Genomic DNA, 72,089 nt, shown 5'->3' with positions numbered 1-72,089 from the left:
TCAGTGATAGGCACTATCCGGATGCTGATACAGAAGGGCAACTAAAATGATAGCGGGGATGGGACAATTTTCCTATGAAGAAAGACTAAGGAGGCTAGGGCTTTTCAGCTTGGAGAAGAGACGGCTGAGGGGAGACATGATAGAGGTATATAAAATAATGAGTGGAGTGGAACAGGTGGATGTGAAGCGTCTGTTCACGCTTTCCAAAAATACTAGGACTAGGGGGCATGCGATGAAACTACAGTGTAGTAAATTTAAAACAAATCGGAGAAACTTTGCCTTCACCCAACGCGTAATTAAACTCTGGAATTCGTTGCCGGGGAATGTGGTGAAGGCGGTTAGCTTGGCAGAGTTTAAAAAGGGGTTAGACGGTTACCTAAAGAACAAGTCCATAAACCGCTACTAAATGGACTTGGGAAAAATCCACAATTCCAGGAATAACATGTATAGAATGTTTGTACGTTTGGGAAGCTTGCCAGGTGCCCTTGGCCTGGATTGGCCGCTGTCGTGGACAGGATGCTGGGCTCGATAGACCCTTGGTCTTTTCCCAGTGTGGCATTACTTATGTACTTATTTAAATACCGTAGCCCGGTGTTTAAATAAAATCGCTGACTGGTAAATGTAATATTTGTTCATTTCATGACAACTACAAAGAGGTTTGTATTTCGGGTTCACAAGCCTTCTTTATAGAAAACCAGCAGTGACACCATACTTCTGGCAGAAAGGAAGACCAAGTCCTCAGTACCCTGCCCTCTATTTTACCCTGCGTTTCATGGTCTCTGATCCTGCTGTAATTATTTTTAATGAGGGAACCCCTTATCTCATTTGTCATTCAACCCTGGATAAACTGGGCAAATTTACAACATGTTGCTTGACAAAATGCACAGATGCCGTTCAAACCATACAAACCTACCTGTTCTTCAAACATAAACAACCTGCATGCTTTGTGTTTCAAGATTGGGTGGCCATGCAAATAAAAAGTCCATGCTTAATTTAAGTCAAGGCTAAAGATAAGTTGGGAAAAAAATAGGAAGAATGTCCACTGAAGATGGTAAAAGTCACTTAGGTGAGGTAAAAATTACCTTAATGCTCCCTTACATGGGTCTTTCCTGTATGCTAAAGGCATCTAAATGGCAGATGACGTTTAACGTGAGCAAGTGCAAAGTGATGCATGTGGGAAAGAGGAACCCTAATTATAGCTACTTACTGCAAGGTTCCACATTAGGAGTCACTGACTAGGAAACGGATCTGGGCGTCATCATTGATGATACGTTGAAACCCTCTGCTCAGTGTGCGGTGGTGGCGGCTAAGAAAGCAAATAGAATGTTAGGTATTATTAGAAAAGGAATGGAAAACAAAAATGAGGACATTATAATGCCTTTGTATCGCTCCATGGTGCGACTGCATCTCAAATATTGTGTTCCATTCTGGTCACCGCATCTTAAAAAAGATATAGTGGAATTAGAAAAGGTACAGAGAAGGGTGACGAAAATGATAAAGGGGATGGGACGACTTCCCTATGAGGAAAGGTTAAAGTGGCTAGGACTCTTGTAGAAAAGCTTGTAGAAAAGACGGTTGAGGGGAGGTATGATAGAGGTCTATAAAATAATGAGTGGAGTGGAACGGGTAGATGTGAATCACTTGTTTACTCTTTCCAAAAATACTAGGACTAGGGGGCACGCAATGAAACTACAAAGTAGTAAACCTACGGCGAATATGAGAATATTTTTCTTCACTCAACGTGTAATTAAATTCTAGAATTCCTTGCCAGAGAATGTGGTAAAATCAGTTAGCTTAGTGGGGTTTAAAAAAGGTTTGGATAGCTTCCTAAAGGAAAAGCCCATAGACCATTATTAAAATGGACTTGGGGAAAACCCACTGCTTATTGCTAGGAGAAGCAGCATAAAATGTATTGTACTTTTTCGGGATCTTGCCAGGTACTTGTGACCTGGATTGGCCACTGTTGGAAACAGGATGCTGGGCTTGATGTACCTTCGGTATGTCCTAGTATTGCAATACTTATGTACATTTTTACCACAGCCATAACCCTCCCCCCCCCCCCCCCCCCCCCCCCCCCCATTTTCGATTTATTCCATTAATGGCCATGCACTAATATCCCCTGCAGCAGACAGGAGTTCTTTCTCGGGAGTCTGATTGTGCAGAGTGCAATGAGTTAACAGTAAAAGTGCATTTTGGAGAGAATTGATGTGATTTGAAGAGCACTGTTTAAAGATGTTTTCTGGATCTTCTTTGGAAGATTACTGTAGATATGTGAAATGTTCTTAGTGCATGTTGAGTCATTGGTATGTTCTATTGTGAAACCTTTATGATTACCGTGTTCTATGCTCAAAGAGGTTGAGTTTTATTTTGCCAATGATAGTATTTAAAACAGTGGTGATTTTCTGGGAATACTCCGAGTGGCTGTCACGCCGGCGTGGCTTTCTAGAAGAGGCCCTTAATCCTTTATTCACTGTTTTTCATATCACAGGATGTTTCTCAGTTTATTCATTTTTAATCCTTGTTGTCACTGTTGCAAGAATATATCTCTCATTTAGTATGTTTGTATCTCATATTTTATTTTATTTTTTTTTATTTTTGTTACTCACTCATGGCAGGCTCAATGTGGCAGGCAATGGAGGGTTAAGTGACTTGCCCAGAGTCACAAGGAGCTGCCTGTGCCGGGAATCGAACTCAGTTCCTCAGTTCCCCAGGACCATATTTGCAATATGCATGCATATTACTCATTGTTTTTTCTTTTGTGTTTCATTGGTAGCCTGCTGACAACATATTATATCATTGTTATTTGAATGTTTTTTCATGCTATCTATTATGGTATCATTTGTATTGTACTGATATATTTTTGTTATATGACTGTTCTGCAGTCCTGTTAAACGTATATTTCTGATAATGTTTTATGATAGTCCTACTAGGTTTGTTTGCTGTTTCCAAGTTTACCTTGCTTATTGTATTTGCTTATACTTGGTATTTTGCTATTTTTCTGCTGTTAGCAAAATTGTGAGTTCTGTGTACACCACCTTGGGTGAATCTATTCATAAAGGCAGTTAATAAATCTTAATAAACAAACAAACAAACAAACAAACTTAAGTTTAAGGCCTTTTCCCCATCTTGAGTAAGCGCTGTACACATTATATACAGGTACTTTCTTTGTCCCTAGGGGGCTCACAGTATGTTTGGGGTTTTTTATTTATACATCGGGCAATGGAGGGTTAAGTGACTTGCCCAAGGTCACAAGGAGCTGCAGTGGGACTTGAACCCAGGTCACCGGGATCAAAGCCCGCTGCATCTAAATCTAGGTCCCCCCTTATAGAATTCTCTTCTATGTGTGTATTTTTATTAATCCTCAGTGTACTTATACAGTTTTATTTAATGACCATGTTATACCCCCAGGACCACTAAAAATATACGTGAAAAGATGGAGGGATCTTTATCTGGCTGAAGATGCACTTAGGAAGATTCAACCATTCTAGCTATGTAACCCCTGATTTTTACCTGCTTACCTCTGATTAAGGTTGTGAAAATGTACCCTTGCACATTTAGTTTAGTTTATTCAGAGTTTGATATACTGCCCTTCACGGGACATCAGAGCGGTTTACAGTAGTATCCAAAGAGGAAAGGAACTCCATCAAAATTCAGAGAAGGAGAATAGCAGGGGAGGAGTAGTTCCAGGACAGATGGCCAGGCATCACCACACAGTGGCCAAGTGGGGGAAGACCAGGTTAAAAAAAGGACCTTCAAAAGAGACCGAAAATGGAGATAGGATTGCTTAGCAGGGAGGTCTGGATGGAGAGCATTCCAGAAGAACAGGGCCAAACAGAGAAAGGTCGAGCACCAGGTGGACTCAAGTTGGGAACAATGGGTGGGAAAAAGAGAGAAATGGGAAGGTAAGGGCTGAACGAAGGGTTCGAGAAGGAGTATAGGGAGAGATCAGAGCAAATAGGTACAGGGGACAGCCAGTATCGAGTGTCTTATGAACCAAATACAGAGCTTAAACGATGTGAAATGAAACAGGTAACCAGAGATGATAAGCTAGAAGAGGTGAGACACGGTCAAATTTGTGAGCATCAGCGAGCAGACGGATTGCAGAATTTTCGACAGTTTGAAGCTGTTAAGTGACTATTGAGGAAGAGCAGCAAAATGACATTGCAGTAATCCAGATGGACGAAAGAGCATAGCAGAGTAGCACAAGAAGCATCATTGATGTAGGGGCGGAGATTGAAGTGAGCTGAAAGAAGCCTTAGTGATAGCAGAAATGTGGGGGATGAATGACAACTGGGGATCCAAAACCACCCCTAAATATTTGAGGGACTGGACCAACTGAACTGGGGTGTTTTTGCAATAATCTATTTTAGAAATTACCAACGCACATAGCAAAACTTTTAAGATCTGTAAATTACCTTGAACTCAAGGCAAATTGCCTGTGACTGACCTGACTTGTAGCTTAATTTGGATTCGAAAAGGCAACCAATAAATTCTACTAAAACAAGATATCTTTTTGCTTCTGGTCCGATTAATTCCAGGGGTGTAAGTGTGGATGTACAGCATGAAACAATCAGTTAATGACACAGAGACAGCCACAGTGAGGCTAACAACAGGTCTCCAAAATTTCTTTATGATGCTAGAAAGGTTTAAATATTTGCCTTAGATCCAAGGTAATGACGTGTTCAAGAGAACAGCATGTCTGGGATAAGGGAAGAGTCTGATTTATTGGACCTTTTAAAATTGGAAATACTTCACTGTTACCATGCCACTTTGATGAGCAAATAAAAACAAGAATCCCATTCACAGTGCCGATGGCTCTAATCATTTTTTGCATCACGGTCACGGAAATTATAAACTCTTAATAAGAACTTGTCTAGCTTCACAAGTCAGTAGGCTGTGACAGGTCTGTAAAATATTTCAGAAGTTTCTCTCCAATACAATGGCCTCAGGAACGGCATAGCATTCTTTAAATTATTATTCACATCCTAGGTAGTAATTGGAGTTTGGAGCCATCATGGTGAGCTGATTTGGTGTTTCTGGGGATAATGACACATAAGTGCTCAGAAATGATAAGCTCTTAATTATGATGCCATCCTGCCAAACAACGATGACAGATATGACACAGAATTATCTCTTTACAGCTAGAACCTCAAGCAACTGAGAAGGATCCAGTGTTACAACATGCAGATTTACCACAAAACTGTCATGTGGTGCACGTAATACCTTTTCATGCAAGATAAAACATGAATGTCTCACACAAACAAAAAACTAAGAGAGAGCAGAGAGGGGGTAACCTGCAGGGAGCATCAGGTGCAGCTTCAGTCACTTTTCTGCGCATATTGGATGGACCATGCTGGTCTTTATCTGCTATCATTTATTACGGGGCCAATTCTATGAGTGGACTCTCCCTTTTAGGTGCCACTATGGTGCCTGGTGAAAGCCTATTCTGTAACGGCATCTGGGCACCCGCCCCTCGATAGCTAAAGCTATTTAACTGGCCAGGAACGGCTCCTGGCCGGCTAAATGGTACTTAACTGGCTATCTGGCAGTATTCAGAGTGGGATAGTTGGTTATCTCCCGCAAAATAATAATGCTGGTTAGCACTTAGCGGATAACAGGTTATATCATGTGATATAACTGGCTATCCGCCGATATTCAGCGCATGACCGGCTAAGTTTGGTGGCAAATCGGGCTGCTGAAATGCCTGGAAAATCTTTGGCCGGTGTAAACTTAACCAGCCAGTGCTGAATATCGGTTTGGCCGGTGAAATTTAAATAGGCCCAAAAACACCTGGATATTCAATGCCGGCCATTGGAAACAGCCCGGCATTGAATATCCGGGCTGACCGCCGACTGCTGGAGTTAGCCGGGCTCCCTCCCATGGTCTGAATATTGGTCCCCCAGATTTTGTTCTAGAATACTAGCATAACCCAGTGTCAAAGTCTAACATTGAGGCACCTGCAGTTACACCAACCATAGATCTGGTGTAACTGTGGACACGTAATTGTAGCAAGGACATGTCTAATTTACAATATTCTGTAAGCCAGCCACTCCCAACCCAGTCCTCAGAGCACACCTAGTCCCATCGGGTTTTCAGGATAGCCACAATAAATATTCATGAGTTAGATTTGCATGTACTGTCTGAATTGCATGCAGATCTAACTCATGCATTTTCATTGTGGATTTCCTGAAAACCTGGTGGGACTAGGTGTGCCCCAAGGACTGGGTTGGGAATGGCTACCAGTGTGAGCTGTGTACATAGATGACAGCATTGCCCATGCTTCACTCATATGGCTGCTCCTCTGTATTAGCATTCCGGTCTACACAGGGTTCTAAATGAATAAATGCTGCACACATATGTATATTAAGGAGGAAAAAGCCTGGCGCAAACTCCTGTTTAACTACAACCAGTGGTTTAGTAGGAGTTGGACTTCCTCATCATCGGCTAAAAAACCTCCTGGGTCAGATTTTTAATGCTATACTATGTTTCAAAATTCTGGACTATCAGTGCATTCTAAACGTAGCTTTAAAACTTAGCTTAATAGTCCTGGCCTCAATGCCTTTCTCCAGACGGTGACTGTGATCAATGGTGGCTAGCGTTTTCGAATTACTGCTTCTGCTTCAGGATCACAGGCAAAAAGTTCTAGAAATCAAAATCAGCATAATATTAGGAGAAAAACGGCATTTAACATTATTCATATGTAATCTCATGTGCCTACCTCCGCTCAATTAAACCGGCGGTCACTACTGAGACGCCCTTCCTAGAAAATGGCGGGTGTTTTAAAAGGACTCCGGATTCTTACGTCTTACTTATGGTCCCTCCTACTTGCGTTACCGTATATCTTTATCAGAATTGTCCTACTTAAATCAGACATTGTTGAGGGTCTGTATTGACATGCTATCCCCTGGATCCTATAAATGGCGACCAAAGATGCGCACGTAAATCAGCACACATAGCCAATTTGTGCATGCAACTTAATTGCTTAACCAGCTAATCAGCGCTGATAACTGGCCACTAACAAGCAACTATCGGCACATTGGAACTAATTTGAATTTACCCGCGCAATTTTCTAAGCGTATTTTGTAAAGTGGTACAAGTATATTTTAATGTGCAGATCACAACAGGGGGGTGTGGCCATGGGAAGGGAATGGGTGGGTTTTGGGCGTTCCTAAAAATTACACACACTTTTATAGGATATGCCCGATATTTACAGCAGGTTTAATTGGTGTGAATGGTCACACCCACATTTTAGTCACGGGGACAGGCGCTAAGCATATTCTCTAAACTGTGCTTAACTTTAGGTGAGGTTTATAGAATAGTGCTAAGTGCGTTTTTTTCAATGCAAAGTTTTTAGGTGCGACTTACATATTTTAGTCCTATGCCACTTACACGCACCCTTACAGTTTAGTACTGCCACTTAGGGGGAAATGTTAGGCGCTACTTCCGTGCTGAATTTTCAGCATGAAAAAGTGTTCTAATGGATGCAAGGCGTTGAAACAAAGCAGAAATGGCAGATCCACATGAAAACACAATTAAGTGCCCATTTATAGAATAGTGTCTGAATGTTTCTTTCATGATCTGCAAAGGGGACATGGCCATGGCAGGTGCACAGGTGGGCCAGGGGCAGGGGCGTAGTCAGACACCCAATTTTGGGTGGGCCCGAGCCCAAGATAGGTGGACAGAAGAACCCTGCCCTGTTCCACAGATGATTTGGTCTCTCCTTCTCTCGCCTGCATGCCATATGGTCTCTCAAACATCCCCCCTCTCCCACATACCTTTTTTAAACAGCAGATTTTCACCTAATACACACTGCTCATGATGGCGCCACAGCCTTCCCACTGATACAACTTCCTATTTCCCCATAGGCGGGAATACGTCAAAAGGAAGGCTGTGCGGTTGGTGCGAGCAGTATGTATCAGTCGCTGTTTGCTGCCTGCAGGTGAAGATCTGCTATTTACAAGGGAGGCAGGAGGGACAGTTGTTGGGAGTTTTCAGCTGGTGGGGCTTGGGAATCCCTGCCAGCCACATCATAGGTGTGCTGCTACTGGGTGGACCTGGGCCCACTCGGGCCCACCCTTGGCTATGCCACTGGCCAGGGGCTTTTCCTTAAAATGTACAGAGTGTTATAGAACTCAGGGGATCCGTGCCCAACTTGCACGCCAGGATTTACACCTGGTTTAAGCTGGTGTTACTCCTCACGCCCAAAGTTGAGCGCACATCCAGGTGCTACGCACTATTCTATTAAAAGTGCCAATCCCAGAATGTTGCTGAATTTTAAGCGAAAAGAAATCCGCTGGCAGGCGGAGAACTCAAAATGCCCCACGGTAAATATAACAGTACAAAGACAGTGGGAGAACGACCAAGGATACCAAAGACAGGAAGATGTTCCTTAATAAAAGAGTTTATTTGGAGGATGAAGACTTTCACTGGATATTTTGCAGCGCACGCAGAAGGTCATTGCGATCCATGTGCCTACGCTTTCAACAGTCTTTTTAAAGACTATTGCGTTATTTTTGATGATTTTTCTTCATCATTTTTCCAAGTTACAGCTCATGCAAGAGATTGATGTACTACTTTGAAGACTGTCTTCAACATTGACCAGCAACACTTTGCACAAGAGACTCCTGATGCAGGCCTAACGGCCGAAACACGTCGTTGTGTCGAGTCTTCATCCTCCAAATAAACTCTGATGGCAATGAAAACGCTACTGTCCATGATACCAGCACCTGCGCATGCTCAGTTTTCAGCGCATGCCTGCTGCAGACTGCCAAAGTGGAAAGAAGCGTTTTTCTGCCAGCTGAGATCATTTTTTTTTGGGGGGGGGGGGGGGGAGGGGGAGAGAACACTTGGTGCCCACCCACTTCTTGCCTATGCCCACCCAAAATCTGTTGTCTGGCTACGCCCCTGGCTGGAAGTTCATGTTGGTCTTCTGGTTCCAAGTCTTGTGAGACTTCAAACCATGAGACTAACCTGACCTTCGGCACCATGCAGATCAAATCTACAGAGAGCCAAGTCACAGCGGGAAAGGAGGAATCCTACTCCACAACAATTGTCAACCTGCTCTGGGCTAGATGAAAGCACTTGACAGGCCGAATTCTGGCCCACAGGTCATAGATTGGAGAAGCCTGTCTTAGATTCTTCAGATCCAAGCTGTGCGTGCTTGATACTAGCTGTTCTTGCAGAAGAAAGCAAGATCATTATTTTTGCACAAATGCTGCATGCAAGACGAATATAAGTACCTGCCAATTGCAAACCCTTGCTAAAACTTAACAGGCCAATATTCTGACTCTACATTTGGTGTTTCATTTAAGTGCCACAGCTGTTCTTGTCTGGATAATAGCCATAATCAGTGCTGGGATCTGGATAACTTAGGATAACATTTTGCTATCTTATCTGTAGACCTGCCAAGTCTCCTGCTTTCTATGGGAGACTTCCGCTTTTGCGAGTCATCTCCCACACTCCCGCTGAACAGCTCCAATTCCAGGGACAGCAGGAAATGCCTTCATTAATCATCATCTCCTGATGCCGCTGGTCTCGTGGCAGCAGGAAATGATGTTTTACAAGGTGTCTCCTGCTATCACTGGAAGGGGAGGCTGTGCTGGGGCAGAACTGTGGGGGGGTTCTGGGCAGAGCTTTGGGCAGCTCTAGGTGGAGCTATGGGCAGGTTGGGTGGCGCTATGGGTGGGTTGGGGTGGAGTTATGGGCGGGCCCTAAATCCACTCGGGAGGCTGACCCCCATGGCAGCTCTGTATCTGTTCAGTTCTCTGCACACCAGCACTCAATATCACAGGTTTCCAGATAACATGTGGCTGTACCCAGGCTCCACCTTGGGCCGCTCCAACGTTACAAGGGCACCACTGGGGCGGTCTGTAGTGACTTTCAGTGGCATTATCCAGATAATGCTGTTGGAAATCCACGCAAATCCGTGTATGGCCCCAGTCAGACCGACCCTTGGATAAGTCCTTTTAAAAAATATTAGGACCTACATTTTTATACACGTGTGACGCAGAATGTTGATTCAATAAAATCAATTTAAAAATCACGGGGTCAATATTCATCCGGCTGCAGTGAGTGTTTTGCTGACCACTGCTGATGTTATTCTCAGATATTCAATGCCAGGCCATGTCTGGGCTTCGGCATTGAATATCTGGTTTATGTGGAGCCAGTTAACGCATAGCTGGCTAAGTCGATATTCAGAACTTAAGCGGCTATGGAGGACTGTGTTTTCTGTGATCCCGTTTATGCGGTTACCCTGGCCAGTTAAGTGCTGAATATTGGCACTTAACCGGCCAAGTTTTGACTCTGCCCCTGGAATGCCCACAAGAACAAATGATTTCACCAGTCAGTGGCTGTTTCCAGCTGGTTAAATCATTTTGAATATTTTTCCAGCTCAGTTTTATTTTATCTATTTATTTATTTATTTTAAAAACTTGTAATCCATTTAAACCTAAGTGGCTACCATAAAAACATACATAAAAATTATAACATACTTATACACACAAACAATATAGAAAAACAAAAAATGCTACTATACTCCCCACTACTGATACCCAAATGCCATAATCAGCCATAAAAAAAAAAGCCTGAACAAAGAACTGAGTCTTTAACAATTTCTTAAACTGGACCACACTAGAACAGATACGTGGCGTACCAGGCAGTTCCACATAACAGGACCCACTATTGAAAATGATGCAGCCCTTGTTAAAGCAAAATCAGCGGTCACAAACAAATCTTGAGCTGATCATTTTGTACAATCAGATCTCAAACTCCTTCTAAATGAAAACAGCTTTACAACAGAATGAAACTACCATGGTACCCTCCCACACACTGACTGGTGAATGAGAGACAAACCTTTAAACTGAATTCGAAATCTTACTGGCAACCAGTCTAACCGTCTCAATACAGGTGTAATATATTCCTATTTTGGCACACACGCCACCACCCTAGCAGCAGCGTTCTGCACGACCTAGAATGCCTTAATCTTTCTACTAGGCAGACCAAGGTACAGGGAATTACAATCATTTTTAGCTTAAAGAAGGAGCAACAAACAACCTGACCAATTTGCTTTTGATATAACCAGGCTTTGCACAACACTACAAAAGTCAAATAAGGTCAATATCAACTTCAAACGATACAACAAATGCAACTGGTGAAAAGATGTTTGTATTACATTTCCAATCTGTGACTGCATTGTCAGTTGGGCATCCAACATTACCCCCAACAACCTCATCTCTCTTCTCATGGGAACATCTAATTCACCCACCTCTATCATCTGTGGCCATCTCTCTTCCACCTTTCTTCCTACAATCATAATTTCCGTCTTCTTCAAATTCAATTCCAGCTTGTTTGCAATCATCCATTCACCTATTGCTCTCATGTAAGCTGATTGTTACATTTGTATCCCACATTTTCCCACCTATTTGCAGGCTCAATGTGGCTTACATAGTACCGTAAAGGCATTCGCCAGTCTGGTAGAGGAACAAATACATGGTGATGTTGTGGTCAAATAAGGTTTAGAGACAATGGGGGTTGAATAGAGGGGAGGTTATATAATGTCCATTACGAGCTTTGGTTTTGATGTGTTGCAGGATGTAGGCTAAGTTGGGTCAGTAGTGTATGCCTTTTTGAACAGGTTGGTTTTTAGTGATTTCCTGAAGTTTAGATGGTTGTGGGTTGTTTTCACAGCTTTTGGCAGTGCGTTCCATAGTTGTGGGCTTGAAGCTGGATGCATAAGTTGCTTTGTATTTGAGTCCTTTGCAGTTTGGGTAGTAGAGATTTAGATATGTTCGTGATGATCCAGTTGCGTTTCTGGTTGGTAGATCTATAAGGTCTGTCATGTATCCTGGGGCTTTGCCGTAGATAATTTTGTAGACTAGGATGCAGATTTTGAAGGTAATCCGTTCTTTGATTGGGAGCCAATGTAGTTTTTCTCGGAGGGGTTTGGCACTTTCGAATCGTGTTTTACCATATATCAGCCTGGCTGCTGTGTTTTGAGCGGTCTGGAGTTTCTTTGTGAGTTGTTCTTTACATCCCGCATAGATTCCGTTTCAGTAGTCTGCATGGCTTAGTACCATTGATTGTATTAGGTTACAGAATATTTCCCTCTGGAAGAAAGGTTTTACGCGTTTAATTTTCCATATTGAGTGGAACATTTTCTTTGTAGTGGAGTTCACTTGGCTCTCAAGTGTGAGGTTGCGGTCGATTGTAACGCTGAGTATTTTCAAGCTATCTGAGATAGGAAGGGTGTGGTCTGGGGTGTTTATGGTTGTGGGTTTGTACGTATTGTGTTGGGATGATAGGATGAGGCAATGTGTTTTTTCCGTGTTCAATTTCAGTTGAAATGAGTTTGCCCATGAGTCCATGGTGCTCAAACCGAGCTTGATTTCGTTGGTTATTTCTGTCAGGTCATGTCTGAAGTGGATGTATATAGTGACATCGTCTGCGTAGATGAATGGTTTGAGACCTTGATTGGATAAGGACTTGGCCAGCGGGATCGTCATTATGTTGAAAAGTATTGGTGATAGTGGCGAGGTTTTTTTGATATTATCTGTTTTGGATGACTGCCCGAGTCAGTAAAACGTCTGAGCCCACCACATGCAGGCAATGAGAGCCCGCTAGTGACAAACCCCAATATCACCTTCCCAAGCACCCAGTACTGCAGGCTACCACTGCAGGGCCGTGCCAACACAGTAAGCGGGGTAAGCACCGCAGGGGGGCGCCGACCTCTGGAGGGTGCCTACAGGCACCTTTTTCCTGAGGTCAGCTCACTTGCAAAATGTTTTACCTGAAGCTGTGATTCTCTTCTCTCCCCTGCCCTCCCCTCTTTGACTGCAGTGCTCAATGAGGCAGGCAGGCTCTGCTGAAGTTGTTTGAAAGAATACAGCCAGTGCTATATATGTCTATGGTGTGGGAAGAACTCCTCATTCAGGGTGAGCTTGAACAACATTCAAATTAAAGAGAACAGCCAGGTTTGGAGGGAGGGAGACTGGGGAGAAATAAAAACTAAATAGTGTAATTGTTAAAATCTGTAAGTGGTTCAAAGTTTTTTTTTTCTGAGCTTGTACACCGAGAGGAGGGCATGACTGCATTGATGTGTGCATAATTAACAGGTAACTGGATAGCTACAGCTAAAAGCCATTTCATTGGCTGGTGGTTCCAACAGTAGTTTCAAAAGAGGAAGTTTAGCTGACGTGTAGTGTAGGAGAGCTGGTAAGTGAAAATCTGATTGTTTGTTTTTTTTGGTGTTTGTTTTTATATAAAAGATTCTCCTTGGATAGGAAGAGTCTGTGATATGTGAAAATATATTTTGCTTTAATTAAATTGCTAAAGTTTAGAGTCAGAGACTTATCAATGATCAGAAAAAGAAAGTCACCAGACAACAAAGGTAGAGAAAAATCATTTTATTTTCATTTTAGTGTTTGGAATATGTCCACTTTGAGAATTTACATCTGCTATCTTATTTTGCAATGTATAGCAATTTGTTTCTAAGAATATTGCTGACAATTCCTGTCACTGTGGCAAGTGGTGAGCGATCATTTTCACGGTTAAAAATCATAAAAAACTAGTAAAAAATGCCTGTTTCAAAAGGGAAGGAAATGGGCGCTAGCAAGGCCATCCCCCACCCTCCCTCCCTCGCTGTTTCAGACTCTGCCGTCCCTCCATTTTCACCCCCCCCCTTTCTGCGACCCAGTCGACCCCCCCTTCTCGGCGAAAACTGTCCCCCGCCGCCGTCCAGTACCTGTGCTGATGGGGGACCGCAACCCCCGTCAACAGAAGTCCTGTGCTGGCCTTCGAGGCGTTGCTTCTTCAATGATTTTGTGTCCAAGTTGTTCTGCGTGCGTCTGAGCAACGGCGCAAAGGCCAGCACAGGACTTCGGCTGATGGGGGTTGGGGTCCCCCGTCAGCACAGGTACTGGACAGTTTTCGCCGAGAAGGGGAGTTGACTGGGTCGCAGAAGGGGGGTGCAGCTGTCACTGACGTCAGTGCGTGCCTGCCTAGCAGACCACCTCCGAGGGAGGCACGGTCCCAGGCACATCCTGTTGAAGGTGAGAATTATTATATAGGATTATTTGCGATCAAGTATTTCGCAAGAAAGGCTTGTAAGCCTTGCCATGATTGCTATTGAGAATGATATATGTGCCCAGTTAGATATCAAAGATTTAATTACTAATTTCGTGAACATGAAAGCACGAAAAGCTAAGTGGTTGTAAACCCTCTATTTGTCCAGCAATCCCACAAAGATGCACTCCATCTTTCAGCTCCTATTTCCTTTGCATCTTGTGCCACACGGGGGGGGGGGGGGGGGCAACTGATAGTCTGCAGGGGGGCACCAGAGACCCTAGGCACGGCCCTGGCTACCACCACTGCCCAACTGAAACCCGAGCTGAAAGGGTACTGCAGGCTACCACCACTGCCCAACTGAAGCCCGAGCCGAAGGGGTGTCACCTAAAGCTTTGCTTCCTTGCCAGCTGGGGCTCCCCAAAACCGCAGCCCCACGCAACTCCAACTGCCTGAGCCCCACAACCACAGCACCCAACACTGCTGATCACAACCGCCACTTACTTGGAGCCCGAAACTGAACAGATTCGAATGGTACCTCTGCCTCCTCACCAGCTGTGATGCCTTCACCCACCGGAACCACACCGAATCTCAACTCCTCTGGCCTGGCCGGGGTCAGCCAGAAATTCCACAATCTCTGGAAGTCAGTGCTTGGACCACACTGTGCTGGACCATTGGGGTCGCACGACGGCTGGTGTAACGCAGGGGCGGACGCCCAGCTCGGCCGGCTGGCCCAATCGTTATCAGCGGTAGGATTCCGCTGGCCAGAGAGACGAGCACCGAAGAGTGCGGTGCACAGCGACAACAGAAATCCGAGGCTGTGGAGCCTCTATGCCCAGGTTGTAGACCCTGTTCACTCCTGTTCACTCATCTCCCTAATCCACACCATCTGAATCACTACTGAACCACTCTGCCTCACACCCTCCTGGCGAGATATCGCTATCTCCAGCCTCCCAGCCCAGAGCTGCCTCAACCTAAATGACCATTGCCAATGCCTATCCGAAGCTCTACCTCCAACCAGTAATACAGCACCCAGAACTACGGAGTCCTTGCGCCCTGGGACAACACTCCTGAACGTCTGACTGTGAGTAACCTATCTATCTCCACTCACCAAAAGAAATCCCCCCTAGGACTACTCCCCCCCCTACTGAACATGACTCATCAGCAACCCTAATCAAACGGACACCATTATGAACACAGTCAAACTACTCCTAGCAATCTACTCCCTATCTCTGATTCATCCACCCGCAGAAAGCAATATCATACCCATCCTAAAGAATCACCAAAGACTGATCAGACACCCCACACCTCACCAAACAGACAATTACCAAAATAAAAGAAGAATACCTACAGGCGGACAACGTCAACAAAACAGAAAGAAAGGTCATAACAAACAAACACTAACTAAGAAGCGTCAATTAACAAAAATTCACACAACTCCAATCATAGATGCCCCATACCAAAAAATTCAAGTGGGCTACATTAACGCCAGATCCGTAGTAAACAAAACAACAACAATAACAGCCTGGATCATGTCAGACAACCTCGATCTCATTTTCATCAACGAAACCTGGATCCACGATCAAAAGGATCCCATAATCCTTGATCTATGCCCTCCAGGATACAAAATCACTCACTGGACCAGAAAGAAAAAAAGAGGCGGAGGCATAGCATTAATCTACTGCTCCCACTTCACCACCGAAACCACTGCCGAATCCATAACACTCCACCAATGCACGAGAATGTAAGGACTTCCTCCACTCATGGGATCTTAAATGGCCACACATGCAAGCTACCCATGTCAAAGGGCACACACTGGACCTCTTCTCCCACAAACTTTCCACAGACCACAACCTACTAATAACAGATATCAAATGGCCAGAAACACCATGGACCGATCACTACAAACTAAACCTATCCCTAAACTGGCGTAAGAAAGGATCATACCGTATACAAGAACATACAACCTACAACACTAGAGGCCAAATAGACCCAAAAGAATTCTGGCAACAGATATATGACAATGAATGGACAGCATGAATGGATTCCATACACTATCTCTCTAAATGGGACGATAGATGCAGAAGCGTCTTAGATGAAATAGCACCCTTAAAAACAAGAATAGCAAAAAGACAAAACTTGATACCATGGTTCAATGACGAATTGAAAAAACTCAAAACACAATCCAGGAAACTTGAACGAGCATGGAAAAAAATAAAAAATGAACACAGACTCAATGCATGGAAACAAATACAAAGAAAATACAAATATGCAATAAGACAGGCCAAAAGCTCGTACTACAAAACTAAAATAGGACCGGACTATAAAGACATGAAGAAACTATTCCAACTTGTAAATAAGCTACTAAACACCACCCTAGTCACCACATCCAACACGGACATCCCATCCACAGACAAACTTGCTGAATACTTCAAAGAAAAAAATAATAAAGCTACGTAATACACTCCCACAGCACAACACTGATATCGAAAATTTCATCGATGGCTTGGACCCAACCCTTGGAGAATACCCAGCAGACCGAACCTGGTCAAACTTTGCTCTCCTCACCGTTGAATCAGTTACTCATGCGACTCATAGGTTCTCCAATACCCACTACAAATTGGACACCTGCCCCAGCCATCTACTTAAATTCGCTCCCGACCGCTTCATAGCAGACCTCACATACTACCTAAACTACATGTTCCAACAAGGTCTCTTCCCTGAGGAATATGGTAACATCCTACTTATCCCAATTCCAAAAGATGCCAAGAAAAAAAACAAATGAACTCACAAATTACCGTCCAGTCGTATCTATCCCACTAGCGGTCAAACTGATGGAAAGCATGGTGACTAAACAGCTTACTGACTACATGGATAAATTCTCAATACTACATGAATTGCAATCAGGATTTCGCCCCCTCCATAGTACCAAAACTGTACTAGTCACTCTCCCGGCCAAATTCAAGCAGGAAATAGCTACAGGTAACAGCATACTCCTCCTCCAATTCGACATGTCGAGTGCATTCGACATGGTAAACCACAATATACTACTAAGACTCCTAAACTACTTCGGGATCAGTGGAAACATACTCAGTTGGATCAAGGGTTTTCTAACCACCAGAACATACCAAGTGAAATCAAATTCAAACATATCACCACCATGGAAAGTAGACTGCGGAGTACCTCAAGGATCACCACTATCACCAACATTTTTCAACATAATGATGATCCTGCTTGCCAAGTCCTTATCCAATCAAGGTTTCAACCCGTTCATCTATGCAGACGATGTCACTATATACATCCCCTTCAGACATGACCTGACAGAAATCACCACAAGACACAACAGGAAAAAAGAAAAGAACGTCATTCATATATAGACTGTACTCTGCCCCTAACTGCTCAAATACCCTACACAAGGGGGCCATGTAAATGCTAAACAACAGAGTGGATAAAGAAGCAGAACCCTGGGAAACACCCCTCAAGATCTGAATAGGCTCTGAAATCTTCTGCATGACATGACCAGACTGGACCACTTTTCAAACTATTAAGGCCAACCAGATAATGAAAATATGCACTGAGTCTGAATTGTGGATTTCCAGATGAAGTATATGTTGGTTTTCTTGCCTTTTGCTTCTCTGTTGTGCATTACTACCTTTTCAAAGCAAACAGCATACCACATTTCCAATAGAGAAACTTGATGCACATAAAACACAAGAACGACACACGGAGGCTGTTGATAAATTAGTAAGGAGATGCGTGATAAAGGACTATCTCACATTTTAAGAAGTCATAGGCAAAGTTCTGCAATTTATAGATTTCTTTTCTATTGTTAAATCATTTTTTTTAGTCTATACTCATTAAACTTTAAATTAAAGAACTAGGTGATAATCTTTAATTATTTTATAGGAGGTACATGAGATATACAGTACCTCTCACTCCCCTAAGCATGGGGATCACAAACCTCATGGAGGGTGAATAGCCCAGTTTCAGCACCACCTTGTTAAGAGAGTAGTAAGAGAAAAGGATAGTACATCTTCACTTCACATTTGGGTCATGTGTGTCCCTGCAGCATGAAGTCATGGGAATTCAGTAGTAGTTCGAGGGCTGGTGGTTGTTGACACAGTGAAGGATTTTGCAACAATAGGAATAAAGGCTTCTCTATGAAACGTGTCCAAATTTGTCCTGCTTAACTCTGTGTGTTACAGTGCCTCTCTGGCATACGGTATGTTGCTTAATTATACCAACTTCAGTGTTGGGATAGTGACTTTAGACCTTGTACCTGTGGCAAAGAGGAAGTGACCTGGTGATGCTGGTGCAGATTTAGGACGGGAGCTGTTAATCCCATTCCAAACCTAGAAAGCAAATGAAAAGAGGAGGTTACATGATGCTGCTTCTAAGGACATGGAGTAGTAGGAAAAAGACATGGTACATGGTGCCAGGTACCATCTCAACAACCTTTTTCTTCTTCATAGATTAATATCATATATGTTCTTCAACAGCCAGCAGCACATGCAGACACACAGATGTGGCCGGCAAGTCCTAGACGGGCATCATGTTCTTTGCCTATTGCATGTCAGCGGGAAATGATGTTTCTGGCTCTGAGGCTCCAGGAACTCATGTGCAGGCCTGAGGTTAAGAAACGAATCATCCTCATGCTTTCAGCGGTCTGTATTGTACAGCTGCCTATGCTATTGATTTTAGGGTGCTGTCAGCATTATGGTTGTGGAAGGTTACAGGAGCTAGCACATTGCTATTTTGGGTTCCGAGAGTTCAATGGATGTGTGTGTTTTGCCTGGGATAGGAGGAACATAATTGCTATTTTGGGGGTGGGAATGGGACTTAATATACCACCTTCTGTGGTTTTTGCAACTACATTCAAAGTGGTTTGCATTATATACAGGTACTTATTTGTACCTGGGGCAATGGAGGGTTAAGTGACTTGCCCAGAGTCACAGGGAGCTGCACTACTATAACTACTATAAATCATTTCTATAGCAGTGGGAATTGAACCCTGTTCCCCCGGATCAAAGTCTGATGTACTAACCACTAGGCTACTCCTCCACTGAGTGCAATTTTCCTTCATTTTTATCTGATATAACAATGGTCTTCACTAATTTTTAATTCATGGCTGCTTTGGGTCCAAAAGGGCTGAAGGAGAGCCAACAAATAACTTTCTACGTGGGGCATGACATCGATCAATGTGCGCCAATGACATGAAATGAGATTGAAGGGGGGCAGACTCAAGAAAATGTCAGGAAGTATTTTTTCACGGAGAGAGTAGTGGATGCTTGGAATGCCCTCCCACGGGAGGTGGTGGAAATGAAAACGGTAACGAAATTCAAACATGCGTGGGATAAGCATAAAGGAATCCTGTGCAGAAGGAATGGATCCTCAGGAGCTTAGTCGAGATCGGGAGGCAGGGCTGGTGGTTGGGAGGCGGGGATAGTGCTGGGCAAACTTATACGGTCTGTGCCAGAGCCGGTGGTGGGAGGCGGGGATAGGGCTGGGCAGACTTATACGGTCTGTGCCCTGAAGAGCACAGGTACAAATCAAAGTAGGGTATACACAAAAAGTAGCACATATGAGTTGTCTTGTTGGGCAGACTGGATGGACTGTGCAGGTCTTTTTCTGCCGTCATCTACTATGTTACTATGTTACATCCCTACCAATTTCTGTCTCTCACAAACACCCCCTTACCTAGGCCTATGCCATTAGTTTCTCCCTCCCTTTTCCCTACCCACCAGGTCCAGCATCTCTCTTTCTCCCTTTCTCCCTCCACCAGGTCCATCATCTCCCCTTCTTTGTCTCCCTCCCCCCAACTAGGTCTAATATCTCTTCTTCTCCTTCCCCTTCCCCACCAACAGGTCCAACATTTCTCTGTCCCTCTATAGGTCCCCTACTGAAAACCCCACTGCCCCAACCAAATTAATTCTTTCCCCACCCACCTCTAAATGCAGGAGTGATGCCTAATCACTCCGGCCTCCAGCATTGCCGTTTTTCAAAATAGCAGTACCTGATCCCTAGCGATGCATTCCGATTTACCACTAGGGCCAGTCTGCTAAATACTTGAAGCATTACTTTATTTGGCAGGCTGACCCCCTAGTGGTGCATCAGAATGAACTGCTAGAGGTCAGGTGCACTGCTATTTTTAAAGGTGGTGGTATCAAAAGCAGGAGCAACTGGACAACACTCCTGCTTTTAGAGGTGGGTTGGGGGTTGGGTGGTTGGAGAAGTGTCAGTGATGGTTCAGAAAGATGCCTAAGAGATTCAGTACAAGAGAATTTGAAGAGTATTGGGGGAAGGGAGGGGTGAATAAGAACTGCCCTACAGGACCTTTAGGACCACCCTTAGCTCTCAGGCCTTGTATCGAAGAACACTGTAAGACAAAGAATTTTGGTTGCTGTGTTAGTCCAATTAATACATAGGTTGTAGGTCATAGTTTTTCATTATCTCAAATGCAAGTAAATAAAAAATAAATTATACTAATGTGCTCCTTTTGGGCCAGCTTTTAAGAACCTTGCTTCCTACAAAACCAGATAAGGATGTAACACAGGATAGAACACATTATACCAAAATCAGATGCAGGAGACAGCTGACACTCCCACTGTATGTACGATATGATCTTTGATGGGAAACAATGAACAGTGTTGTATGCGTCAGAAGGATATTGTGCCTTTTAAGCAGGGCCTACTGCCAAAGCTAATCTAGAGGGTGCCTGAAGTGCCAACAAAAACTAGGAGCCACAACTGTGAATTATGCAAAGCTGCAGGGAAGGGAAGGGGAGCTGAGGGTGGATCTTGGGGGTGGTGGGTTTTGCTAACATGCAGTGAATGGAATGAGGTATGAAAACTTCTTCCTTTGATATCTTGAATGACTTTATTGGAGGGAGGAGATCATTTCCTCTGCCAGGTGCTGGTTTTTGGAGCTTCAGATCTTACTGACAGCAAAAGCTGCTTCTGAAACTGATTCCAGATGGAGAGGACTAGGAGAATCCTGTAACAGCTTTGAGGAGAGAGAAGTCCCTTCGCAAGGGTCTGCTGCAGTGACTGGAACAGAAACAAGGCTCTCACTTTAGTCTGGAATCTAACAGCCTGTCGCTGGCAAGTACAGTATGGACAGAAGGCAAAAATAATCCAATGATTTCATTTTCTTCGCTGAAACTTCTAAGGTAATACTAAGGTATTCTAATTAACTGGGTATTCCCTTTCCTGAGATTCTAGTTTTGCATAACACAGAGCTGAAAATAAACATACCTTTCACCAAAATAAGACTTGGTAGGAGCCCCTCCCGGTTTCTCCACACACTGTTAATTACAGACGGTGGCCATTTCAGTGTAAATCTGCCTATTCCATTCAGTGTAGGAGAATGCAAACCAGTCACCTGCTGACAATAAATAACATCATAAGAATGAGGTGTACAAGTTCCCACCTAAGACACGCCTTGCGAACATAATAAATAAAAAGAAAGCCTGGTGTGTGGCTGTTATTCAAAATAATAACACCGGTGGAAGAAAAGCAGGATTGAGCAATAGGAAACGTATAGATGATATTCAGCTGAGATAATCCTGTTGGTCTACTTTGGGAACTCCCACACTGAAAGGCATATAAGAGTCTCGTTGAGGTTAAGAAAGATTCATTTGTATTGCAGAGCACCGTGTTGGATCTACAGTAGATCTAACCATGAGCTCCAGCCGCCCCTTCTGGTCCTCTTCTGGATCAGTTAAGGGTGGTGAAGGTCGTCTGATCCATATAGATAGCTCGTACAGCACTTCAAGCGTGCACGGAGGAGCTGGAGGAAGTCGCGTCTCGGTTTCCACTGCTAGGCCACTGGCCTCTTCTGGACTAGGGTGGGGGAGCAGTGGCAACAACTTTGGTGGGGGTTCAGGTGCTCACGTCCTGTTCACAAATGACAAGGAAACCATGCAGAACCTTAATGCTCGGCTGGCTTCGTACTTGGAGAAGGTGCAGTCCTTGGAGAAGGCCAATGCAGAGCTGGAAGAGAAGATCAAGAAATGGCATGAAGAAAGGACCCCTCAAAATAAACGGGACTATAGTAAATATGAAAAAATCATTGCTGACCTTCATGCACAGGTAAGACTGCACTGAATATTAAAATAGCCACTGTACTCTCTGTGTCACATGTAGCAAATAACTAATATCCTTGAAAGCCCTGGAGACACCCTGCAGGGCAATTATTATGCAATGCACACTTATTTAATCCTACTAATTTGCATATTTAGCACGTACTGAAGTAACAATACATTAGCATTTCATTGCCAAGAAAACAAATGAGAGTAGAGTTTGCATCTTAATACCATTATAAGTAGGGATGAGAAATCATCTTGTTTCATCACTTTCTGATTGGTTGAATGTGATCATATGGGAGTCCACATTTATGCTAAGAATGCCTGATGATCCAGTACACTTCCCTCGTTGGAAATGGTATTGTTCAGCTGGATAAGAGAATACATTCAATAGTGAATTTTTTAAAAACCCTGAAAATCCTCCTGCATCTAGCTAGACAAAATTTGCATGGCTAGATATTGGACAACCATTTGTATGACTTCAATTATGTGCTCAAATGTAACTGTTAAGCACAGAAAATTTGCACTGTCTAAATAGAAAACTTGTTATGAGAATGCGCCTTCCTCCCCATTTCATTTTCAATCAGCTTTTTGTGCACATTACACTTTAAGCACTGTACCAGGCCTGTACTTTCTTCCATGATAATCTAAGACTGGTGAACTGTAAATTGACTTCACAGAAAGAGTAGGGGTGGGCCCAAGAACTTCCAGCAGCCAAGTGTAAGCATCAACAGTTAAAAAGACCTGACACGGGGCCGTGTTTCGGTGGAGAGCTGCCTGCCTAAGGGGTCACAAATGCTCTGTCAGGTGTAGTTTACAGTGAAAAGATTTTATTGAAGCACAGTCCAAATCCAGTGACAACAGAAAACTACTGTGAAAGAAGTGTAGCAGCTCCTAGCGTCAAAGAATATACAACAAACCATTGGAAATGGTAAATTGTCGACAAAAGAACATCATTCTATTGATACGATATGACTTGTCTTGGATTAACGGGACTGAAAGTTACTAATCACAAATTTGTTATTTCTCTAGACAGATTGATTGACTGATTGATTTGAGTATTTGATATACTGCAATTTCAACAGAATATTGCCATCATATTGATTTACAATATCAGATGCAAATGGTACAGGACCATTGTTGTGAAGACAACAACTAGACCAAAGACATAAACCAGACCAGATACAAGAATGCAGTTCAAAGTCATAGCTAAAAAAAAAATAAAAGGTTAACTGCAAAACAAAAGGAGGGGGAATAGGAAGCCTCAGTTTGGGAGATCTACCCAATTGTGTTAGGAGCTGGGAAAAGCGTTATGAAATATCCATCATACTTATAAGGAGTAGACCATTCAGGAATGACATTGAATGACATCACATTGAAAAAATGTGCCATTGGTTGTACTACTATGTGAGGGGGCGTGTTCCAGATGAGACTAAAACCTGCCACCTGTGAATACCAAGGAATTAGCCCCATTACTTGAAGTAAAGCCAAGCCTCAATTGGCTGTAGAGTTAATACGATGATTCATCTCTTTACTTAGCTCTAGGAACTACCAGGGAAACATGTTATAGCTAAAAGAAGGGCCATACTTTAACGGATCTCTCCATTGTGTTGATGGTACTGCCCTGCTAGCTTTTGCCTGTAGAAATATGCTATAGAAATAATACAATGAACAATATCTGCTCCCCCAGGAATGGTAACCAGGACCTGATGAGGATAGGAAACTATATGGATAATAAAACACCCACAGGTGTCACCTGCACTTAGTTGCCAAAGTGGCTTAAATGCAGAAGTGTTTCTAAGCTTAAGTGTATTGAACGTGACCCATGTGAAACAAGAAAGCCACTGCCTGCACCTTTACAAATGAGTTTTATGATGCTTTATAGGAAGTAATGCTATGACGGATTGAAGATATCCACTTCTCACATGCCATTTGATCGAGACCTTGCTGTGAGGATAAAGACCTAATTCATGTTTCACCAAAATGCCTGCCTCAGAATGCTCGCTTATTCTTTTCTGGTGTCGCTGTGTCTTTTCTAAACCCTTCAAGTTCCATTTATAATTGACAATGGGTAGGCCCTTTGCCACATGACCGTAGATAATTGGGATGTTGTTGATGCTAAGATAATATATAATTATCATGTTGATGACATACAGTTAAGGCAGTAGTGAAGACAGGCTGTAGCTCATCAGACCAAAGTCAAAAACTATTTTGGAAAGAGGGAGTATAAAAGAATCCCAAAGGATGTTTGGCTAAAGAATATGATTTGTAATTCTGCATGTGCCTTATATATAACAACTTTGGATAGAGAGAGGGGGGTACAGTGAAAGGGAAATAGACATTTTTCTAACAAATGGCAGGGCCAACTCCCTGAAATCCTCCAGTGTCCTAGGAAAGAAATCCAGTCCATGAATTCTGCTCCTCCTCTTTTAACACATGGCTCGCAAAACTCCAGCTCTGAGGTGCAGACATGAATCATCTCCGCAAGGCTGCTTGAATCCAGAGCAATTAGTTAAAAAGAATTCATTGCATATGCTGTAATGCAGGTAAAGTTCACTGTAATTATGGGATCAATCTTGGTTATCAAATATCCTATTTTCACTGAAGTAAACAAAGGAAAGAGCTCTAGACTATGCATTATGGAGGTCAATTAATAAAGTAATTTTTATGTGTAAAAGTATCCAGTGACATGAGATTGCACTTTGCAAGTCGTTGTGTTATATAAGCTTGTCAAATGAATCCAGATTCACCCAACAGGATTGATCTAGTCCTGGATTTACCCCAGTGCATGTAGGGACTTGTAGCTCTGATCTCTCCATTGCATTCCCTAAGAAAAGAAAGACTACAAGTCCCTGCATGCAATGGAGTAAACCCAGGACTGAATCAAACCTGTCAGATGAATCTAGATGCAGTGAGAGCTGCCGAGAGACAAGGCCGGGCCTGGGGCAAATAATGTTAAGGGGCCAGCCACAGTCGTACCCCCCTCCCTGCCCTTGCCCCCCAGTACTCTACTTTCTGAGAAGTTCTGAGAGAAGAGGGCATTTCTCTAGGTAAGTGACATTATTTTGCTCTGTGCTTGGTAACATAAAGATTGAGTTTAAAAGAGGAATTATAGATTATTGATAAACACAGAATAAAAAAAAGAAGAAGAAGAAGCAAATGTTATTAACTAGTCTCCATACCTTTTCCCTCATAGTTCTAAAACTTGAATTTTTTGTCACAGCATTAATAGATAGACTCTAGAAGGCACAGCAGGGTCTAGTTCAGACCTCATTCCCACCTCCCTCCCCCGCTCCCACCCACCCCTAGCTCAACTCGTCATTTATAGTCAATTATTCTAATTAGGACAAGAGAGTTTTCTTTAGTGTTTTAATTACATTTAATTAGTTTCTGAGAAGCAAACACCAAATAAATTACATATTTTACCATATAATCTTAAGGCTTTTTATAGTCATCTGATATCCCTAGTACCTTAAAAAGTTTTAAACAACTCTATAATACTAAGATGCAGACAGCAGTCCAACTGCAAAAGAGGTGCTATCCAGCCTTTTGCATTGAGCATCACATGTATGATTATCTCCCAGTTGGTGAGAGGTTAAATGTGTGTGCTCGATGCAAAGAGCTCCTAGCTCTCAGAGAATGAGTCCGATGTCTTGAGGCTAGAGTAGTAGACTTAGAGGAACTGAGGGACACAGAGAGGTACATAGTGGAGGCCTACAAGGATGTTGTAGAGAAGTTCCACCTCCAGTCTGGCAGCCCCCATGTTGCCTTGGAGGAGGGAGGTCTTTTAAAAGGAGAGCATCACCCTGGTGAAGCTGGAAGTAATCCTGTAGTAGCCAGGACCAGCCCACCAGGAGATGCAATATCCTCTCGCACCAAGGATGTATCTCCAGGAGCTTCTGCCCAGGAGTGAAGGGTTAGGATGGCTGTTGTAATTGCTGATTTGATTATTAGGCATATAGATATCTGGGTGGTTAGTGGAAGTGAGGATCGGTCACTTGCCTGCCTGGTGCAAAGGTGGCGGACCTCACACATCACCTAGATAGGATTTTAGAGAGTGCTGGGGAGGAGCCGGCTGTCTTGGTACATGTGGGTACTAATGACATAGGAAAATGTGGAAGGGAGGTTCTGGAAGCCACATTTAGGCTCTTAGGTGGAAAGCTCAAATCCAGAACCTCTAGGGTAGAATTTTCAGAAGTGTTCCCCATTCCATGTGCAGGGTCCAAGAGACAGGCAGAGCTCCAGAGTCTCAATTCGTGGATGAGGTGATGGTCAGGGGGGAGGGTTTTAGATTTATAAGAAACTAGGTAAAACTCTGGGGAAGGAGGAGCCTATTCCGGAATGATGGGCTCCACCTTAACCAGGGTGGGACCAGGCTTCTGGCATCAGCATATAAAAAAGATATAGAGCAGCTTTTAAACTAGAACCTGGAGGAATGCCATCAGTCATTCAAAAGCGCATGGTTCAGAACAAGGTATCTTTCAAAGATATGACAAAAACAGGGAAAACCGGGTATCCTGATAGTGAGGTTGCAATAGAGACCATAGTAGACCAGGTGTCTTTAAATAAAAAGCAGACAAAAGATTGCAAATTATCACTGTCAACTGCTGAGCAGTGAGCAGCACGATGTAAATAGGAACAACAAACATAGTTAAAAAGTGAGGTGAAGGAAGCTATTAGGGCTAAGAGGAAACCCTTCAGAAATTGAAAGAAGGATCCAACTGAAAATAATAAGAAACAGCATAAGGAATGGCAAGTCAAACGCAAAGTGCTGATAAGGAAGGCAAAGAGAGACTTTGAAAAAAAGATTACGTTGGAGGCAAAAACACAATATAAAAACTTTTTTAGGTATATTAAAAGCAAGAAGCCGGCAAAACAATCAATTGGAGACATTAAATTAATTCTTTGCTTCGGTCTTCACCGAGGAAGATTTGGGAGAGATACTGGTGCCAGAAAGCTGAAGAGTCAGAGAAACTGAATGAAATCTCTATAAACCTGGAAGATGTAATGGCACAATTTGACAAATTGAAGAGCAGCAAATCGCCTGGACAGGATGGTATTCATCACAGAGTACTTATAGAATTGAAAAATGAACTTGCAGAACTATTGCTAATATTATATAATTTATCTTTACAAACAAGTATGGTATCGGAAGATTGGAGTGTGGCCAATGTAATGCCGATTTTTAAAAAATGTTCTACAGGTGATCAGGAAAATTATAGACCGGTGAGCCTGACGTTAGTGCTGTGCAAAATGGTAGAGACTATTATAAAGAACAAAATTACAGAGCATATTCAACAGCATGGATGAGAGCAAGCTAGCATGGATTTAGTGAAGAGAAATCTTGCCTCACCATCTACTACATTTCTTTCAAGGGGTGAACAAACGTGTGATTAAAGGTGAGCCGGTTGATATTGTGTATCTGGATTTTCAAAAAGCATTTGACAAAGTATGTCATGAAAGACTCCAGTGGAAATTAGAGAGCCATGGGATAGGAGGTAGTGTTCTATTGTGGATTAAAAACTGGTTAAAAGATAGAAAACAGAGAGTAGGGTTAAATTGTCAGCATTCTCAATGGAAAAGGGTAGTTAATGGGGTTCTCCAGGGGTCTGTGCTGGGACTGCTGCTTTTTAACATATTTATAAATGATCTAGAGATGGGAGTAGCTAGTGAGGTAATTAAATTTGCTGATGACACAAAGTTATTCAAAGTTGTTAAATCACAAGAGGATTGTGAAAAATTACAAGAGACATCCAAACGGTAGATGACGTTTAATGTGAGCAAGTGCAAAGTGATGCACATGGGAAAGAAGAACCCGTACTATAGTTACTTGATGCAAGGTTCCAAATTAAAAGTCACCGACCAGGAAAGGGGTCTAGGTGTCATCATTGATGGTACATTGAAACTCTGTGCTCAGTGTGCAGTGGTGGCTAAGAAAGCAAATAGAATGTTAGGTATTATTAGGAAGGGAATAGAAAATAAAAATGTCTCTGTATTGCTCCTTGGTGTGACCACATCTTGAATACTGCGTGCAATTCTGGTCACCACATATCAAAAAAGATACAGAGAAGGGCGGTGAAAATAATAAAGGTGATGGGACGACTTCCCAATGAGGAAAGACTGAAGTAGCTAGGGCTCTTCAACTTGGAGAAAAGATGGCTGAGGGGAGATATGATAGAGGTATATTAAAAAAATGAGTGGAGTGGAACGGGTAGACGTGAATCGCTTGTTTACTCTTTCCAAAAATATTAGGACTAGGGGGCACGAATGAAGTTACAAAGTAGTAAGTTTAAAACAAATCAGAGAAAATATTTCTTCACTAACAACATGTAATTAAACTCTGGAATTCATTGCCAAAGAATGTGGTAAAAGCAGTTAGCTTAGCAGGGTTAAAAAAAAGGTTTGGCTAGCTTCCTAAAATAAAAGTCCATAAACCATTATTAAGATGGACTTGGGGAAAATCCATTGCTTTAGGATAAGCAGCATAAAATGTATTGCACTGTTTTGGGATCTTGCCAGGTACTTGTAACCTGGATTGGCCACTGTTGGTTGGAAACAGGATGCTGAGCTTGATGGACCCTCGATCTGTGCCAGTATGACAACACTTATATATGATCACTATGATAAATGGGTACTCTTTATATTCAGTTTCTATTATGCCAATATATATGAACCAGAAACTATGTAAACTCCAATATAGTCAAATTCAAAAATCATATATACAGTATAAATAAATTATATAGTAATTATGTGCTCAGTTTTTTTTGGTGTAAATACAGAGACTCAGGACTGAGATGTAAACACCTTCTTAACATCATTGCATGCCCTGCCTCCTCCTATTACAAAACTAATTGAGATCTTGTTTTAAAGTGCAATAATAATGTGCACATATAATGCTGGTACTTAGCTTGAATAGTGGATTTAAGTCCAATTCTTTGACGTGCATACAATATCCAATTTTGCTTCCTGGTCAATGTAATACTTTTCTCGTGTAGCTTATTTCACATCACAAAATAAAACAAAACAAAACTCTCCAGGGAACTGGATCTGAAAAGGGGGTGTGGCCATTGGAGGGCGTTTCTAGGATCGGCGCACAGTGTTATAGAATTTGGAGGATTGACGCCTAATTTAGGCATGAGGATTTGCTCCAGGGCTTAGTTGGTGTAATCGACATGCCCAAAATTGAGTGCCAATCCTGGCGCTAAACTCTGGTCTATAAATGGCGCCTAACTTTGAATATACCAACAAAACAAAAGGAGTTTGATTTATATATATATGAAGATAGTTTGGAGGTGTCCCTTTAAATTGGTGGAGGACAAATTCTTTCACCCCATAAACAATTTAAATCTTAACAAATAGAACCTCAAACCTCCTAACAGGGAACAATACCAAAGTATTACCAATCCCTTGTATAAACAGGAGTAGGTTAATATCATAGGTTCTAATTCAGGGAGAAAAAGAGAAAAAAACCCCAACGTAAAAACTCATGCTACATGAGAAAACCGTATGGGATAAAAAACTCTCTTTCCCTCCAAAAGTGTATAAATAATGAATTAAATGAACACCAAAAACCAAACTAGCCAAAACTGACCCCAGCCAGTAAAAGACTACCTAAAGAAGCCCCCCTGGGAGAAAAAAACCCGAAGTTCAGTTAAAGATAACATAAAGCCTCAGATAGAAAATTTAGAGGAACTTTCTTTTATCCTATCAAAGTATATAGCAAACCAAGTTTACTTAACTTAATCCAGGCATAGCAGCTTCAGGAATTTTTCAATCAGATCAAAAATCCCTCCCAAAAGCTTTGGATCCTAAATTATGACAGATAAAGACCAGCAGGACCCATCTAGTTTGCTCAGTAAGATTGTTCAGTTATAACTGCTGCTCTGTGCAGGTTACCCCCTCTTTTCTTTAGAGTTGGAATTTCTGCTCTGTGCAGGTTACCCTCTCTTTTGTTTAAGGTTGAAAACTGCCGCGTTTGGCAGGTTACCCCCCCCCCCCCTCTTTTCTTGGGGCTGTAACTGCCACTTGTAAAGGTTACCCTCCTCTATGGTTTCTTTTGTAGTGTGAAAGTTATACAAGTTTTGCTTGAAGTGGAAATAGAGATCCTATGAGTTTATCCCATGCCTTTTTGAATTCTCTCACCGTTATTGTTGTCATGGACACAGGGTACCTTAGCCCGCCGTGGGGAGCACATGGGAGACACAGGCCCACCGGGGAGCATGCATGCGTGAGACGCACGGCAGCTTAACACGCCGCTGGAGAGCACGCGTGCAGAAGATGCAGGGCACCTTACCTTCCCAGCCGCTATTGCCCCAGCATTCTCCGGGCAGCTGGGCGCCGTATTCCCTCTGATGCTGGGGGTCGTGGCCCCTCTCCTCGGACAACCTCGGATGGTTGGCACTCATCTGGAGTCCCGCCTTCCTGTGACATCGGTCTGACGTGAGATGCCCTTCTCTTCTTTAAGGAAGGCTTCTCTGGGTTCGGAGACTCAGCTACGACCCAGTTTGGAGAGCTCTGATGTTGCTTCTATTTCTTAACTGCCTGTCTTAACCTGTAGCCTGGACCTGACGCTGCCTTCCGCCTGCTGCCTGTCTTGACCTGAAGCCTGGACCTGATGCTGCCTTCTGCCTGCTGCCTGCTTTGACCTGAACCCTGGATCTGATGCCGCCTTCTGCCTGTCTTGACCTTTAGTCTGGACCTGATGCTGCCTCCTGCCCGTTGTATGCCTCTGCCCTGTCCACAGTCTCTGCCTCCATGGTCTCTGCCTCCAGTTCACTTTCGCCTGTAGTCCTTCTAGCACCCAGACCCTCTCTAGTCCTGTTGGCTGCCAGAATCCAGAGGCTCAACCGCTGGGGAACGGTGGTCGCTGCAGGTGAAGCACTGGGCTTGCCGACTGCTGGTCTTCTAGATCAGCACAAGGGCTCACTTACGTGACAATTGCCTCCACCACATCCACCAGGAGGATGTTCCAGCCATCCATCACCCTTTCTATGATGAAATATTTCCTGCCGTTGTTTTTATAAATTTTCCCCCATTCGGATTCATTTCATGTCCTCTACTGCTATAGCTTCTCTGCTTTTGGAAAAGGTTTGTTTGTTCATTCATATCTTTCAAGTTCATATCTCTCCTGCCCCTCCTTTCCTTTAGGTGATACTTATTCAGGTCTTCAAGTCTTCATACATTTTCTGACAGACTCGTATTTAAAAAGGGCTGGGGGTCTAGATCACAAACTATCTGCTTATGAAAAAAATAAATCTTGGTCCAAGATAGGAGAGGAGGCAGCTGTACCAGCAATAACTTTTGAACCTTTCCTTAATTTTGCCTTTTGTCTATTTACTTGTGGACTAAAATGCCAAAGGCAAAGGTGAAGTCTCAGGGTCTCCATCTGGTCTTTCTATTTCAGTTGAAATCGGTCAACTATGTGGAGTTTCCTCAGTCTTTGACAGCCTTGGGACATTCTTGCTTTGTCAGGGCTCGCAAAGGGCAATAGATAGACAATATGGTCTATCCAGTCTGCCCATCCATGCCATCACTCTCTTAGAGATCCTATGTACTTGTCCCAAGCTCTCTTGAATGCAGATATTGTTTTTGTCTCCCCTGAGAGCCTGTTCCACGAATTCACCACCCTTTCCGTGAAGAAGTATTTCTTCAGGTTATTTCTGAGTCTATCCCCTTTCACCTTCATCCTATGCTCCCTTGTTCCAGAGCTTCCTTTCAATTAAAAGAGACTTGCCTCCTGTGCATTTATGCCGATCCTGGCCAGTTAAATGCTTTTGAATATCGGGGGGAAAATAAATATACAGTATAGCTGGTGGCAGTGAGCATTTTTCTATAAAATAGACCCAGATATTCAGTGCTGAGCTATGTCCAGGCATTAAATATCCAAGCCTGCGGTGGCACCCGAACGTTATGCAGGTATGGTCGATATTCAGTGGCCTATCTGCATACGTAACTGGGCAAAGTTAGAACTGTTGTTCTGCTGTCTAGCCTTCCTGGTTGGGTATGCAGGGCATCGACACTGAATATCACCAGGTGCCTGTTTAATTTTCGTCTCAGCCACACTGCTCAGAGCTGATAGAGGCTGCCTGGTTAAGTACTGCTGAACATGTGCGGCAGTAGCTTACCAAGGGCAGGGCGGTGGGGGCGGTCCGCCCCACCTGCACAAGGCCCCGCAATTGCTAAGACCGGCCCTGTGCTTTAGAAGAGAGGGGAGGTGGGTGATGCGCTTCGGGGGGAGAGGGTGATGCGCCGGAGGGGGTAGCAGTGACCCGCTCCTCGTGGCAGGAAACCTAGGTACGCCACTGAACTGCAGCCACCAGCTCAGCAAGGTTTAAGCGGGCAGTAGCGTCTCTTGCCCACTTAAACCACGCTGAATATCTTTTACACATTTTTGTGTGCCTGGGAAGAACCCGTTAAACAGGTATTTTGTAGCTAAATCCCCATCAGCCTCCGTTATTTTTTCACATGTGGTTAGCTATCCCTACTCAGAGACTGGCCAGAAATTTTTATCACAGCTGTCAGGGACATTTTCTTTATGTTCTCTGTGCCAAGGAAGAGATAGGAGATTATAAGCTTTTAGCTAGAGACAACATACACATCTGTCTTGTACCCACCTCAGGGGTCACTCTGAGCCCCACAAACTACTACTACTACTACTTAGCATTTCTATAGCGCTACTAGGGTTACGGGCTGTTTGGGGGTGCTGATGTTATAAAGGCACAAAGACATCTTTGTCGCCTTTATAAAACAGGCTTAAAATAGGCATCTTTTTTGGCCTCACAAAATTAAACCGAACTATAAATTCTAATATTAAATTAGATGGAATATATTTAGCTTAGGAATTGTAGGTTTTATAGGTTCTACGGCCTACAGGCACTTGATTGCAAATGCATGACCTACACATTAATTCTTTGATGTCATCTTGTTTGCGCTGGATGTCTGACAGAAAATAAACATTAACAAGGACAACTAACTTTTGCATGAAACCTTTAATTCTTTTCTCACATACTTTCTGGTCACTAAGAAATTAACAGTGCAGGGCAGGCAGGCAGTTACCGTGAGGCCTTTATTGAACTGACATGAAAATGTGGAGAATCCTTCTTTGGATCTGCAGATGGGATCAATGTGGTCTTCAAAGCCCTTACCTTTGTCTAATAATGCATATCAGGACCGTCAAAGATCACACTTTTCCCTGAGACCAATTACCATTTGGTGTGGCCTAGTGGTTAGGGTGGTGGACTTTGGTCCTGAGGAACTGAGTTCGATTCCCGGCATAGGCAGCTCCTTGTGATGCTGGGCAAGTCACTTAACCCTCCATTGCCTGCCGCATTGAGCCTGCCATGAGTGGGAAAAAGTGCGGGTTACAAATGTAACAAAAATAAATAAATAAATTATGTTACCCGGAAATGGCAACCGCCATTACGGCAAATGTAAGCCACATTGAGCCTGCAACTTGGTGGAAAAATGTGGGATACAAATGCTACAAATAAATAAATAAAATACAGCTAGAAGAACTGCACAAAAAAAATCTCTTTCTAATCTGGGAGAACTGCAGGTTTTCCAGTCCCAATACCAGTCATAAAGCCATAAGAACATGTTAGACTTAATATTCAGCCTGCGGCGGACAGCACGTTTGCTCTCCACCTCTGACGTTAAGCCTGGATATACAATGCTGCGCTGTTTCCACAGCTCTGGAATACACTACCAAAACGCCTGACATCTACGAATAATCATCTAGAATTCTGAAAAAACCTAAAAACTCACCTGTTCAAGAAGGCATACCCCACAGAACTGACATAAATACCGAATAATGAAATATGGCAATTTAATCAGGAAACGGACAGTAACTCAACCCCGACGTATGATCACACCCTGACCTTTTGTCTGAATCACCCCAACCTATTTACCGATACTTCTTTACTGTATTTGTCACTGTAATAGTACCCCTACACTGCATTTGTTCACACCGGAGTCTGTAACCACCTCTCCGGAACTATGTAAGCCACTTTGAGCCTACTAATAAGTGGGGAAAAGGTGGGATACAAATGTAACAAATAAATAAATATTCATGTTTATTTTGGCTGCTAAAAGTTAACCGGCTATGCCGATACTTAGTGCTAACCGGATAACTTTTTAGCAGTCAAAGATAGGCCTGCTATTTAAGTGGCCTAGTTTGACTGCTCAATACAGCCAGTTAGGTGCTGAATATCCGTCTATCTGGCTATGTTGTGTGACATAAACAGCAGGGCCGCCGAGAGACTGGGCCAGGCCCAGGGCAAGGCCGCCCCCGGGGCACCGCCCCTGCCGCCCCGCTGTCCCGAGGTCATCGCTCCCCCCTCCACCCCCCAAGGTCATCACCGCTCCCCCCCCCCCCGAGATTGCCGCAGCCACTGCTTCCCCGCTCCAGCCCCCCTGAGGTCGCCGCCCTCCCCCCCCTCCGTCCGCCACCGGGCTGGGACCCCTGCATTGAAATCGCAGTCTCACCTCTGTGAAAGCAGCACGGCAGGCAGCAGAACGCCTCCCTTCGGCCCTCCTTCCCTCCTTGTGTCCCGCCCTCATGGAAGTTACGTCAGATGAGGGTGGGCCACAGGGAGGGAAGGAGGGACGGAGAGAGGCGTTCTACTGCCTGCAGCGCTGCTTTCACGGAGGTGAGACTGCAATTTCAATGCAGGGGGCAGACAGTCGATGATGGAGGGCGGGTGGGACTGTGGCGCCGGGCCCCCCTTGGAGGCCCAGGCCCGGGGAATTTTGTCCCCCCTGCCCCCTCCTCTCGGCGGCTATGATAAACAGTTAGCAGCTAGTTGCTATCCTGGATATTCGGTGTGAGATAACCGATTATTTCCCACTGATTATTAGTGGTTAAGCACTTAGGGGCCCTTTTGCTAAGCTGTGGTAGGGCCTATGCACATGCAGCGTGCACCGAAATGAGACTACTGCCAAGCTAGCATGCCCCCTGGCAGTAATTTCGGATTTGGCACGTGCTCATCTTGGCGGTAGAAATTATTTTTAAAAATTTTCTGCCAGGTGTGGCGTTTCCGGCAGTAATTGGCAGTTGGCATGCGCCGAAGGGTTACCATGCGTGTAGCGCATGAGACCTTACTGCTAGATCAATGGGTGGCGGTAAGGGCTCAGGCTGTAAATAGGCACACGTGAGTTTTGATTTTAGCGCACACCCATTTCCCAGCCCATTAAAAAAAATGCCTTTTTCCCCAGACGCGGTAAAATATGGCCTGGCACGTGTCAAAAACATGCGCCCACACTACCACAGGCCACTTTTTACCACAGCATAGTAAAAGAACCCCTTAAATGCTATTTAACTGACCAGGATCTGTTTCTGGCTGGTTAAATAATTTTGAATATCAGGGGGACTAAAAATATAGGAGTAAATATTCAGCCTGTGGCATCAGTGTTTTTTTCTCACCATCACTGGTGTTATGCCTGGATTTTGAATACTGGGCCATGCCCTGGCACGGGCAGTGAATATCTGGATTTGTGTGGCCGGCTATCCCTTATCCGGTTAAATGCAATATTCAGCACTTAACCACCTAAGCAAAACTGGGTAAAGATAGGACTGAGTTTTATGCGGCCCAATTTATCCAGTTAACTTAGGGGTCCTTTTACTAAGGTGTGCCGAAAAATGGCCTGCGCTGTTGTAAGCTCGTCTACTGGACGCATGCAGGTCCATTTTTCAGCGTGCCTGCAAAAAAGGCCCCTTTTTTGGCTGAAAATGGATATGCTGCAAAATAAAAATTGGCACATTTATTTTGGGCCTGAGACCTTACTGCCACCCACTGACTTAGCATTAAGGTCTCATGTGTTAACCGGACGGTAATCGTCAGTGCGTGTACACTGCCGATTTCCTCCTGGTTAGCTCCACGTGGTAGAACGAAATATATATTTTCTGCCGTGTGTAAAAAATGGAATTACTGCCCCGGGCGCTAGTTCCAAACTGACGTTTGTTGGACGCACGAAGGCACCTACATGTCTTAGTAAAAGGGCCCCTTAGGTGGTTAAGCACTGAATATTGACACTTAAATGCATAAGTGCCGACTCTGCTCCCAGACTGTCCTCAAAATATCTGGCTAAAACTTTAGCGGTTAGTGCTGATATTCACCGGCACTAACCGATTAAGTGCCGCTGAATGTCAGCGGATAGCCTGGCACAAGAGATTAAATAGCCAGGAGCCTCTTCTGCCTGGTTAAATCACTTTGGCTCTGATATTCAGACTGTGGGATATAACCGGGCTGTCTCCCGCAGTCTATGCTGAACCCGGATATTCAATGCTGGGGGGGGGGGGGGGGGGGGTTGTGCGGCTTAAATTTAACCGGCTATGTCAGTATTCAGTGGTTATGTTTAAACCGGCCAAAGATATACTAGGTTTTGAAGCGGCCAAATATGACTGCCAAACCCGGTTTAAAAATCGGCGGATAACCGGTTGTATCACGTGATCTAATCGGTTATCTGCCAGCCACTAACCGTGGATATTCAGCGGAGGATAGCCGGTTAAGTGCTATTTAACTGGTCAGCATCCGTTCTGACTGGTTAAATAGCGCTAAGTAGATGACAGCCAGTCAGAGTTGGATTTAGGCCCAGACAATATAGGCATGTGCCCAAATTTTGAAGGTTCCCAAATTATGACGCCTTCCACTCTCCAATCTTGGGGAGACTCCTTTCCCACCCGTCTGCTGCCTATGGGCACCATAATGTTAAATCCAGCCCTGAAGCTAGTTCTGTGCTGTGAAATTTCCTGCATTTAACGGCATTCGACTAAAGAGCCATTTCGAGGCTTTGTTCTCTTGTCGGGCTTGCTCTTCCCATGCAAATTTGTTTGGAGATGAAGTATATGCAGCTACACAAAAAAAAAATTACAACTTTTTTGTTTGATAAATTTTAGGTAGTATTTTAATGTTATATGCAATTTTTTGTAATTTCTCATTTTGTTATCTTATTTTGTTAACCGCCTTGAACTACCTGCTGGGACTAATGCAATCTATAAATCTCTGATTAGATTAGATTAGATATGGTTGTGTTCTATGACAAAAAGGTGACTTTATGAAGGGAAAGTGAAATACACCGTTAGGAATGAAATTTTCACCTACTGAAACCTGTCTACATAATTCTGTGTGTGTGGTACTTTTCAGATCGCAAATGGACGGTTAAACAACGCCAGGCTTACCCTGCAGATGGACAATGCCAAGCTGGCGGCTCAGGACTTCAAACTCAAGTATGTTTTACACTTGTCAACTTTGCATTGGTGGACGGGAAGCTCCCAGAGAGATGGAAAGTCTCATCTATGCTTCTGCTCCTTTCTTCTCTGCAGTCAGGATAGTTAATTCCATAAAATTAATCTGAAAGGAAGAAAAGAAAATGAAAGGTTGCTTGGGAGGCAGAAACGGAATATAAACTAAAATCTGTAAAATGTTACAAAAGCTTTGAGTCAAGGAGGGTGACTGTAGGATCTGAATCGATGTCCTGTTCCCTCTCCCACAGAAACCAATGCCAAGAGCTACTATGCAGAATTTTGCACTGCAGGAATAGCTCGCAGGAGCATACAGATTCAGAGTTTAAGGGACACTGATGAATTTGTTGCACCTTGTGGTGGAAGAGGAAAGGGGACTTGATATACTGCCTTTCTGAGATTTTTGCAACTACATTCAAAGTCATTTACATATATACAAGTACTTATTTTGTACCAGGAGCAATGGAGGGTTAAGTGACTTGCCTACAGTCACAAGGAGCTGCAGTGGGAACTGAACTGAGGATCAAAGTCCACTGCACTAACCACTAGGCTACTCCTCCACTCCTAAGTCTTTGAACAGTTGTTTCACATGACTGCAGCAATGAGATATCACAGCCTCTGTAAAACTGATTTAAGGTGTCAGTTCTCTTTAATAGAATTTGGGAAAGAGATGAGATTATGGAGGTAGTTTTCTAGAGTCCTTAGTTTATGCACATATATTCAAAAATTAGGTGCAGACTTTTACACCAGCTCCAGAGCTGCTTTAAACATCCATGCCTGCAATGTAGTTCCTAACTATGCCACTTTCACTGGTATTTTCTATATATATGTGTGTGCATCCCATTATAGATAGCACATCAAAACTGGAATAGAGATGTCCAGGTCAGGATGTGTCAAATTCTGGTAGTGTTTTACAAAAAGATCTGCTGATGTGCATTTCTTGGAGGTACAGTGACATTAAGTCTTACATTGAGCAATCCTAGTTCTTCTCTTGTTCTAGTGTACTCTAGGGACTGTGACAGAATGAACCAGCCAAAGTAAAAATACTGAAAGACTCACGTCACCTAAATAAAAAAGCTGATAGAAGAACTCAGTTAAATTTGAGTCTAACTTGAAAGGATATCCTAAAATGTCAGGCTTTTCCCCCCGTGTCATTAAATTTCAGCTTTTTTTTCAGACACAACCCAGACATGAGCCTGGGACCTTTGGGTTTAGGAGACAACTGCCTCCTAGGAGGGGCTATTCCACCTCTTGAGAATTTGCTGTAGTCAGCCTATACCTAGCCTTGTCTTTTCTTTCTGCTTCGGTGACATTCTTGTCCAGTTGTGCCCCCCCCCCCCCAAAAAAAAAAAGTTATCAAAACAAAAAATTATAAAAATGATGTTCTAAATATTTTCAAAGTAAAAGCCTCTGAGGTGGCAGGGGAGTCAAGGTATGGGACAGAGTTTCTTGCTTACACTGGTTCTCTGTTGTGTTTGCCAAGGTGAGCTTCATGAGATCAGCTGCTAAGACTGTAGCTGTATGGCACGATGAGAGGGTTGATTATGAAGCTGTATAATTTATCACAATGCAGACACCACACAAAGTTATAAAGTACATGATAAAGTTGAATTACTGTCACAGCTCAAATTTCACTCTTAGAAGGAAAAATGCCTCTTTCCCGATCCATAGCCCTTTTGTAATCTCTTCTGGTTTAATTGCTTCCTATATAAAAGCTAATGTAAATAAGTACCTTGGAGCTCAGTAATGTCGTTCCCACCTAGCATGCCCTCACTTTAATCCCTGCTTCTTGTGCTACAATTGCTTGGTGGCACATCCTCCAGGGTGGAAATGATACCTGATACTGCCCCAGTAGCAGGAGGGGATGGCCAACATAGAAATAGACAAGTTCTTTAAGTTGCTATATTTCTCTTCCTGTGAGACAGCAGGTTGTCTCAGTGCTTTAGCTAAGCTGGGATGGTGTGAGGGTCAATAGATTCTATAGGTGGACCTATGGCCTTCCATTGCCTACTAGCAGTCATGGGTCTGTTGATTATCAAAGCAAAAAACATAAGAAAAACCAATTTAGGGTAGTTACTGTTTACCTCTAGAAGAGGCATTCTTGGAGAAAGACGTGAATGGAAGAACATAAGAATACCCATGGGTCAGACCAATGGTCCATCTGGCCCAATCTCCAGTTAGTAGCAACATTCCATGCTACCAATCCCAGGGCAAACAGTGGCTTCCCCCATGTGCATCTCAATAACAGACAATGGGCTTTTCCTGCAGGAACTTGTCCAAACCTTTTTTTAAACTCAGATACGCTAACCACTGTTACCACATCCTTTGGCAATGAGTTTCGGAGCTTAACTATTCGTTGAGTGAAAAAGTATTTTTGTTTTAAACATATTTCCATGTAATTTCATTCAGCATCCCCTGGTCTTTGTACCTTTTGAAAGAGTGAAAAATTGATTTATTTTTACCCATTCTACACCAGTCAGGATTTTATAGACCTCAATCATATCCCCCCTTAGCTGTCTCTTTTCCAAGCTAAAGAAGCCTAACCTCTTTAGCCTTTCTTCATATGGGAGAAGTTCCATCCCATTTATCATTTTGGTCACTCTTCTTTGATCCTTTTCTAATTCCACTACATCTTTTTTGAGATACGGGCGACCAGAATTTCACGTAGCGATATAGAGGCATTATAATATTCTTGGTCTTATTTTGCATTCCTTTCGTAATAATTCCTAACATCCTCTAGGCAGAAGATTTCAGTGTATTGTTTACAATGACACCTAAATCTTTTTCTTGAGTGCTGACTCCTAAGGTGAACCCTAGCATCAGGTAACTATGATTTAGATTATTCTTCCCAATGTGTTATCACTTTGCATTTGTCCATATTAAATATCATCTCTCATTTGGATGCCCGGTCTTCCAATTTCCTAAGGTCTCCTTGCAATTATTCACAGTCCACATGTGTTTTAACAACTTTGAATAATTTTGTGTTATCTGAAAATGTAATCACTTCACTTGTTGTTCCGATTTCCAGAGTTGAATAAGGATCATATTTATATTCAGATTTTGGATCAGGGTTCTTCCAATTGTTTGTCTTTCCTTACGTTAACTACCAGCTCACGGGACCACAGAAAGAAGAATGCAACAGGGAGTCACGTTGGCTCTATCACCTAGTGTAGGCTGCATGAAGGCATGGTTTATTTGTACTCTTAATGAAATTAGGAACCCTCTGCCACTGCAGAACTGGATACTTATGTATATATTTGTTTTCCCACCCGCTCACACCATTTGCATTAGACCCAGAATAGGTAAAAGTATTTCATCGCTCTTCAGCTTTCTTGGCCAAGATCCAACTGCAGTTCTCAGCCTCTTTTTGTCTAAGATCATGTAATCCCCCATTATAATCGGGATTACCAAAGATCATGAGAGAACAGAGTTACTGAGCGAGGGTGTGGGTGGTGAAGGGGGTGGGTTCCTGGGTAAGTTGCAGAGGAAAATGTTCTTGGTTGTTGAATCACAACACAGATCAACTTCACTGAAATCAATTGCAGAGATACTCATCAAAACCCAAAAACCCAAACAGTGAAGAATGACTTTTCAAGGAGGAAAAAAGATCTCATACAACTGTGGCAATTAGTGCAAAAAGTAATCATAGATCAAACCCCCCCCCCCAAAAAAAAATATATTTTTTGTTGTTTTTTTTAAATCTTGCACTATAAAATCTTTCCATCTCATATAATATAATTCAGGCACATTCTACGCACTGCCACACAATCGTTTATACACAGTGCTGTTAAAAACGCACTTAATTTTGAAAGTAAAAAAACTTATCTTTGTGGCGCTGTGCAGTTCATGTGAAGTGTGGTTACACCCCGGCTGGCTGATTTAACATGTGTGCGGTCCCAACGGTCCCCTTTCGCATCCGCTTCTTCAGGAAACCACACTGATGACCATTTTGGTTCTTGGGGCGGGCAGTTTCCTTGCACTATTGTGAGATTGGCTTGCTTGATGGGCAGAGGAGGGCAGCAATGGCCTCGGCTCTGACAGCAGAAGCATCAGGTAAGCTAGATCGCCCAGTGATGAAAGGCTTTGCAAAGCGCAGCGCTCCAGCCCCAGCTTTAAGTTTTTTACTTTCAAAGTTAAGTGCGTTTTTATTAACAGCACTGTGTATAAACGATTGTGTGGCAATGCGAGATAAAAAAAATCAACAAAAAATATATTTTGGGTTTTTTTTTGATCTATGATTACTTTTTGCACTGTGTGCAGAAGAATGTTTAATTAATTGCCACAATTATATGAGATCTTTTTTCCATCTTGGTTGTTGAATGACAATAGGGGAGAAGTTTAAAATGAATAAAAGTTGATACTGGGGTTCGCACGAGGTCTTTGGTTGCCTCTACCCTCTCCGGGACCTTTGAGAAGAGGGGGGGGGGGGTGTCCTGGATGGGTTCAAGAAACTAAGCTGACCAAAGAAGAAGGTTTCTGCCAGTAAAGCGTTAACCGTGAGGTGGAGGAGTACTCCAGGTGGAAAATAGGTGATCCTAGCCTGGGGCTGGAACAGGAAAGAGCTGTTTGGAGCCAAAGGTGGTAGCCCGCAGAGGTACTTCTTTTGAGAAGAAAGTGAACAGAGAGGGAGGTCTGGTCCAAAGGAAGATCTGCTTGCTGCACAAGAGGTGCAGGCATAACCTTAGGTTGTTACCAGTGCATTTTCTCTAGTGAAAAAGGTGCTGGTACTCAAATGCCAGACCAACCTTCAGGGGTGGGGTGATCACTGAGGGACCATCCCACAATGGCCATGCCCCCTGCAACCAGTCACAGAATCTATGACAAGGCAGAATTGGTGTGTAGAACCTGAGCTCTTTCATTAAAACTTGGGGACTATGGGTCAATTTTAGCAGACAATGGAAAAGGTGCCGGTACTCAGTACCCCCAAGTACCCCCTCAAAAAAAGCCCTGGTTGTTACACCCAGAAGGGATAGATATAGACAGGAAGAGCTGTAAATATATACAGTACATACTGTAGGAATATAAATTGCACTTGAGAAGATACACCATATCCCTGAGTTTGGCTCTGGACTTATTGTTTACATCTGATATCAAGTTGGAATACAAATTGAGGGGGTCTTTTACTAAAGATTAGCTCGAATTATCTGCAGCAGGGCCCATTTTATTCCTATGAGCCCTGCTGCAGATAACTCGAGCTAATCTTTAGTAAAAGACCAAAAGTGTAACCAGGTTGTAATGCCAGGAGGAGCGGAGAGCGGACTACGTAGGCGAGCGTGCACGCTGCGTAGATAGGATAAACCACCTGAAATATAGGCGCCGTTGATATTGGAAGTCCATTTGGGGGAGCAGTCGCTCCCCTGGCACCCCAACTAGCTAGGCCTCTGTAAAAGACCCTCTGACTGTTTGTTGCAGGATTTTCAGTAAAATGCTGGTTGTTTTACATAAAACTCTGGACTGGAGTCTTTTCTTTGCATGAAAGTGGGAATTTACTTTCTGGACTAACAGAGAAAAGTGTGCAGAGCACGTAAAGAGTAAAAGCCCCCGTTTAAAATCCTATGGCCTTCTGGATTTTTATCTGGCCCAGTCTGCACCCAGCTCAGTGTGTGTGAGACCAGAGAAGCTACAGTGCTTTGGATTTCTTTGTGGCCCTGGTCTAGGGTGCCCCTGACTTGCGATGAGCTAGCTGGTGCCCGGACTGTATGATGAGACCAGGGTTACAATCATAACCTATGATCAAAGTTATAAACTTTAGGCTGAGACTGAGAACCTGTATAATAAGGGAAGTTAACATCCTGCCATCTGATCCTAGTAGGGGCCCAGTTGGGTTATGACCATTGCCAAGCAGGAAAGTTAAATCTCCTGCTAAAACAATACCTGGAATAAACTGAGTAAATACATCTGCTGGCTTTATGTTTAGTTAATAGTTGGATTCCAAAGGAGGCTTTTGGTGTACAGTAAGGCTGCTTAAAGCTAAACAAAGAGAGAGAATGCAGGTAAGGTGGGGAGGAGGGTTGGGGCATGAGAGGAAAGAAGATTGTATTACAGAAACAATTTTCAGCTGCTGCAAAGCGCATCAGTTCTTTATGCCTGCCAATATGGGGATAACATTCAAAAGGAAAATACCATATAGCTGACCTTTGCAAATGAAGTGCAAAGCAGGGGCGAACTGACCATATGGGCAACCGGGCAGTGCCCGAGGTCCAAGGGTAGTGGGGGCCCAGTACTTCCCTCCCAAGTGCCCAGGTCTTTTTTTTGTGCCGGTACCTTTTTTACTTGCCCTCCCCCCACCCTGTTTATGACGTCTGAATGGTGGGAGCCACGGGTGCTGTGGCAGCTCCTCCCTGGTTTACTTTTCAACTTGTTTCTTTTGCACAACAGCAGCAGCGTTTCAGAGAAGTTGCCTGCGCTGGCCCCACAGCAGTGGTGTGCTGGAGCAGGCTCTCACAGGCCCTCCATGGCTACTTTAACAACTGGCTCCCAAAATGTGGGCTTGGGCCCCCTGCTGAATTCTCTTTTACTTTGCTGGTGGGGATGCTGAGCCCTGTCAGCCAAGTAAATAGACTACTGCTGCTCCCCGCTCCTTGTTTCCAGCTCTGGGCAGCAGGTTGAGACTTCTCGAGCATGTGAGAGAAGTTCCAGCATGCTGCTCAGAGCAAGACGTTGGGAGTGGTGGCAGTCCATTTATTGGCAGCCAGCAAAGGTATGCCTAGCGTGCCCGCACGAAGGGAGGGAGGAGAGAGAGGCAAGTGTTGCTCCCCCCCCCAACCACCCCTGGCCCTTCCAACTGCAGAGCTGGCTACGTCCAGAGAAAGAGCCTCTTGTTAAAATTTTACCAGCACACCCCTGCCCCACAGTCTCCTCTCTGCCGCACCACTGTGGAAACACAGGAAGTTAGAGAATGGGGGTCAAGAGCGGCAGAGAGGAGACTCTGAGGCCGGCACAGGCAACTTTCTCTGAAACACTGCTACTGCTGTGCGAAACAAACAAGTTGAAAAGTAAACCGAGGGGAGCTGCTGTCTCGCTGGGGGGGGGGGGGGGGGGCTGAAGGTTTAAGACACATTGAGAAGGGGAGGGGGTTTAAAAGATAGAAAAGAGAAAAAGGAGCAATATCTGAGCTGGGAACTGGCAGCTTAAAGGCAGGGAGAGAGGGAAGTAGCAGGACCTGGGAGGGGGGATAAGGGTGGGCCCAGATCACTGTCCGTCCACCTGTGCTGCAAAGTACATGTATACCTAGCTGCTCATGTACATTAGGCTTGCTCTTGCTGCAGGTGGCACATGGGAAACAAAACAATGCACAGATTTGATAATTCAATTCCATATACTGAATTGTGAGGGGAAATTAAGCCTGTTCTATGGTAGAATAATGGTAAGGAAATGGAAAGCATATCTATTTTGTCTCACAGAGGATAAAAGCATCTATCAGCAGCAGCTCAGTGACAGAACTGTAAACACATTTTTGGAAAAGGACCCCCCCCTTTAAAAAAAAACCAACAACATCTTCTCTCTTTTCTCATGGTGAAGGTACGAAACAGAGCAAACCCTCAGGATGGCAATAGAAGCTGATGTCAATGGCTTACGGAAACTCCTAGATGACCTGACCATTGTAAGAACAGACTTGGAGATGGAGGTTGAAGCTTTAAGGAAGGAGCTTATCTTAATGAAGATGGTCCATGAACAGGTACCCCCATGACACTCTGACCCTTTGAACCCTACTTATCTTAGCAGGCAATAAGGGATTACACAGGTAGAGACAGAATGAATTGCATATTCCTTGAATTCTCATTGGTTTGTGTCTGGATTCTAAGGGCCCCTTTTACTAAGTTACGCAGACGCCTACACGTGCCAAACATGCGCCAAACTGAACTTACTGCCCGGTTACCGCGGGGCCCTTGTGGTAATTTCAATTTTGGTGCACGTCCGCTACGTGTGTCTGGAAAAGATTTTTTATTTTCTGGCAAGCGTAACGGATGCACGCCAAGTGGTATTTGACGCACATAGGTCATTACCGCCCAGATTCCTTACTACTAGGTCTATGCTTGGCAGTAAGGTCTCAGCCCCAAAATGGATACGCGGCAATTTTGATTTTGCCACATGTCCATTTTCGTCCCCAAATAAAAAGGCCTTTCTTACAGGCGCGCTAAAAAAAATGGATCGGCGCACACCCAAAACCTGCGACTACACTACCGCAAGCCATTTTTCAGCGCACCTTTGTAAAAGGACCCCCTAAGTTTTCAGAGTCATTGGCTATTGAGTACGTTAAACCAGTTTGGCATGGGAGTGTGTGGAACAGGCTGTCAATCAGAAAGATGTCAAGGTTATGTTGGTGTAGATGTCATCCGCTAAGAACCTTGGATTAAGTGGAGTAAAAGTCTTTTAAATAAATAAATTACTAAGATTTACTATACTGCCTTTCCTATACAAAACAATCAAAGTGGTTCATTCAAACTGGGACAAGTGTCTTAAGGAAAGTTAACTGTAAAGGGGTCTGTAGAATTCCACATGGCAGCATTCTTGAGAAGAACAGGTTTATTTATTAGGATTTATTTATTAGGATTTATTTACCACCTTTTTGAAGGAATTCACTCAAGGCGATGTACAGTAAGAATAGATCAAACATGAGTAATAGGCAATTACAGCAGTAAAAATATTCAAATAACAATAAAAAGTCTGGCATGGTATACTACTTACAATGTCAACACAATACGTAATAGAACATTTTAATTGATAGTGAAGGGTAAAGCAAAGATGGAACATATAGATAGGTAAGAAAGTAGGAAGAGTTAGAAAGTAAGGTGATTGATTTAGGTACGCCAAAAATTGGGCTGCGCTTGTTTTGGGTAAGCGCAGATCCATTTTTCAGCGCGCCTGTAAAAATGCCTTTTGTTTATTTTTGCTGAAAATGGACGTGCGGCAAAATAAAAATTGGCATGCATCCATTTTGGGTCTGAGACCTTACCGCCAGCCATTGACTTAGTGGTAAGGTCTCGTGCGTTAACTGTGCAGTAATCGTCTACGCGCATGGAATGACGATTACCACCCAGTTTGTGCCACGTGCCAGAAAATAAAAATGATTCTCTGGCGTGCATAGTGGACGCACCTCAAAAATGAAATGACTGCAAGGGCCACGCGGTAGCTGGGTGGTAACTCAAAACTGACGTACATTGGTCGCGCATAGATGCACATAGGAGTGGCCTAGTGGCTAGAGCACTGGTCTTGCAATCCAGAGGTGGCCAGTTCAAATCCCACTGCTGCTCCTTGTGATGTTGGGCAAGTCACTTAACCCTCCATTACCTCAGGTACAAACTTTGTGAGCCCTCCTGGGACAGAGAAATATCCAGAGTACCTGAATGTAACTCACCTTGAGCAACTACTGAAAAAGGTGTGAGCAAAATCAAAATAAATAAATGACTTAGTAAAAGGGCCCCTTAAAGAAGGTTGCACATGAGGTCAGAGATGGTTTAATATTATCTCAGCTAGGGTAGGAGTGGATAAACATGTACTGCTGCAGTAAGTGCTTGCTTGGTTGGGGTATTGGATTCCTAGAGAATCTGATAATTACGGACAACACAGTTTTTGTTTGAAGTAGTTGCCAGTAGGAGTAGGAGTTGATGGGAGATGGTAAACTGTAAAAAGCATAATTCTATAAGGAACCAGCTAGATTTATTTGTGCTGCGTACGTCTAGTAGCGCTATAGAAATGATAAGTAGTAGTAGTAGTAATTTATGTGGCAAGAACACATGTAAATGCAGTATTCTAGTCATTTACGTGAATATGTAGACACATATTATGCCTGGGGGAATTCTGTGCAGTGCAGAATTTGCGCAGTTTCCCTGCCCTGTAGAATGTGCAGAATTCTGCAATTATTTTGCAGCAGGAGCGGGAGGAGGAAGAGGAAGTGAATCATTGCACATCAGGTCACTTCCTCCTTGTCCTCTGCCAGCTTAGACAGACTGTGAACTGCCACATGATCTCTGTGGAGAGGGGGAGAGCCAGCTCCAGGAGTACAATGAAGGGGGGGGGGGGGGGGGGGAGAGAGAAATATGTACATAAGTACATAAGTATTGCCATACTGGGAAAGACCACAGGCCCATCAAGCCCAGCATCCTGTTTCCAACAGTGGCCAATCCAGGTCACAAATACCTGGCAAGATCCCAAAAAAGTACAAAACATTTTATACTGCTTACCCCAGAAATAGTGAATCGCCATTAGGGAGGGTGGGAGGGGGAGCAGACAAAGGGGAATGTGCCATTGGAGAGGGTGGGAAGGCTGGAGCTTGGAGAAGGAAAGAGGAGGAAATTTGAGGTCTTAGGATGGGGGAATTCTGTGCAACAATGCTACAAATAAATAGCACAGAAGTTTGCAGAATTTTCAAACATTTTGCACAGAATTCCCCCAGGATTAACAAATGTACATAAATGACAATATTCCGGTTATGCATCCTACTGTAAACACACAACGATATTTGATGGCATGTGCTTTGCAGGCGGGCAGTCACAAGAGTGGAATTTGGGTGAAGTATAGGCGGGGCGCTAGATTACACCTATAAATTATAGAATACTATGATTTACGCATATTCTTGCACTATCTGGGCCTGAGCATGTGTACCTAAGTGGCTGTGTTTAAACTATAGGTGCGTATTTGACCTGTTACACTAGTAAGTGTCTACATTTCTTTATGGAATATCCAAATAGACGCTTTCTTGGCATATAAACATAGATGCCCCTTTGTAGAATTTCTCTCTATGTGCCCTCTATTTCTTTCTCATATTTAATGTAACACTGAAAAAGGTGTGAGCAAAATCTAAATAAATAAACATGTCGGCCTCTATTTAAAAGTGCAACCCCCCCCCCCCCCCCCACACACACACACACAAAAAGTGGAAAGAACACAGAGACCCCACGGGATGGATAGAATAAAAAAAAAAAAACAAGGAATGGGAAGTGGATCAGGCTCTTCAAAAACAGACTCAGAAATAAGCAGCACCATAGCGGCATTTTACACGCTACTCAACAATCGTTTCTTTCACCAACGGTCTTTTTAACGACCAGCTCATGTTTATTTCACAAGACGTATCACCAAGGACAAATGTGATTATCAAGTATACGTATCAAGACTCCTGAAGCAGGCATGCATGTGCCGAAACATGGTACCATGTCGAGTCAGCTTAAATAAACACCTATAATCTTACTTCGGTGTCCTGAGTCTGTTTTTGAAGAGCTTCATCCAGTTCCTACCCCTTGTTTTTTTTTTTAGTCTGGCCTCTATTTAAAAGTACTTCCATATTTTAATATGTTTATGTTTAACAAAACTTAATATACCGCTTAACTTTAGCAGAACAAAGCGGTTTACACAAGTATATACATTAAAAAAACAACTAAAATACAAATAGAACAATTAAAAGAACTCTATTAATGAATAGCAAAGCCTCAAGCATTCATATCAAGAGTCACTCATTACCTCATTTACATTCTTTATACAATGTTTATGGTCTGCAAAACTGCTAATGTATTCTAATATTATTCAGCTCAACCTCAAGAGCCTGTTTGAAGAACACAGCTTTTAGCAGAATCTTAAAATCTTTTAAAATTTACCTTTGCATGAATAGAGTGTGGCCAATTATTCCACATATGCCCCCGGGTTCTGTAAAGCACACCAAGCGTTCCGTGCCAAAATCCAAGCAGATTCTATATCAACGCGTGTAACTTAATTGGCTTAACAAGCCAATCAGCATTGTTAACTGCACCTAACAAGCAATAATGAGCACTAATTGGCAATAATTAGAATTTACGCGCACAAATCGCTAAGTGTATTCTGTAATGCAGAGTGCCTAAATTTTAATACGCAGAGACAAAAAGAGGCACGGTTATGGGCAGGGAAGTGAGCATTTTGTGGGCATTCTAAAATTGACACTCATACTTATAGATTACGACAAAATGAGAAAAATGGTGAAAAAAAGACTGAAAGGAGCAGCTCGCAGAGTAAAAAACTTGCATCAGGCGTGGATGCTGTTTAAAAACGCCATCCTGGAGGTTCAGGACAAATATATTCCACGTATTAGAAAAAAGGGAAAAAAGACTAAACGTCAGCCGGCGTGGCTAAACAGTAAGATAAAGGAAATCATTAGAGCCAAAAAACAATCCTTCAGAAAGTGGAGAAGAGAACCAACTGAAAGTAACAGGATAGATCATAAGGAATGCCAAGCCAAATGCAAAGCGGAGATAAGGAGGGCAAAAAAGGACTTTGAGAAGAAATTAGCGTTGGAAGCAAAAATACATAGTAAAAACTTTTTTAGATACATTAAAAGCAGGAAACCGGCCAAAGAGTCGGTTGGGCCGCTGGACGAAAATGGTGTTAAAGGGGCGATCAAGGAGGACAAAGCCGTAGCGGAGAAATTAAACGAATTCTTTGCTTCGGTCTTCACCGAGGAGGATTTGGGGGGGACACCGGTGCCGGAAAGAATATTTGAAGCGGGGGAATCGGAGAAACTAAACAAATTCTCTGTAACCTTGGAGGATGTAATGGGTCAGTTCAGCAAGCTGAAGAGTAGTAAATCACCGGGACCTGATGGTATTCATCCCAGAGTATTAATAGAACTAAAAAATGAACTTGCGGAGCTACTGTTAGAAATATGCAATCTGTCCCTAAAATCGAGTGTAATACCGGAAGACTGGAGGGTAGCCAATGTTACTCCGATTTTTAAGAAGGGTTCCAGAGGAGATCCGGGAAATTATAGACCGGTGAGTCTGACGTCGGTGCCGGGCAAGATGGTGGAGGCTATTATTAAGAATAAAATTGCAGAGCATATACAAAAACATGGACTGATGAGACAAAGTCAGCACGGATTTAGTGAAGGGAAGTCTTGCCTCACCAATCTAATGCATTTTTTTGAGGGGGTAAGCAAACATGTGGACAATGGGGAGCCGGTTGATATTGTATATCTGGATTTTCAGAAGGCGTTTGACAAAGTGCCGCACGAAAGACTCCTGAAGAAATTGCAGAGTCATGGAATCGGAGGTAGGGTATTATTATGGATTAAGAACTGGTTGAAAGATAGGAAGCAGAGAGTAGGATTGCGTGGCCAGTATTCTCAGTGGAGGAGGGTAGTTAGTGGGGTCCCGCAGGGGTCTGTGCTGGGTCCGTTGCTTTTTAATGTATTTATAAATGACCTAGAGATGGGAATAACTAGTGAGGTAATTAAATTCGCCGATGACACAAAATTATTCAGGGTCGTCAAGTCGCAGGAGGAATGTGAACGATTACAGGAGGACCTTGCGAGACTGGGAGAATGGGCGTGCAAGTGGCAGATGAAGTTCAATGTTGACAAGTGCAAAGTGATGCATGTGGGTAAGAGGAACCCGAATTATAGCTACGTCTTGCAAGGTTCCGCGTTAGGAGTTACGGATCAAGAAAGGGATCTGGGTGTCGTCGTCGATGATGCGCTGAAACCTTCTGCTCAGTGTGCTGCTGCGGCTAGGAAAGCGAATAGAATGTTGGGTGTTATTAAGAAGGGTATGGAGTCCAGGTGTGCGGATGTTATAATGCCGTTGTATCGCTCCATGGTGCGACCGCACCTGGAGTATTGTGTTCAGTACTGGTCTCCGTATCTCAAAAAAGATATAGTAGAATTGGAAAAGGTACAGCGAAGGGCGACGAAAATGATAGTGGGGATGGGACGACTTTCCTATGAAGAGAGGCTGAGAAGGCTAGGGCTTTTCAGCTTGGAGAAGAGACGGCTGAGGGGAGATATGATAGAAGTGTATAAAATAATGAGTGGAATGGATCGGGTGGATGTGAAGCGACTGTTCACGCTATCCAAAAATACTAGGACTAGAGGGCATGAGTTGAAGCTACAGTGTGGTAAATTTAAAACGAATCGGAGAAAATTTTTCTTCACCCAACGTGTAATTAGACTCTGGAATTCATTGCCGGAGAACGTGGTACGGGCGGTTAGCTTGACGGAGTTTAAAAAGGGGTTAGATAGATTCCTAAAGGACAAGTCCATAGACCGCTATTAAATGGACTGGAAAAATTCCTCATTTTTAGGTACAACTTGTCTGGAATGTTTTTACGTTTGGGGAGCGTGCCAGGTGCCCTTGACCTGGATTGGCCACTGTCGGTGACAGGATGCTGGGCTAGATGGACCTTTGGTCTTTCCCAGTATGGCACTACTTATGTACTTATGTACTTATGTACTTATGTACATGGCTCAGTGCACCTAAATATACACGCCGGGATTTACGCCATGTTTTCATTGGTGTAAATGGATGCGCATAGTTTTGGCCACATAAGCTGCGGTAAAAAGTGGTCTGCGGCATGTAGGTGCTTATTTAGGGTGCATGTTGTGCCACTTTTTACCACGTCTGAAAAAAAGGGTTTTTTTAAATGGGGCGGGAAAAGGGCATGCGGTAAAACTGAAACCAGCATGCGTCTAAAACTGGCCTGAGCCCTTAACGCTTCCCATTGATCTAGCGGTAAGGGCTCACATGGTGACCAGTTGGCGCACGCCAACTGCCCATTACCACAGGAAATGGCGCGTGTGGGAGAAAATAAATAAAGAGATCGCCCAGGTATTATGGGTGCGTGCCAAATCTGAAATTACTGCCATGGGGGCGCAGTAGCATGGCGGTAGTCTCATTTGGGCACATGCTGCATGCGTGTAGACCTAATGTACCTCTGTAAAAGAGCCCCTAATAGTATTCTATATACTGTGCCTAAATCTAGAAGCTGCTTATAGAATACGCTTAGGCGGAAATATTTTCTGCATGGATGATTTAGGCGCCATATATAGAATCTCCTCCATGGGGTGTCACATAAAAAAATCCTAAATAGTGTTGAGGCCCGTTTAGCCCTTTTAAATTGAGGCATAGCCATTCTATTGTGTCGTAATGTCCAGAGGGGGGGGGGGCAAGGGCGGGGCACAGTGAGGGAGGGCCCGAAGGGACGTGATCTGCCGTCTTCACACGGGGGTGAGGCACTGCCGGTTTGAATGCAGGGGGCCTGCTCACGGTGACGGACGGAGGGGGGCTATTGACGGAGCTAAGGGCGGGCAGGTGAGACCGGGGACTGCAGCGCCGGTGGCCTGGGAGCAGGAGAGGGAGGCGACAGTGGTATGGATGCGGGGGGGGGGGGGGGGGGCAGTGGTGGCGGCAGGCCCGGTTCAGTCTCTCGGCGGCCCTGATTTTGCCCCATGCTTTACAGCAGTGTAAAACGTGGGTGTAGCTATAGGGATGTCTTGGGGGCTTGGGCCCTCCCAATTTAGGTTCAGGCTCCCCCTCCCCATATTTGATGTGCTATTTGCTGGTTTGGCTGGGGGGGGGTCCCCAAACCCAGCCAGGGGAAGCCCTTTCCAGCTGATGCTTGATTTCCTGAGCCTCCACGATGCCTACCCTGCTCCCTCTCTCACACCTGCAGTGGGGAGCCCTTATCACCCATTGAGGTGGCGATAAGGGCTCCCGCGCTAACCCGGCGGTAACTGATTAGAGCCAGGTTACAGCCATGCAAGCCAATTCCGGGGGTTTTCTTTTTCCCCCTGGAAATAGCGCACGCTCGAAGTGGGACTACCGCCAGCGGCCATGTTGGGTCAGCAGTAGTCCCGGAAGAGCGAGCGGTAAGCCCCCATTGGGCTTACCACCATTCTATAAAAGGGCCCCATGGTGCCACTGAAAATCTAAGATTGCCAAAGCACTCTCGAGTTAGTGATAGGGCAGACCAGGAGTAGAGTCAGAGAGGAGGTAAGAGTTACCTGCTGGGGACTATGGTCAACTTAGGTCAGTGAAAACGCTGTCCTAAATCAACTGGATAGCTATCCAGGTACGTCTGTTATATACTAGTGGTACCTAGGCAGGCCACTGACTGATACCCAGATCGGTGCCGGAACTAAAAATGTAGACATAATTCAGCTGGCCACTGTTTAGAAAACTGCTGACCATCGCCGGCTTAACATTACCTCCTCCATGTTCAGCAAAGCCTTTTGTAAAATGCTGCCAGAACTGAGCACGTCCTGACCTGGATGTCTGAATGCGGATCTCAACATTCTGTATTAGATGACCCTTATAGTGAGGTAATGCTAGAACAATGAAATGGCACATTCCAAGTACAACAGTTCTTTATAGGTTGAGCAACGTGACTGGCCATTAAATCAATGGAATGTCTGATGCCGTTCCGTGAGTGATGACATTCCAGAGCAAATAATACTGTGAGCAAAAAAAAAAAAAAAAAGAAACTGAACCCATGAGCTATTATTACTATTTATAGCAACTATTAAGTATTAATCAGTTAACTAATGCTGCAGTGGGTTGCCTAGAAAGGCACCTCAAAGTACTTAACTGTATAGGAAAAGGAATTTTTAGAGACGTGTTCCACCTGTTTCTAATAATCTCATGTATAATTCAGTATTATTACAATAATTAATCACTGCAATTAAGTGCAATCATATTTTAGTGCCTCAACTACATATTTCTGTAATTGCAAGATGGCGATAAAATTATGAGGTGAATAACTAGCCACAGGAGAGGACTTAGCAACCTACAAAGAAAGCACCTGATTAGAGGTGGCCGCCCTGCCGCTGGAAGTCCGCCATGTTATTAGAATTAAAATTAAATTAAATCTGACACTGAGTGGCCAAAAGAAATGTTAGGCAGTTGGGGTCCTCTTTTTAAAATTCTGGTTCATGCCTGTTTCATTAGTGGGTTATAAACGACCATTGTGATAAGGTAGCATGGTTATAATAGAAATGTTTCACATTAGTTAGAAGATCAAATAACAGTCTCTTTTTCTATTCATCTACAATCATGTTCCCTCTTGTCTTTCTTGGTTTCAATGAACAGGAGATGGATGCCCTCCAGGCTCGGCAGCGCAGCTCTACAGTCGATGTACAGGTTGCTGCGGCACCATCTGTAGATCTCACGAAGATACTCGCTGAGATGAGACAGGAATACGAAGCTATTATTGAGAAGAATCGTGAAGAGGCTGCATCCTGGTACAAACAGAAGGTATGAGAGACAGGACCGGAACACTGCCATGACAGTTTCAAACAGGGCACAGGGTAAAAATATTCAGTTAGATTGGGATTTTTTTTTTCCTGATTCTTGAACTAGGAAAGGAATGGAAAATAAAAATGAGGACGTTATAATGCCTTTTTATTGCTCCATGATGTGCAATTCTGGTCACCGCATCTCAAAAAAGATATAGTGGAATTAGAAAAGGTACAGTGAAGGAAGACAAAAATGATAAAGGGGATGGGACGACTTCCCTATGAGGAAAGGCTAAAGCGGCTAGGACTCTTCAGCGGGTAGATGTGAATCATTTGTTTATGTACTTATGTAACTTTTTTTTCAGTTTGTTTCACACATTTATTTTAACACAATGGGTTCAATATTCAGAAAATGCTGAGCTCCTACATTTATGTTCCTACGTTAGCCTTCTAAATTTGCGCCCTATTTTCAGCAAAACATAGCAGCATAATTTTTCAGCTGACAATTCATCTTAATTTAGGAGTGGCCTAATGGTTAGTGCAGTGGACTTTGATCTCACCATCTTTCTCCCCTCCCCAGATCCAGATCAAACATCTTTCTCCCCCCCCCCCCCCCCCCCCTCCCGATGCAACATCTTTCCCTCCCCTGGGCCTACTTGATAACCCTGGTGGTCCAAGTGGGGGCAGGACGGGCTGTCTTTGCATTGAATTTCCGGGTTTCCAAAGCCAGCTAGCACATAGCCGGTTAAGTGCGATATTCAGCTCTTAACTGGCAATGGTTTGCTGCATAAAGATAGGACTGACTTTTATGTGGTCCTATTTATGTCCAGGCTCTAGGATTGAATTTCCGGGTATATATAGCCGGTTAAGGGAAAGGGAAGCCGGTTAAGGGAAAGGGAAATGGGACTTGATATACTGCCTTTCTGAGGTTTTTGCAACTACATTCAAAGCAGTTTGCATATATTCAGATACTTATTTTGTACCAGCAACGGAGGGTTAAGTGACTTGCCCAGAGTCACAAGGAGCTGCAGTGGGAATCAAACTCAGTTCCCCAGGATCAAAGTCCACTGCACTAACCACTAGGCTACTCCTCCACTACAGAGTAGCGGTAAACCCAATGCGGGCTTACCGCTCACTCTTCTGAGACTATCGCTGGCGCAACGTGGCCACCAGCTGTAGTCCGGCCCTGAGCACACACCATTTCCAGGGGATCCATTTCTGGGGGAAAAAGAACCCCCCCGGAAATGGCTTCAATGGGTGGCAGTCAGGGCTTCCCGCCGCATGACCATACAGTAAGAGTTCTTTTACTGCATGGCCATGTGTGCTGGGGGCTTTTTTACCTGCTGCGGTAAAAAGGGCCCTGGCACATGGAAAAAATTGCCCCTGCCGCTAGCGCAGGGCTCTTTTTTTCACAGCTTGGTATAAGGACCCCTCCTGGCCACTTAATTCATTTTGAATATCAGGCCCCTATATTTCTAAAATGGCAGACATACACCTGTATGTTCTAAAATCCCAACATACATATTTAATGTGCCAGTACACATATGTGTATTTTGCTGTGTTGCCCCATTTGATGTTTAAGATGTTGATAGTTGATAAAAGGGCTGCTCCTGCTGCATGTGGTTGACACACACATGCTCATTTCTGCTTGTATTTCAGAACTGAATGTATGTTGGCCAATCCTTTTTCAAACTATTAGCAGAAATTCACATGTCAACCTGGACATCTCAATTCTGATTTTCTACTTTCTTTCTAAACTCTGCCTTCATTATAAGGGCGGACTGACCGTTCGGGCAACTAGGCAGTGCCTGAGGGCCCATAGCAGTTGGGGGGGCCCAGTATATCCTCCCCACATGACTGACATCTCTCTCCTGTCTGTCCCCAGGTCTGGCACACCTCCTCACTCTTACCCTTTCCCCCGCTCCGGCATCTCCCCTGTCTCTGAACCCCCCGCATTTACCTCAAAAGTTCTTTTCTCCGTACAGGATCCTGGCATAGGCTGTCTGCTGGTGATGACCAGAACCTTCTCTATACCGTGGTCTGCCTCTTTCTGATGTAACTTTCTGTTTCTGCAAGGGTGAGCTTCGGCAGAGTGAAGGTTCCAGTCAGCGGCAGACAGCCTATGCCAGGACCCTGTACGGAGAAAGGAACTTTTGAAGTAAACACAGAGGGGAGTTGAACTTGGGGACACAGGGGGAGATGTTGGCATTGGGAGGGAGAGAGATGTTGGACCTAGGGAAGGGAGGAAGGGAAGCAGAGATGCTGGACCCAGTTGTGGAGGAGGGGACAGAGATGATGGAGCTGTAGAGGGAGGGGGCAAAGATGGTGCACTCAGGGGAAAGGACAGGTAGAGATGGTGCACCTGGGGGAGAGAGAAAGAATGAGAGGGAAAGATGTTACATCGGGGGGGGGGGGGGGGGGAGGGAGGAAGGAGGGGAAGAAAGATATTTGATCTGGATCTGGGGATAGGAGAAAGATGTTGAATCCAGCGGGGAAGGAGGGAGAGAGGGAGAGATGTGGGACCCGGGGGTACCCATGACCCTTATTGCCCAGGGGGCCCAAATCCCTGTCAGTCCACCCCTGCTTCACTACATGCACATAGTTGCAGCTCTCTCGCAGGTGTAAATTTGTGGAAGAGCTCTCACACCCTACTGGTGATGGTTCTGGGAGCCTGTTTTCCAAAGCAAAGAAGTGTTTATGTTATGTTTATTAAATAGGCAACTTGGAGATTTGTATAGGTGCCCTGTTATAAAATTACTCCCATACTAGTAGTTAAGGAGTGTCTGCGATGCAAAATTATGCAAAGCAGCTCCTAAGCTGTCAGCAACTAGGAGAACAACACACAAAATCTGCTTTCTAGAAGACAGTTTGTTGGAGAATTTCACACAGTTACATGGCTATCCTGGTAGAAGACCTAGAGGGGCATAATCAAAAGGGGCGCCCAAGTTTTCCTGAGGATGTCCTTGCAGGACGTCCCGGCGATGGGGTGGGGAAATCTGTATTATCGAAACAAGATGGGCGTCCATCTTTCGTTTCGATAATACCGTTAGGGATGCCCAAATCGTGAAATTTAGGTCAACCTTAGAGATGGTCGTCCTTACAGATGGTCGTTCTCGATTTTCGGCGATAATGGAAACAGAGGACGCCCATCTCAGAAATGACCAAATCCAAGCCATTTGGTCATGGGAGGAGCCAGCATTCATAGTGCACTGGTCCCCCTGACATGCCAGGACACCAACCAGCCACCCTAGGGGGCACTGCAGTGGACTTCACAAGTTGCTCCCAAGTGCATAGCTCCCTTGTGTGCTGAGCCCCCCAACCCCCCCCCAAACCCCACAACTGTACACCACTACCATAGCCCTAAGAGGTGAAGGGGGGCACCTACATGTGGGTACAGTGGGTTTGTGGTGGGTTTTGAAGGGCTCCCATTTGCCACCACAAGTGTAACAGGTAGGGGGGGATGGGCCTGGGTCCGCCTGCCTGAAGTGCACTGCACTCACTAAACTGCTCCAGGGACCTGCATACTGCTGTCATGGAGCTGGGTATGACTTTTGAGGCTGGCATAGAGGTTGGAAAAAATGTTGTTGTTTTTTAAATTTTTGGGTGGGAGGGGGTTGGTGACCACTGGGGGGAGTAAGGGGATGTGATCCCCAATTCCCTCCGGTGGTCATCTGGTCAGTTCGGGCAACTTTTTGAGGCTTGGTCGTAAAAAAAAAAGTGGACCAAGTAAAGTCGCCCAAGTGCTCGTCAGGGACGCCCTTCTTTTTTCCATTATCGGTTGAGGACGCCCATGTGTTAGGCACGCCCCAGTCCTGCCTTCGCTATGCTTCTGACACGCTCCCGTGAACGTTTGTCATCCCCGCGATGGAAAGCAGTTGAAGACGCCCAAAATCGGCTTTCGATTATGCCGATTTGGGCGACCCTGGGAGAAGGATCCCCATCTCCCGATTTGTGTCGAAAGATGGGCACCCTTCTCTTTCGAAAATAAGCCTGCTAGCGTACTACGCAAAGAGCGTGTCAAATCTTTCTCCCTGCCCTTAGGAACTGAAGCATCACTAAAACTGTTCATATTTCATCTCCTAGTCTTCCACTATGCAGCAGGAAGTGACTACGAACACGGAAGCACTGGAGAGCAGTAGGAAGGAGGTTAATCAGCTGAAACGTACCCTGCAGAGCTTGGAAATAGAAATGCAATCCGAGCTTAGCAAGGTGAGTAAATGGTGACTTAAAATCAGCCAGTACTGGCAATGGATAACTATTTCAAATACATGGTTCAGCTAGGCTTATCTCAGTTCAAAGCAGATCCTTCCCAGGAGAGACATCCCCCCCCCCCCCCCCCCCCAGCATCATTATCGCTTACAGCAATGTGGTTTTTGGAACAGTTTGGATTTAAATTCGAATTTTAGCCTGGTTTGAAGTCTCTGGATGTTTTGCACTCCAAGCAGATCAGCTGGGATGAAAAGTCTGTCAAATTTTCCCTAGTGATCTGGGAAAACATTTGAAACATGTTAAATACAAATCTCAAAGCATATCCAACAGATATCAGTTTCAACTTTTCAAAAATCTTTTCATAAAGGCAGTTAATAAATCCCGATAAGTAAATAGATACCTAAATAAATAAATGCAAAGCAGATTTTTGGATAAGTTTAGAGGTTTTTGATTTTTTGGAAACAAAGAGTTTGAAAAACATTTATGGAGAATCATGAAATTTTTACAGGTTTCATACACTAATCAGCAGTGCTGAAATCGTCTATTGCCAATGTTCAACTTATTCTTGCCACTACGGGCGAATTTATTAAAAAAAGGCAATAAATAAATCCTAAGTAATAAATAAATAAAGTTTTAAAAAGTTTGGACATCTCTATTAAAAAGTCTGAACAGAAAATTACCAGGCCATCACATGCTTGGCCTCAGAACAGCAGGGAGAAAGAAACCCAAGATAGTACTGGGCAGACTTATACGGTCTGTGCCAGAGGCGGTGGTGGGAGGCAGGACTGGTGGTTGGGAGGCGGGGACAGTGCTGGGCAGACTTATACGGTCTGTGCCCTGAAGAGGACAGGTACAAATCAAAGTAGGGTATACACAAAAAGTAGCACATATGAGTTTATCTTGTTGGGCAGACTGGATGGACCGTGCAGGTCTTTTTCTGCCGTCATCTACTATGTTACAAGATTATGTTACTATGTTATTGCCAAACTCAAATATCCCACATAGAGACAGCTAGCAGCAGCATCCTCATGGAATCACAAATTTGCTCCTTTTTACAATTTTTCACAGATGGACTTGACTCCCATTTCCATTCTTTCTTTGTTATCTATGTAAGGTCCCTTTGCTTTCCTAAAGTCAAAATCAGCTCCTACAACAAGTCCTGTATATCCCACCAGCAGTGGAATAGATGGTTTGTGCTAGAAGGCAGCATACAGAGACTGCTATGAAGTTGCACTTTTTGCCAGCTCAGAAGATAGAAAGGAGTTGTAGAAAACAAACAAACAAATAAGTTTTGCCTCTGGAAATGGGAGTTGTGGGTCTTTTTCTAGAACAGTGGTGCCCAAACCTGTCCCCCAGGCAGTCACCTTTCCAGGATATCCGCAATGAATATTCACGAGATAGATTTGTATACCCTGTCTCTCTTGCATGCAAATTCCTCTCATACATATTCATTATGGATATCCTGAAACCCTGATTGACAGGGGGGTCCCCAGGACAGGTTTGAGAACCTCTGCTCTAGAATATGGAGTGAAAAGAGTCACTTGTAAGTGACCACATTGAAATATTGAGATCCCCTTGAGATGAGCTCTCCTGGCATCTTCCAGCTTGGAACCAGTACTCTTGATATGTCAGTGGTCATGCCAGTGGCATATTTAGGGTAGGTTCATCGTGGCATATGCACCCCATGGACATGAATTGAGGTCAAAGGGGGGAAGACTCAGGAGTAATGTCAGGAAGTATTTTTTCACAGAGAGGGTGGTGGATACGTGAAATGCCCTCCCGCGGGAGGTGGTGGAGATGAAAATGGTAATGGAATTCAAACATGCGTGGGATAAACACAAAGGAATCCTGTTTAAAAGGAATGGATCTATGGAATCTTAGCGGAGATTGGGTGGCGACGCCAGTATTTGTAGAGTAAAACTGGTGCAGGGTGGACTTCTACGGTCTGTGCCCTGAGAAAGGCAGGGACAAATCAAACTCAGGTATACATATAAAGTATCACATACCATGTAAAATGAGTTTATCTTGTTGGGCAGACTAGATGGAGGTCTTTATCTGCCGTCATTTACTATGTTACTGTGTTACCCCCTTCAGACCTGGCCCCTCCTTTAAAATCCTCTAGGCATCTTCACCCAGCAGTGGCACTCATTGGCTACCTGTGGCTTGCTCTGGGACCTCCTCTCTGAACCGTCCTGCATGGAGCAGGCCACAGGCAGCCTATGAGTGACGTTTCCATTGCCTTGTGAAGATACTGAGAGAATTTTAAGCTGAGGGGGTGAAAGTGGGGTGGTGGTGCAGGGGGAGGGGGAAGGCACGGGGGCGAGGGAAGACGCACCCCCTGTAAAAAGCTCTTGGCTACACTACTGGGTCATGCTATGTTTGGAAAGGAGCAAGAATCTAGGTATCCAGGCCATGTATTGCTTAAACCCCTGGATCTAACAAATTGGACTGGAAGGGATAGATTTTCAAAAGGGTTTAAGCAAGCAGGAGGGGCTCCTGCCTGCTTAAACCCCAATCAATGGGCCAGGACAGAGTATTCAGTGGCACTTAACCGGGCAGTATTGCTGAATATCCACTCTGACTGCCATGGCACTATCTGGTTCATGCCAGAGCAGTCTGTGGACAGAGTCAGGATAAACCTGGAAGATATGTAGGCTCCGGCGATATGTTTATGTTTATTAAAAACTTGTTATACCACCAAATACCAACATAAAAGGATCTAAGCAGTTTACAATAAAATCAAACAATAGGAAAACATAAAAGAACGCTAAACTGAAATAGGACAGAAAGACAAACACACACCCAAAGTCGTTCATACAAAAAAAAAAGACTATAGACCAGGAGTCATACTGCCAACTGAGGAGAGAGGTATGTCAACCAAAGGCCTGTTGAAAGAAGTAGGTTTCAGGAGGGCTTTAAACCTTTGAAAGGACTGTTCAGAACGTATCGGTCCAGGAAGATAGTGCCAAAGGGAGAGTGCCAAGCAGGAGAACGCTGAGTGTTGAGTGAGTTCATAATTAATATGTCTAGGGTTGGGTATAACCAGTCTATTGGAACCAGGAGACCTAACTTGGTGAGCAGGGGTGTACGGATTGGCTAAATTAGAAAAAGATACAAAGAATATTCAGTCTTGGTGCCCACATAGCTAACCAGGCAGACAGGACTGCACACAAAGCAGTTCTACATGAACTAAATATCGGCTGGCACTTGCATATCTTCAGGGTCCACCGAAGAACCGGAGATTCACTAGCAGTGCCCGGACATGGCCTGACACTGATAATCCGGGTCTAATTCACTGAAATAAAAGATTAGCTGTAGTACTAATAAATGCCAATCAGCTTCCATTGAGTAAAGCAAATAAACCATTTCTTCTGTTGTAAATACTTGCCAATTATTTCTAAGTCAAAGGCAAAGTCTTTGGGAATATGAAGCACCTGCAAGGCATTTCATTTACGATAAACTAGAACGTAGGGTGATATTTAACAAAAGTGGAGTTTCTAAATTTAAGACCTTAGCCAGGTACTCATATTAGGAATTTATTTTCACCCAACCTTAGGGCCCTATGTTTTCATCTGAAACTTTTAAGTTTAAGATCCTAAAACTGAAACATAAATTTAGGCCTGCTTTTCCAGCAGCCTAAGGAGGTCTTTTACTAAAGATTAGCTTGAGTTAACTACAGCAGGGCCATTTGTATTCCTATGGGCCCTGCTGCAGATAACTTGAGCTAATCTTTAGTAAAAAATCCCATTTAGTTAGGTAAGTAGTGCTGAAAATCGATGATAAGGAACTAATATTCCCCTCCCCCCCTAAATCTGCCTCCATAACTCCCAGCTTGGATTGCATATTTTTAAAGACATCCTTGCTTTTTTCACCCAACAGCCTTTTTCTGATACATTTATTGGAAGACTCCTGAAGCAGGCACGTTACATGCCGAAATACGACCCCTGAGGCAGGCGTTGTGTACGCCGAAACACGGCCCGTGTCGGGTCTTATCTCAATAAAGGACTCCTGTTGTCTCAGTCTTGAAGGCCCAGTTGTGCTTTTTTTCTGTTTTCTATTTTGTGTATACTGTTTTACCCTCTCTGGTTGCCTTGACTAATGTTTAGTGCAAGCTTATTTTTAGCGCACGCTAAAAACGCTAGAGCGCCCTTGTAAAAGGACCTCTTAGTGAATCTAAGATCCTACACCTAATAACTCAACCCTGGTAAACTTTCAAAGGAGCCAATTTAAGATACTAACACTCAAAATGACAATCCTAAATCCTTTGAATATTGGCCTCAAAGTAATTTGTTTTCCACAGGAGGGCCTTGAAGAGTATTGTCTTCCATATGGACAAGAACCCCTGAGCCCATCTCATACTTAAAGAGTGAGCCAGGCCTATGACTAATTGCTTTAAGTTCCATAAAGCAAATCATGGAAAATGTTGATTTTGTTGCAACAGTCAGAACTGCTGTTTGCACCCTACATGTTCTCTCACGTCATTAAAAGAAGATGGTGGTCATTAATGGAGATTTCTGGCTTTCTAGAAATGCAGCCTGGAGAACACACTGGCTGAGACTCAGGCCAACTACGCCGTTAAGCTCAAAAATGTGCAGACCGTTATATGCCAGCTGGAGGAAGAGCTGGCCAACGTCAGGATTGACATCGAGAGGCAGGGTAATGAGTATAAGATCCTCCTAGACATCAAAAGCCGCCTGGAAAATGAGATTGCCACTTACCGGCAGCTGCTGGATGGGGATGATGTCAGGTAGGACATGTACATATCCTAGGGTTATCTGAAAGGCTACTCTATAACTGAGTGAGTGCAGTTACATGTGTCTTGCATGCATAAGTGCACAGAAATGCAGCACATACAGATGTACAAACATCACATGCTATTCTATAAGATAGAGGAAAGTGGGAAGTGGACCAATAACTCCAGGGAGACGAGATACTGATGTATAGAGTAGCACTTTATTCACAGACTCGACACAGTACCGTGTTTCGGCCACAGGCCTGCCTCAGGAGTCTCAAAATGATTCTGGTACTAGGAATAGGTTTGAAAGTTGAATGGTCTTGAAAAAGACCTTTAGTAATTTATCTCTGTGCAGTCATACACTGTTATGCTCTTTAACTTTTCAACAGACTGCACAGAGATAAATTACTAAAGGTCTTTTTCAAGACCATTCAACTTTCAAACCTATTCCTAGTACCAGAATCATTTTGAGACTCCTGAGGCAGGCCTGTGGCCGAAACACGGTATTGTGTCGAGTCTATGAATAAAGTGGTACTCTATACATCAGTATCCCGTCTCCCTGGAGTCATTGGTCCACTTCGCACTTTCCTCTAACTGTTGTTCTCTCATGGGAGTTAGTGTTCATCCATCTTGGTGGATCACCTCCTCCTTGATTCTGTAAGATAGCACATAAGTTAAATGGCAGAGAAAGGATTCTATAAAGGACACTCCGGGTTGAATGCTCTTTATATACCCCTCATAGAAGTTTACGATCTATCCACGATTGAAACTAATTAGATCATCAAGAAATGTTTGTTGATTTGTAGTTACAGAACAACGGACATTATTAGGTAAAGGAGCTGAATAATGGAACTGTCTTCCAGGAGATCTGAGAGATATAACAAATTATGTGATGTTTTATCATCGTTTGAAAACGTAGCTTTTACAAAGTACTTGACCATGTAATGAGGTTGTTATTAAGGGTGAAAGCTGGGGGTTTAGTCTTAATGTCTAGAACAGATATATTTTGAAATTTACATGTTAGATATCCATCTTTTGAAACATTTTATTCTGTAATTCGCCATGAAATGATGGTTGGGTGGAAATATAAGTATACTAAACTAAACTTCAGTGCATAGCAAGACGTAGAATTTCAGAGATTGCTAAACATTGGATTCTGATCTCAGCTTAGCTGTTTCTGCTGTCATGCAGGGAACACGTGGAGCTTCCAAAAATGCTTATAGTTGGGAATAATTTCACCGGGAGGATAAACTTAAAATCTGCCAAATATACTCATTGTATTTTATCTTCTTTACAGCAGAACAGATACATCTGAGTTCAGCAAAGGTAAATAAAAAATAAGTATGGTGCTTCTCTATTATTATCTGTTAGTGCATCTCTAGATCTATCAAAGAGACTAGATCATTTGTAGAATGGAGTTAAGAAATAGTTACTCATCCCCCAGGACCAAGATCATTAAGTCTAAAACCCATGTATTATATCTGTGGGAAAGAAAATCAGTTTTGTATGGCAAGATAAATAACTCAAGGGTCTTTTTACTAAGGTGCACCCAAACGTGGCCTGCGCTGGTGTAGGCACATGTTTTGGATGTGCGCTGGTCCATTTCCTCAGCGCACCTGGAAAACAAGGGATTTTTTTTTTATTGTGCTGGAAAATGGATTTGCGGCAAAATGAAAACTAGCGCATCTATTTTCGGCCTGATACCTTAACGCCACCCATCGACTTAGCAGTAAGGTCTCACATGCTAACCGGTCGGCAGGGGCGTAACCAGACTGGCGGGAGGGGGGTCCAGAGCCCGAGATGAGGGGGCATATTTTAGCCCCCCCCAGGACCGCTGACCCCCTGCCACCGCTGTCACTACCATCTTTGACCCCCCCCACGTCAACCCTTTCGACCCCCCCTTCCCGCTGCCGCCAACCCTCCCCCGCTGCGTTGCTGATCTGCAAGGACATCAGACTCGCAGAAACAAAAGCCTTGCTTGCAGATCAGCAATGTGGCCACACCGGAGAAGAGGACCGGCTGGCGGGGGTTGGGGACCCCCACCAGCAAACGTACCTGATGGTGATGGCGGGGGAGAGTTGGTGGCGGGAGGGGGTTCGAGAGGGTTGGCGGCAGGGGGGCCATGGCCAAATCTACGGGGGCCCATGCCCCCGTGGCCCCACGTAGCTACGCCCCTTCCGGTCGGTAAGTGTCCGGCACATGCCAACTGCCAATTACAGCCAAGTAGGCGTCCCACGGTAGAAAACAGAAAATATTTTCTGCCGCATGTTATGAGCATGTGCCAAAAATAGAATTACCGCCTGGGGCATGCAGTAGCCAAGCGGTAGTGCCAATTTGACGCACGTTGGACAAGCATAGGCGCCTACACACCTTAGTAAAAGGGCCCATCACTGTTTTGCTGCTCTGTGTTCCAAGTGGCACAGATCCTTAAAGTTGGCCCACAACAGTACGTGAATCCCATTTTTGACAAGAACTTGCCTTTGCGCTCACAAAATTTGTGGAACTTTTCCAAGACTTACCTCACTGTTTTCAAATGATTACCTAGCTCAAGTCAGAATCCAGACTTTGGGGACACCTCAGTAGCATGACTGGGTCAGATATAGCTTATCTGTTCTTTCATCAGTGTTCATTATGTTACTCAACAGCTGAATACCATGATAAGGAGGCCCACAGTAAACAACCTTCTGACCTAATTACAACGGCCGTCCAACAAGTAGTGACAATTCTCTTATCAAGGGGTCTTTTTACTAAGCCACAGCAAAAGGTGGCCTGTGGTAGTGTGGGCACGTGTTTGGGGGCCGGGTCAGTTTTTACTGCATCTGGGAAAAGGGCCTGCAGTAAAATTCAAACCAGTACATGCCTATTTACAGCCTGAGCCCTTAACACCATCCATTCATCCAGTGGTAAGGGCTCATGTGCTACACATGCGCTGATCGGTCAGCATGTGCCAACTGCCGATTAATGCCGGAAATGCAGCGCGCAGTAGGAAATTAAAAAATAATTTGTCCCAGCAGTATGGTCATGGTCAGATCCAAAATGGAGTCTTATTTTGGTGCATGCTGCACTCTTGTACAGCCTACTGTGCCTTTGTAAAAGGGCCACTTATTCTGAGTTCTTCTCTTGTGAACTCTACCAGAGGCCCCTTAGATCCATCACTCCACTGTCACAGCAATGAGAACCACAGTCACTGGTATCCTTGGGATGCTTATGGCTTGCTGTCACCCATCTGTAGAGTGATATCCTGGGTCACAAGAGTTTAAATCTTAACATATCAACTCGGCAATGGAAGATAGCATGGGCAAGAGTTAAGCAATGATGTCAGAGACAAAGAAACATAAGAGTAGCCATACTGGGTCAGACCAATGGTCCATCTAGCCCAGTATCCTGTTTTCTAAACAGTGGCTAAGCTAGGTCACAAGTACCTGGCAGAAACCCAAATAGTAGCAACACTCCATACTGCTTGATAGTCAGCCTGCAGTGGTCAACTATGGGCTGAACCTACCCTGGATATACAATCCTGGGGCATGAGTGGCTCCTAGCATTGAATATCTAAGTCTTAGTAGTCATCCTGAAGTTAACCGGGCATCAGTTGATATTCAGATTAGAGTCCGGTTAACTTCAGTGTATAAAGTTGACTGCCTTTTTGCTGCCCAGACTATATGGGGTTACTTAGCTGGTTAGTGGGCTGAAAGTCACCACTAACCAGCTTAAGTTGTGCTCCGCTCACACCCTGCTCCCGGCTTGCCCCTAACCTAGCCGGTTAAGGGATAACCAGTTAGTGGGGATATTCAGTGGTACTAACCAGTTAAGTGCCGCTGAATATCCCCGGATAGCCATTTATTTATTTATTGGGATTTATTAATCGCTTTTATGAAGAGATTCACAGTTTAACACAGCACTTATAATTTCGTTAACAGCATAACAATAGTAAAATAACCAAGAATAAACATAAACTCAATAAATGAGGTAAACTTGAAAACAGTAAATTGAAACCTAATAATAAAATTACAGTGAAACAGTATCAAACCAGCTTTGATTATCAAGTCCCTAGTTTAACATTCACCTAAGGCGGTGTACAGCAGGTACAGTTTAGCATAAAATTAACAATTTTATTAACAGCATAACAACAGTAAAATGACCAAATACATGCATAAATACAATCAATGAGGTAAACTTAGAGATGGCAAATTGAATCCTAGAACAAGGAGTAACATGATACAGGATCAGAAGTGTAAACATTTAACAGTTTAGTTTAGTTTAGCTTATTGAGCATTTGATATACCACCTTTCAGATAACATCAAAGTAGTTTACAATAAGGAAAGGATCTACAAATTTCAATAGGACAGTCAGAAAATCTTGCAGAAAAAGAGAACAAAAACCATAGCTATGCTCAAGCTGGAGGACAACCCACCCCTCTAGGGCAGTGGAAGGCTAGGGAGAAGAGGTGGGCTTTCAAGGATGCCTTAAATCTAGGGTATGATTGCTTGGCTCGAAGATCTGGAGGAAGGGAATTCCAGAGCATGGGTGCAGTACAAAAGAACAATGAGTGGCAAGTTGCTTCAAGATGAGAGCAGTGGACTGGAGGCAAGGATAGATGGTGGGCAGAGGTTGAATGAAGGGCACGAGAAGGGACATAGGAAGAAATAAGGGAAGAAAGGTAGGAAGGGGTGTCTGTCTGAAGGACCTTGAACGCCAGACTAAGGACCTTCAAGTGAATATTAAAAGAAACCGGCAACCAGTGATGCTGGGCAAGGAATGGAGTGACATGATCGGGCCTATGGGCATGGGCAAGCAGCTGGATAGTGGTATTCTGCACTGTTTGCAGGCATTTAAGAAAGGTATTAGGGACACCATTCTTGATCTGCTGAAGTTGTCTCTTTAAAGCTGTCCCAAATAACAGTTTGCCTCTTTATCTTTCCTCCAGAAACTAATCGAAAAGTGAAGACAATTGTGCAAGATGTGATAGACGGCAGAGTGGTCTCCTCCAAAGTATCTGAGATCCATCAGAAATGATAAGATTTGAGAATATCCTTAAATGGGAGAACAGTTGAAGACCAAACTGGGAGACAGGACAGATGGGGCACCCTGCAAATCCAGCGGAATAAGCTATGAATCTGTCAAGCATAATATTTAAATATGTTATCAGAAGGAGCCTGTGAACCCTTTCATTGGGCAGAAGTCTTCTTCTGTGTCCCATTTCCACACCTGGTTATATAAGATTTCTTTAAGGACTACAATTTAATGTGAAAAAAAATAGATATGTCTATATCCTCTAACTCTTCATTTCTTATTTTAACTTCTCAATAGCTAATAAAGTTTATTATTCTAGTTTGTTGTGTCTGACATTTTTAAATCAAAGGTCAGAGGCAGATGCCATCTGATAGTAGATAGACACATATGATAAAAATGAGCAGGGCCAATTTGCTAAGTGGAGATCTCAGTTCAAGATGGCAGGACCTGCTCCAAATATGTTTGTGTCCCACATTTTGAATCACAATCCTTTCCTAATTTTCCTAGCAGATTGACTGACAAATATTTTCAGATATAACAGGCGGTTTATTGATTCATTTTTGTGCAATTGTAGAAGAGCAATTTTGCAATAGAGTACTATTGTTAAGCTTAACCTGCGTGCAAAGCACGTTGTGCATGTGGAAAAGGTCTTCTAAAATCGTGCCACACTTTCTAAAAATACTAGGACTAGGGGGCATGCGATGAAACTACGGTGTAGTAAATTTAAGGCAAATGGAGAAAAGTTTTCTTCACCCAATGCATAATTAAACTCTGGAATTCGTTGCCGGAGAACTTGGTAAAGGCGGTTAGCTTAGCAGAGTTTAAAAAGGGGTTAGACGGTTTCCTAAAGGACAAGTCCATAAACTACTACTAAATGGACTTGGGAAAAATCCACAATTCCAGGCATAACATGTATAGAATGTTTGTACATTTGGGAAGCTCGCCAGGTGCCCTTGGCCTGGATTGGCCGCTGTCGTGGACAGGATGCTGGGCTCAATGGACCCTTGGTCTTTTCCCAGTGTGGCATTACTTATGTACTTATGTGCAGGGTAAACATATGTAAAACGTAGATGCACTGCAAGGTAGTGTCTACTTTCACCAGATCTGTGTGTAGGCATTGCTAGAGGTATAGTTAGCATGGAACTGTGGCAGAGGTGAAATATTAAGGATTATTTTATAAAGTATGTGTTAACACTCACACATTTACACTTCAAGGCAGGTGCAAATTTGTGCAAAGCATTTGTGCACTATTGGGAATAGTTCAGAGAGCTTACTTTATAAAGGCACGTGGAGGAGCATTTTAAATATGACATCTAAGTCTGAATTGAGACGATTTGCCGAAGACGTCTAAAAATAAAACGTCTAGCTCATAGCCATAATCGAACCAGAAAATGTCAATTATGGCTTTGCACAGGAGCCAGCTCTGTGGGTGCTATAGGTGCTTGAGCACCCCCAATATTGAGCAAACTCCTTGAGTGTGTCCAGGGAAAGGTAATTTAGAAACCCCTAATCATTTTGAAAAGTTGGCTCCTATGGCTTTGAGCTAGACATTTTTATGCTCAACACGTCCATCTGTGAGTACCATTTTTGAAAAAATAATGTCCCAGGGAAAAGCCATAGGGATATCTGTCCGGCAGCATTCCTAGTAAACTGACCACACAGACATCTCAGCAGTGCAGAGGGGCAGCCTAGTGGTCAGTGCAGTGGACTTCAGATAAAGGGACCCAGGTACAAATCCCACCTAAATCCCTTCATTACTACTACTACTACTATTTAACATTTCTAAACTGCTACCAGGGTTACGCAGTGCTGTACAATCTAACAAAGAAGGACAGTCCCTGCTCAAAGGAGCTTACAATCTAAAGAACAAAAAAGTGCAGTCAATCAAATTGGGGGCAGTCTAGATTTCCTGGATAGAGGTACAATGGTTAGGTGCCGAAAGCGACATTAGAGGTGTAGCTGGGGGGGGGGGGGTGCAAGGGGGGCAGCCGCTCCTCCAAACGGATTTTGAATGAAGCAGAGCCTATGCAGATCAGCACTTCAGCCTCGCACCAGTGCTTGTTTTACAAAGGTCTGCTCTTCCTGATGTCGAAACTTGACAATGCTTCTGCCCTTCACATTGTATGGTAAGCCCTCCAGAAACAGAAAACCTATTGTACCTAAAGGTTAACCACTACAAAAGCCCTCAGGCTTGCAGGTCATTTATATATTTAGGTACAGGAGGTATTTCTATGTTCCAGAAGGGCTCACATATTTGTACTGACAGAAGAAAGGAGGTATTGATGGCCCTCTACTAGTCATTGGTGAGGCCCCACTTGGAGTATTGTGTTCAGTTTTGGAGGCCGTATCTTGTAAAAAGACTGGAAGCAGTGCAAAGAAAAGCTACAAAAATGATATGGAATTTGCGTTGCAAACCGTACAAGAACAGACTTGCCAACCTGAAGGAGGAATAGGGATGACATGATACAGACATTCAAATATTTGAAAGGTATTAATCCGCAAACAAACCTTTTCCTGAGACGAGAAGGCGATAGAACTAGAGGACATGAATTGAGGTTGAAGGGGGGCAGACTCAGGAGTAATGTCTGGAAGAATTTTTTCATAGAAAGGGTGGTAGATACATAGAATACCCTCCCGCGGAAGGTGGTGGAGATGAAAACAGTAATGGAATTCAAACATGCAAGGGATAAACACAAAGGAATCCTGTTTAGAAGGAATGGCTCCATGGAATCTTAGCGGAGATTCGGTGGCGACGCCGGTAATTGGGAAACAAAATGGGAGCTGGGCAGACTTCTACGGTCTATGACCTGATTGTGACTGAATAGATAGGGATGGGCTGCAGTATAAATTTTAAGGGGCTTTGACATTAGCTCCAGAACTTAGTACAAGAACAGTGCTGGGTAGACTTCTACGGTGTGTGCCCTGAGAAAGGCAAGGACAAATCAAACTCGGGGATACATATAAAGTATCACATACCACGTAAATGAGTTTATCTTGTTGGGCAGACTGGATGGACCGTACAGGTCTTTATCTGCCCTCATTTACTGTGTTACTATGAAAGCGTTAAAGTGGGAAGTGAACCTGGGTTTCCTTGTTCACTGTCCACTGCACTGACCACTAGGCTACTCCATCCACTTGCTTGCTGCTGAATGGCTATAATATCTGGAGCTTGGTATCTACTGTCATTGTCACATCTTTGGGGGGTGGGGTGGGGTCAGTGATCACTGGGGGATTAAAGAGCAGGTCATGCCTAAAAGTGAGAGGATTAACCTAATACAGTTCTGGGTGATACTCCTGGAAAAATAACACTTCTTTTAGATTAGAGAAGTTCTCAGAGTCACCAATTCACCCAAAGCGAGGCTCACTTTTAAATGTGACACCTCTGAGGGAGGACGAATTTCTCAATCATAGAACTTCTCATAGGTGTCAATATCTTCCTAAGATATTGACACCTATGAGAAGGTCTCCTTATTAGTATTCTCTGGTATTATATATATTTTTAGTTGATTTAGTACAGAGTACTTATTGGGAATAGTTTAGATTTATCTGGTTTAACCTCCAGTGGTCATCTGGTCAGTTAGAGCACCTTTTTGTGACTTAGTCATGACTGAAACAGGTCTAGATTTTAAAAATTTACTTTTTTGCCCAAGAGCTTTTTTCCTGTTCCATTATTGCTGAAAAATGTTCAGATTAAGCCTACCCAAATCCCACAAAAAACACGCCTCCAACATGCCCCCTTGCGATTTAGATGAACTGCAGAGTGAAATGTCCTAATTTTGAGTT

At 43.8% G+C, this 72,089-nt stretch overlaps 1 protein-coding gene across 2 annotated transcripts; it reads left to right on the top strand.

Moving 5' to 3' along the window:
* The first annotated feature begins 21,546 nt into the window (after window positions 1-21,546).
* Window positions 21,547-68,624, top strand: LOC115482303 (keratin, type I cytoskeletal 19-like). 2 transcript variants are annotated; one of them, XM_030221994.1, is made up of 8 exons: window positions 21,547-22,148; window positions 37,282-37,364; window positions 44,901-45,057; window positions 54,206-54,370; window positions 58,435-58,560; window positions 63,087-63,307; window positions 64,596-64,621; window positions 68,221-68,624. In XM_030221994.1, the coding sequence occupies exons 1-8, from the start codon at window positions 21,738-21,740 to the stop codon at window positions 68,307-68,309; spliced, it is 1,278 nt and encodes a 425-aa protein (XP_030077854.1). In that variant the 5' UTR covers window positions 21,547-21,737; the 3' UTR covers window positions 68,310-68,624. The 2 variants fall into 2 exon arrangements, with proteins under 2 accessions (XP_030077854.1, XP_030077853.1); XM_030221993.1 differs by having other exon boundaries at window positions 21,548-22,148; window positions 64,593-64,621.
* Window positions 68,625-72,089: the final 3,465 nt, after the last annotated feature.

Source organism: Microcaecilia unicolor, chromosome 12 (genome assembly GCF_901765095.1).
Source record: "Microcaecilia unicolor chromosome 12, aMicUni1.1, whole genome shotgun sequence".
NCBI lineage: Eukaryota > Metazoa > Chordata > Amphibia > Gymnophiona > Siphonopidae > Microcaecilia > Microcaecilia unicolor.
The sequence above is the reverse complement of the archived record's forward strand: the minus strand, read 5'-3'. Positions and strand labels throughout refer to the sequence as shown.

Excerpts from the sequence above, each read along its gene's own strand:
- LOC115482303 (XM_030221993.1), top strand. The coding sequence starts at position 21,738 with ATGAGCTCCAGCCGCCCCTTCTGGTCCTCTTCTGGATCAGTTAAGGGT. Across the intron at positions 58,561-63,086 it reads TGCAATCCGAGCTTAGCAAG|AAATGCAGCCTGGAGAACAC; the intron begins GTGAGTAAATGG and ends CTGGCTTTCTAG. Across the intron at positions 64,622-68,220 it reads TACATCTGAGTTCAGCAAAG|AAACTAATCGAAAAGTGAAG; the intron begins GTAAATAAAAAA and ends TCTTTCCTCCAG.